The sequence below is a fragment of the Drosophila novamexicana genome, unplaced genomic scaffold, assembly GCF_003285875.2.
Source record: "Drosophila novamexicana strain 15010-1031.04,08,12 unplaced genomic scaffold, DnovRS2.1 tig00000689-arrow-pilon, whole genome shotgun sequence".
Taxonomy (NCBI): domain Eukaryota; kingdom Metazoa; phylum Arthropoda; class Insecta; order Diptera; family Drosophilidae; genus Drosophila; species Drosophila novamexicana.
This window is the reverse complement of record NW_020824818.1, coordinates 658,365-728,626: the sequence shown is the minus strand read 5'-3', so window position 1 is coordinate 728,626 and position 70,262 is coordinate 658,365. Positions and strand designations below refer to the sequence as shown.

At 41.2% G+C, this 70,262-nt stretch overlaps 4 protein-coding genes and 1 pseudogene across 6 annotated transcripts; 2 read left to right on the top strand and 3 right to left on the bottom strand.

Moving 5' to 3' along the window:
• Window positions 1-14,872: 14,872 nt before the first annotated feature.
• On the bottom strand, window positions 14,873-17,426 carry LOC115763231. Its single transcript, XM_030705706.1, has 2 exons — window positions 16,429-17,426; window positions 14,873-15,433 (listed from the first exon to the last, which is right to left on the bottom strand). The coding sequence occupies exon 1, from the start codon at window positions 17,355-17,357 to the stop codon at window positions 16,485-16,487; it is 873 nt and encodes a 290-aa protein (XP_030561566.1). The 5' UTR covers window positions 17,358-17,426; the 3' UTR covers window positions 14,873-15,433; window positions 16,429-16,484.
• Window positions 17,427-18,325: 899 nt separating this feature from the next.
• LOC115763139 lies at window positions 18,326-19,824 on the top strand. 2 transcript variants are annotated; one of them, XM_030705588.1, is made up of 3 exons: window positions 18,326-18,665; window positions 18,736-18,843; window positions 18,913-19,824. In XM_030705588.1, the coding sequence occupies exons 1-3, from the start codon at window positions 18,434-18,436 to the stop codon at window positions 18,972-18,974; spliced, it is 402 nt and encodes a 133-aa protein (XP_030561448.1). In that variant the 5' UTR covers window positions 18,326-18,433; the 3' UTR covers window positions 18,975-19,824. The 2 variants fall into 2 exon arrangements, with proteins under 2 accessions (XP_030561448.1, XP_030561447.1); XM_030705587.1 differs by having other exon boundaries at window positions 18,326-18,643; window positions 18,699-18,843; window positions 18,913-19,819.
• Window positions 19,825-25,062: 5,238 nt separating this feature from the next.
• LOC115763233 lies at window positions 25,063-26,914 on the top strand. Its single transcript, XM_030705709.1, has 2 exons — window positions 25,063-26,531; window positions 26,618-26,914. The coding sequence occupies exons 1-2, from the start codon at window positions 25,132-25,134 to the stop codon at window positions 26,625-26,627; spliced, it is 1,410 nt and encodes a 469-aa protein (XP_030561569.1). The 5' UTR covers window positions 25,063-25,131; the 3' UTR covers window positions 26,628-26,914.
• A 1,065-nt stretch (window positions 26,915-27,979) lies between these two features.
• Window positions 27,980-29,593, bottom strand: LOC115763083 (annotated as a pseudogene).
• Window positions 29,594-53,152: 23,559 nt separating this feature from the next.
• LOC115763141 lies at window positions 53,153-55,437 on the bottom strand. 2 transcript variants are annotated; one of them, XM_030705590.1, is made up of 3 exons: window positions 55,350-55,437; window positions 53,676-54,149; window positions 53,153-53,606 (listed from the first exon to the last, which is right to left on the bottom strand). In XM_030705590.1, the coding sequence occupies exons 2-3, from the start codon at window positions 54,128-54,130 to the stop codon at window positions 53,318-53,320; spliced, it is 744 nt and encodes a 247-aa protein (XP_030561450.1). In that variant the 5' UTR covers window positions 54,131-54,149; window positions 55,350-55,437; the 3' UTR covers window positions 53,153-53,317. The 2 variants fall into 2 exon arrangements, with proteins under 2 accessions (XP_030561450.1, XP_030561449.1); XM_030705589.1 differs by lacking the exon at window positions 55,350-55,437 and adding an exon at window positions 55,077-55,185.
• Between the last annotated feature and the right edge of the window lie 14,825 nt (window positions 55,438-70,262).

Genomic DNA, 70,262 nt, shown 5'->3' with positions numbered 1-70,262 from the left:
AATCAATAAGCCGCTCTTTACTGCATCCACGGCCACATGGCCAGCAGTACACATACATACATACATATGTATATGTATGTACATATAAGAATGGGTGTCTGTCACAAATTTTCCCCTGCAAATTATTTAATTAACATGGGCGAAGAAACCTGCAACATTCGAGCCAAGACGGTGAACAGGGCGCCGTACGCTTGAGGCTTCAAGGACACCTTTAATTAAAGTTGTGCTATTTTGTCGCTTAAGAACAAATCACCCAAGATTGCAGCTTCTAATTATATCGATATACTCATTTACATTATATCGGCTTCAGTCTATCGACTATCGGCTTTGGTATATTTTCTTAACAGCTTGGCATTCCTTCTCATAGCCTTCTGCTCGAATGTTGTTGTTGTTTTACAGTATCCCAATAAGCTCGGCATTGCTCGCGTTCTTTTGCACACAGTTTACAGTTGCTTTAATCAGCTGATCGTTCTCCGCGTGCTTATAAGAGTTATAAGAATCGTAATTTGTGAAAAGTGTAATAAAACGGGCCCGGGTCGCAAATAAATGAAAAGAAATTAGTGCATAATTAATTGGTGTATACGTATATCGTGTGTGCGTTTGATCTTTTCTAATAATCGATTGAATAAAGAACGCGACATACTCATCTTCTAATTGGATATTAAATGTATAATAATCTGTGCTCTAGTGAAAATCGCGTAAACCTACGAAACGTATAAATTTACATGCGCCCCCTCATTAACAAACTGAAAAGATTATATTGGGTCTGTGCAATGTTCGCCTTGCCGTTTATCCGTACGTCCATCTGTACTCAATTTATTTGAGATAAGGTAAGTCGCAAATAAACTAAATTAAACTTTGACTAAGTTAAAGAATGCAAATAGCAAGGAAATGGGCTTAAGTTCGTGAAGTAAAGTTATATAAATATAATTATAATGAATTGAACTACATCGTTGCAATTTATAAGAAATGGGACGATCAATCTCTGAATCGAACCTCGAGGCATTGGCCACCGAAAATGTGGTTTTTAATATGCATGCTAGCTCTTGAGAAGGTGTTTGACATATTGCCCATCCGATTCGGCTCGGTCTTAGCTTATCAGATTCATATATTCGTTGTTTATCAGCTTTTGCTTTCTATGCCATATAACCATGTGCCCAGTTCCTGATGCTGCCGCAGCCAATGCAGAGCCGGCGCCTGTGAGCAAACAACAATCAATAAGCCGCACTTTTGTGCAGCCACGCCTACTTGGCAAGCAGCGCACATATGTGCATATATGAATGTGTGTCTGCCACAAATTTGCCCCTGCCAATAATTCAATTAACATGGGCGAAGAAACCTGCAACACCCGAGCCAAGACAGTGAACAGGGCGCCGTAGGCTGGCGGCTGCCACAGCTGCCACTGGGCCAACAAATATCAACAACACATTTATTTCACAATTGGCGCACATTAATCAATGGCAATTGCCAGCGAGAGGAGCACGATCAGAGCGTGCACCGGACAGAGAGTGCCACAACAAGTACCTAAGCAGCAGCTAACTACCGCAGGAGCTGGCAGGAGCTGGCAGATCCAACTGGCGAGTGGAGCCGCAATTAAAAGCAGATTAATATGCCGCCCAGTGGCACAAGAGTCGGTGCCGATGGTGGCCCAATCGGTTTTGGCTTGGCGCAGCTCAGGTGCAGACAACGCCTTCCCAATTGCTGGCGGTTGTCATCCTCTCGCCTAGCTCGGATTACGACTGCGTCCGTCTGTCGATTGTGGCCCACTTTAATTGCACTTTTCATACTTGTTAATTTTTCAATTTTCCTTGGCCACCGACTGCGACGGCAACGGCAACGACGACGGCAATGGCAACGGTGACCAGTTGCCAAATGTCGAACATGGAACGTGGAACATTCGTGGACCACACACATAGATACAGATACAGATACAGGTGGACATGCGAGGGGCTGGCTGCCAGGCTGACCCAACTGGAGTGCACACACAGCGGGCGCAGCTGTCGACTGTGGGGGCGCCTCGTCCATTGCATTTGGGCCAAATTAATTGCCAGCGATTAAATTTCAAATTTTCCATGCCAAGTCCATATACCAACTATCCAAACATCCAGAGCCATTCGCTTCCGTGCTGCGGGTTTTGCGTGCAGCAACTGCAACAGTTTCTCCTGCTGCCTGCCACACGCCCCTGGCACGCCCCCGCAACCACCTGTCCCCCACCAGGGATCCGTTTGCCCAGCTCATAAAGTGAAAATCATTAGTTTTCATTTGTGGCGTTTAGGGCGTGTGCCGCCCGCTGCACTGCTGGCCACAAAATTGTCGTGCAACTGTTTTGCATTGCAAATCCGAATGCAACTCCAAGTGCAATTTTCACTTGCGTCGCCGCGTCAACTTTTTTTTTTGCTTCTTGCAGTTGCATGTCAGCCATAGACACATGTGTGTGTCTGTGTGTGTGTTCTCCCGTGGCGATCGATGTGGACATACCCTCTTAATATAGAAAGCTGTCAATGGTTTATATAGCTCGGGAACTTCGGATAGAAATAGAGTATATGAATATCACATGTGTATATCAAGTATGTATACTCAAGAAAGGCGGCTGCAGAATTTTTAGATTATATAATGTTAACACAAGTGCATATTATTTAAAGGAGAAAGACTCTTAAATTCCGCATGCAAATAAAGCGTATACTTGGGTAATGCAGACGGAGACAGCAGAAGTATAAAGCTTAGATCCTACAAAATATATGATATATATATGTCATATTCCTTACAGGGTGCCTCTCAGTCAGTCACACTCAATACTAGTGCTGTGATTTCATCGTAATTAAAAGCATTTGCTGCTGCCCTTTGACGGCTTTAAGGTATGGCAAATAAACTCAAAATATATATGAAAGTTACCCAGGTGGGCAGAATTTATTTTATATGCTTTTGCCGCAGAGTTTAAAGCTTTCGACATGCATCATGATTTAACAAGAAGTTTAAAAGAGTGCTTCTCGAAGTTTTCATAAAACTTAAACATATTTTATTTAGACAGCCTAAAATGATATATATGTATATTTGATTTATAAGATGTGATATGATATATATCCATTTAAAATCGATTAACAGTAAATGATATTAATTCAAATATATCGATTAAAATCCGATTATTATCGATCTATGAAAAACATATGCGTGCCAAAGTGCAATGCTTTGTTGAAACCTTGATTCATATGTTAGGCTACCTTTTTCTTTTAAACTGAAACCCTAAACAAGTTTTTTGGGCGAACTTGAGGAACCTTTGGAAAAACTATTCGTTTGGCCATCAGCTAACCCACAGCTCAAAGTGAAGTTCAAGTAGCAGAGTTCAAGTCATAACTCCTCGTTTTGGCCTCATCATCATCATTATTACCATCAAGCAGAGAGGAACATTCATAAGCAACAGAGTCAGAAAGCGTTGCACTAAATCAAGCCCACATGGTATGGAGAGCCGGCCAGCATCAGTTTGGACAGCTTCCACACAGTAGCCCACAGCGCATAGGAGCACACCGGGGCACACACTCGCGCACACACACACACACTCACACAGGCACAGTAGCCGCCAAGTTCGAAGAGTCGCTGAGTCAACGTCAGCAGCGGCATCAACAGCATCATCATTAAAGCCTGGCCAAGATAAACACACGGTGCCCAGGCGCAGCCCGAACATGTGTTGCCTGTCGAAGCCCAACGAAGCGGGGCCAAAACTTGGAGACCCACAGGTTCCTTCCTATTTCACTACCCTACAGTTAAGAAGCAACAGGGTATATATAATGTGAAAGTCACGCATCTGTGCGTGGTTGCGATTCAACAAGGGCATTATCTCATTTCTTGAGTAGAAAAATGTTACAAACTTAACTTCCTAAAGTCCTAGTTTTTCATAGCTGACAAGTTTGTTTTACTTTCTTACTTACGAACTTATTTTATCATTTGTCGCAGGTTCGGTTCATGGTTCGAGCCAGTTCCCTACCTTGAGGTCAAGCCAAAGGTTATCGGTTGATATGACTATACTTATTTAGTTTATAAATTAGTAATCAACTAAATAGGTAAAGTCTTAAAGACTTATTGAGCGCAGAAATTATTTTTAAAGCCTTTCATATATGTACTTTTTTCTGATTTAATACTTTGCGTGTTGAAATTTGGGATTTATTCATATTTTAAAAAGCTAAAACCATCGTAAGGGCAATTTTAAAAACTTTAATATGTAATAACTAAATTTTTTTTTGAAAATATGATTCAGTTCGTTTTAGATATGATTGTTTTTTATGCAACTTAACAGGCTTAAAGTGCAGTTCATGTTTAGTAATATATCGAAACAGGTTCCGTTCAGCTTTGGACTTGCAGCTCTTCTATTATAGGGTATCTGCTAGCTAACTACTCTTCACCTAGTTATTTTTCCTAATTTTTTTGTTGTAGTTTTGTGTCTGTTATTTCTTAGCAAAACCTGGCGCAGGCGCACATAAATTTTAAATATCGCAACTTGGTCAAGGAAGATGCGCGCCTAGGAACAATGGCTTCGCTACTAAACCATATTTGGCAATGCCTGAGAGGGGAGTGGGGGGGCAGCTAGGGGGTCTACTGTGCCTGAAAAGAACAGAGCTGGCCAGTTAAATGCAGTTTTTACTCTTTTTTATTGACCTGTGCCTGAGCAAGCGGACATCTCGAAAGAGGGCCGCCTCATTAGAGCCAAGGCAAAGCTGCTGGTGCATCGGTGCGTATGAGTAATGCCCACCAATTGTGTGTGCGTGTGTGTGTGTCCCTGTGTGTGGCTATGTGTGCGTGCTCGATTTACACGGCTGAAAGGATTAATTCGTTACCAATTTGTTATAATATGCAGTCATAGCTATAAATCTATTAATTAAGCTGACGGTTGTTGTTCCTCTTGTTGTTGCTCCTCTTGTTGTTGTTTTTGTTGTTGCTGTTGTGTTTGTGTGTGTGTTGTGCTGTGCGCTTGGGGATTTTGCAGTTGAAAAATTACAACGCTTTTTAACAAATTCGCTGCGCTTACTTTGAGCAGCTGCGCAGCTGTGTGAGTGTGTGTGTGTGTGCGTGTGTAAGGGTGTGTGTTGCTGGTGTGTAAATTTGTTGAAATTTAAGACAGTGGGTGGTCTGAAAGTGGAAATGAGCAACTGGCAGCGGCAAAACCATTTTATGAATCAACTTTAACTTTTGATACCCCGTAAAGTACACTTAAGGAGAGGAGGTTACGCGACGTCTTATTCTTGCTGAAAAACTAAAACTCAGCATGAGCACATCCCGCAATTTAAAGATTTGTTACTAAAGATATATAAAATAGCAATTCAATTTGTTTTTATTTGTTTCAATGTTATAGCCAAAATATAAAATAGGGTTTTACCCCGCTTTGCTCTGATAATCTTTTCTTCAAATGTTAGTTAATTTTCTGCTCATGAGACATTTAATATTAAATGCTTGGGAAATCAAATTGAATCCTAAACTTACCTTACAAATCATTGACCAAGGATGAGCCTACTTTTGCAATAGCTGGCCCCGACTTACTATTAAAAATAGGGCATTGCTTAGTCGATCTGCTTTGTAATATGATCTTGCTCATAATAAACCAATTGCGGACCATAATATTAACAACAACTGTGAACTACTGTGCAACGTGGTGTGTATAAATTTGCCAAATTAAAAAGCGACAGCGGCCAAGGAGTCGGCAGCCATGGACAGCGGGACGGCTGAGCGGGACGCTTGAGCCACCCACCGGACGCAAGAGCAACAGGGGGAGCGTGATACACTGTCTATAAATAAAGCCAGTGCCAGAGTAAATCAAAACAACAAACACGAAAGGCGAACATGTGGCGCTGTTGGATTGGAACTGGAACTGGAGCTGGAGCTGGGCGATTGGCAAGTTGGCAGCTTGGCAGCTTGGCGCTAGCCAGGATCAAGTGGAAGCCGACTCTGGGTGTGGTCGCCTGGGCGGTCGAGTATGTGATATGGCGTCAATGTTTTGATCTCTGGCTCTGGCTCTGGATCTAGCTCTGACTCTGGCTCTGGGCATGCGCATGGATTTGGATTTGTCATCTCCCAAGCGTCGATGACATAAATATTTTTACGCATTTTTCAGTTGACTAAATCGGGAATCGGGCAGGCCAGCAGCAACTGCTGCAGCAACTGCAGCAGCGACTGTTGCCTGCCCCAAGACAATACGCTCGTAATGTGCTATGTCCAAGGCTTTGATCTGAGCGCCGCTTGTCAACATCTTATTCCGGTCCTGACATGATTGATTTTTCATGTTGTCCACAACAGCTTCATTGTTGAAATTTGTTATAGCTTTTGAGTTTTGATGTTGCTGCTCAGGACTTTCTAAATATATTTCACTTCAAGCTTAAACTTAATCATATATTTTTTAGTCTGCTACGAACTTGGCTATAATTTAACCATTTTTATACACTGCACCCATTGAAAATGGATAAGCCCTTAATGCTTTTACTTCTTATTTATCAGTAGTCGAATCGAGTTGGAGTTGATTATAATCCTTGAGGAGGTTATTATAATACTGTCCGACCTATATATAAAATAATCTTGACAATAGTGATTTAGTGATATCCAGAGGACAGACATGTCCTTCTTGTTGATTCTCTGCGAGTTTTAGGGCTATTCTCAGTTTTAAGGCTAGTCCATCTTGCTGCTGCGGGCAGCTAGTCGAGATTGGAAGAGCTGTTTATAGCTGAACCGATAAAGCTTAAACTACAATTTAAAATTGTTCTAATAATATTTATCATTATTTATTTATAAAACTGCGTTTCAACCATTTTCCACCTTTGCAAATGTTATTTTTCAAGACTTATTTATTTATTTAAATTCGAAAAGAAATAACTACTAGGAACACAATCGACTTTGTACTCAATTATCAGGGAATGAAAAAGCGGGGCGGTTATTCTTACAGAACCATAATTATAAGCTATATAATTTTTTCATATATAACAAATGAATGAGGCCTATAAATGGTATTCAATGAAATAGTTAGCGAACCGTAGCTCGCTGTCAGCATCTTCCTCTCACGCCTGATGTCAAAATTGAACAATGTTTGTGCAACAGCCAACAACAATAATAACAACAACAACAACAACAGAGGCAACAACAATAGCACCAGCAAATACTTTTAGCGGTAAAAGTGTCTTAAAATGTGGTTAAGTAATTGAAATTTATTGTGGCAAGATGTTTGTGGCCCGAATGAAAATGTTGAGCAAATGATTTTGCTTGATGTTGCCTGGCAAAGATCAGAGAGAATGTTGCCGCTGTTAGAGCGCGTTGCATGTGCTGTTTGGGCCTCTGGCCACGAATGGATTATGTTAGTGGAGCAATCAATCGGCTATATAAGGCAGGCTGAACTGAAGAAAACACTTAGCGTGCCAGACAATTTCATTTGGCTTTATACATGACCAAAATCAGCCCGGTGAGAAGTTTTGCCCCCATCCTGGGAAACAATTTAACTGTTAAGAGCAGAGAAGGCCTCCACATCTGAAAGGTGTTGATATGGAGGCGTCTGCTCTGCTGCTCTGGGAAAAACTTATTGATATGGGGGCTACCTTAGCCTTGGCAAAGGCGACACAAACTGCGCTTTTGCGCTTTACGATTTGCGCCCAATTTTGGTAGCCTGATTTGTCACGATGTTTTTATTTTTTCCTGTGTTTAGTTTTATTTTCTTTTCCTGTTTGTTTGTTTCTTTGCTGTGCAGTTGGACTTTATTTTTTTTGCGCCTGCCGCTCTGCAAAACTGGGAAGACAAACAAATTGGTCTGTAGTTGAAAATTGACAAGAATTTCGTGACTTTGTCACCTTCTTTTTTGCTTTTGCTGTTGCAGTTGCCACAGCCGCAGCCAAAGCCAAAGAGACTCTTGCAACGCCCTCGAAGGCAACGTCGCGCTGCTTTCCTTCCATTTGGGCCCAACGCTCGTTAAGTGGCAGCCAGCGCGTGCGCATTGAAGTCGCTGCAGTGACTCCGATTTCAGCTCCTTGCCCAGCTCCTCAGGGCTCCCAACTCCAAATCTCGACTGCCGATTGGCGTTGCCGCAGCTATCCCCGTACCCCCAGTTCCCACCTCTCCCCAAAATCACTTCATCATCGGGCGGCCTTTTGGTGCATTCTAAAGTCAAAGCAGCGACTGCAAGCTGCAACTCTTGTCAGATTTATTTGTTGCTGTTCCTTTTAGCCAGGTTGTACAGTTGCACAATGCCCTAAAAAGTGGGCCTAACAATTGTGTGACAAAGCTTGACATAGTAAGCAACTACATGCCAATGTATACTTAATTCCAATCTGAAAATATTAAATGTTAAAATTATTAAAAGATTTATTTATTTGCAAATTCTTAATTGAAACGAGCTTAAGACAAATTTCTTGTATGCAAAATCTCGAAACTCGGGTCAGACTTAACCAAGTTGTAGGTTTGAATATGTTAGGAAAACTTGGTGTGTAATATGCCTATTATTTTTAGTTTAAATTGATTAAATACAAACTTAAACTCACAAATAAAATAAAGAGTTAAAGTAGAGGAAGAGCATTTGCCTATCCACATGCCGAAGCCTTTCTCGGCGATTCATTTATTTCATTTGTTTGTTGACTTTTTTTGTGCGCTGTACCTGTAACCTTTTGCACTTGGTACCCTTTTCTTATTTTAGTTTTATTTTTTTCAATTTAATGATTTTTTTTGGTGGCCTGACAGTTACAAGGAGCTGCAACATGGACACAGCACAGGACGGCGACAATTTCCAAACTTCAAACTGTGAACAGTAATTTTTTCCTTTTTCGTTCCGTGTTTCGATCTTTGGGGGGGAACATCAGGTGGGAACGCCCGTAAGTTATATTTGGAATACGGTCGAGAGCTATGTTTGTCTCGTTTCCATTCAATTGTTATGGCTTATGGGCAGACAGTCTGATAACTTGGTCAATGCGCGCAAATTGACCAAATTGAGATTGAGACTGGCACCGCGACCGAGAACTGGGCCCACAGGCAAAGTTCGTGTCGAGCCGTTGCAGTGACACCATCAACAATAACAACAATAATATTGTTTTCTATTTGTGGGTCAGCAGACCAAACAGAACAAAGCAGCAGCTACACTGCTGACCGCCCACACACACCCCACCCGCCCGGCATGCTTTCCTCCTTTCTCGCATTATGAGTTGACATTAGAGAACATGGCCACGGCACAAGTTGTACATCGGCAATGCCATCGCCCTAGACTGACCTCATTGTGCCTCGTTCTTGCTGTTGTTGCTGTTGTTGGTATTGCTCCTCTTTGGTTTTGGCCAATTTGCTGCAATTGCATTTTCAAGTGTGCCACTTTGGCAAGTTCGTTTGGGGGCGACCAGAGGCAACAGCAACTGTTTTCACAATCCACAAATAACCCAAGCCCAAGTCAATATTTGTGCAAAATGCGCGACGAAATGAGGTCATGTGATGCAATCTGTGAACTTGCAACTTGGCCAACAGTTGCCACTGACGACGACTTATGAGTGTGCGAATGCAATTTGTGCCTTGTTCGGAGCTCCAAAATGGGTTACACATTCAATTGATATGCAGAACAACGATTGCAGACACAACTGAAAGGTCAGGAAATTACTAAAGTGCTCTTTGCTACACATATCTATATGTATATATTGGCGACAAATTGTGTAGGTGTCTTAAGATTTTACGAGAGCTGCTTTAATTTCATATGTTTTAACTGAAAGACTTAAATATGTGAATACAAACTCCAAGCCATAAGAGACTACAGTTCATATAAAAGCCAAACAAAATAGAAGTTTTTGATTTTTAATACACTTCCTTATTGATATTTCAATTAAGATGAATATTTATTGTTCCTACTGCAATTTTTATCAACATTTCGATTTATGTGGAATTACGAGAGATTTTAGATCTGTCTGATTTATGATTTCTCAATTCTCTGAAAGATCTTGGTTATAAGTTTGAAACCGATAATATACAATATTTCAGTTATATTTTTATAAGATAAGAATTATTATAGCAAAAACTATAGTGTCTAACATACTCTCTCCCAAAAATTGAAAACTATTAAACTTTTTCAAAAATAAGCACGAAAAGAGCTTCCAAAATCCTACGTAGCTTAATAAAAGATCTTAAAGCTGATTTTAGTGTGGTATGGAATGTTTAAGATTGTAAATGCTGTTTGTATTAGTTATCTTAATTGAACCTTTCTTTGCTGTTGTACAATCTTATTATCGGAGCTTAGTTATCGAATTTTGAAGCAAAAATGCTTGCCAACTTTCCACTCATTATGAATGCCATTGGCTTTGACAGTTTTTGGCAGCGATGTCAACCAGGTTCATCGGTGCATCTCAATGGCAGCCGAATGGCCAAAGCACTTTCCATCTAATCACAATAATGGCAGGCAGGAGAGCAGGCAGTTAGGCAGTCAGGCAGGCGAAATCAAAATCTAAAATCCAAAGCTTGTATGAGACCTGCCTTATATGATATCAATAAGGTATTAAGCTGCCAGCGTGGAGAGCCCATTACCAGATAGACCATGGGGCGATGCGGGTGAGGTGCAGCTGAAGTTGGAGCTGAGTTGAAAGCTGAAGCTGCGGCGATGCCAGCTACATATGTCAACACCATGAACTTGAAACCTGGTCGCAAGTTGGCTAAAAGCATTTTGTATTCTAATTAGATTGTCAACGGCACGACAACAACCTCATTTTGCTCCAAAATGCCTGAGCACACACAGAGATTTGCATTAGCGCCAACCATGAAGCGACTTGGCCCGGCTCCTGCGCCGACTGCGGCGACTGTGGCTCTGGCTCCACTCGACTTGGTTTGGCAGACAAAAATCTGCATAAACTTTGCAGTTGCTACTTTTGTTGCTGTTGGGGGCAGGTTTGAAGTTCATTAACATGCACAGGTTAATTACCGTTGTTGTTGCTGTTGTTGTTGTTGTTGCAGCAGCACTGCTGCAGCAAGGAAATGAGCCATTAGAAAAAAGAGGCTCAGAGCGCCGCGGTAGCCAAAGCGACGATAAAATGGCTAAAAGCACACATAAAAAAAACATACACAAAGACACATGTAAAGTGTCCGTCTGTCTAAGTCTGTGTGTGTGTGTGTGTGCGAGTGGGGGGGACTGTGACAAATGCCCATGCAGTTGAACGTGGTTTTTTGTTTGCCTGCTACATGCAAAATGTTGCACTGATAAGCGAGCAACGGTGGCAAAGCCAATGCCACTGAAGTCATCCCGTTTACCGCAGCGGTAAATGAGCTGGCAACAGGCAGGGAGACACCAAGTGGCACGATCATTAAAACAAAAGCGGCGACAATAGCCACAGCCGCAGCCACAACAAGCCGTCGCTGGAGCCATCACTGACAAGCCATGACCAAAGAGCCCAGTTCCAAGAGCAGCTAACCAGCCAACCAGCCAGCCAGCTAACCAGCCAAGTCGCCTCCACCTAGCTGCCTCCTGGTGTTGGATTGCCTTAAACGATCCGCGTGAATAACTAATTTCAATGGAAGCTGCTTGCTGCCTGCACACGCGCGACTCTTAACATTTATCACCCACCATCGGCCATTGCCAGGAGCCAACAAGCTGGCTCCAGGCTCCATAGGAGGTGGCTGCCCCGTTAAAAAAACAGTCACAGAGACAATGCAACAGTTTTTATGCTCCATGAGACGGCAAAACAACAGCAACAGCACAAACAAAAAATTGTTACTAAGACTAAAAAGGAGTGCGTAGGACAGCCAACGCATGGGCATTGGGTCTAATGAGCAGCAGACAAGCAGCAAAAAAAAAAAACATTTTCCAAGCTGCAAAGTTTCTGAAAGGCACAAAAAGATTATGAAGAAACTGAAGAATTGCAAGTGAATTTCAGAAGACAAAAGGGTTTCTTCCGGCAAATAAACATCGAGATATATGTAAAAAGAACAGCCTTGAAAGCGATATTAAATAGAAATAGACATCGTAGCTGCATTTCAAAGCTTAAAGCTGCCATTACATCGGAAATAAAAGTGCTTTTTCTAGAAAATATTCATCAAAACCTATGCAAACATAAGTTCATTGAGCCTTAAGTTATATTTATTACATACATCTGATATACAAATCTTATCTTTATTATATACGATAGGTCTATATAATTCTAGGTAATAAGGCGGCAAGAGCTTAACTCTGTGTTAAAAGATTTAAAGTTTGAGGATTTTTAAAATGTGTTATGGGCAAAAAACAAATGTCAATGCCTCGGTTCACGAATGGTTTGGTTTGTGAATCTTGAGCCAAAGTTTTGCTTTAAGCCTTCATTTTTCATATATTTTCTAAAAATTAATTAAAATATTTTATAAGCTGTGTGCTAAAATTGACCTCTATCCAAAACAGCCATTTATTAAATATCGTTAGATAAATGCAATGGTCTGTAGTTTTTAACCTAAATGTTTTATTCGAAGGCTGCAACTGTTGCACTTTTCACTTGTGGAAACAAGCATTGAAGATTTGATGCATATCAAATAAAATATATAATATAACATAACATTTTGAAATATCAACCTTATTATCATTGAGTTGCAGTCAACATTCTTAACCGCTCCACACGGTTTTAATGATCGTCAAGACGACGTCACGTAGCAGCCCTTTAAGCATATCGTGTAAAGTAAACTTGTTATAAGACTCAACTCTGAACTTATTGCATCGTTCGGTTTGTCTGTGCCCACTCAGCTCTTGTACCAGGAACTCACAGCACGTGCAGCGGCGAGGGAGACAGGCACACACACATCAAGCTAATTAAGCATACTTCAATAAAAAAAAAAGTAAAAAAAAAATAAATAGAAAACAACCCACAAAAGCATCATAGAAAACGTGGGCCAAACAGCACACATGGAGCTGAAGCTAAAGCTGGAGTTGGGGCTGGAGCTGGAGCTGGAGCACCCACAGAGCGTGGCACGCGATAATCAATCAAAAGCCATTAAAGCCAAACGATTTTCAAAACTGAATTTTCAAAACAAAGCTGGGCACAAAGACAATGAATCAAAGTAGAAAGCATTTCATCAGAAGTACGCAGCCACATGGCCCAAAGGAGTGGCAAAAATCATCTACGCACACAGCATCGCATCGGCTGCTGTCAAGACAAGTTAAAGATCAAAATCGAGAAATTAACAGAGTAAGAAAAATAAAAATAAAAAATAAACAAGATCAATAGAGCACGAGCTTGACTGGTTAGGCAGACAGTTGCAATTGCTGATGATTGACGGAATTAGAATAATTGTATGGAAATCGTGCGGGTACACCGAAAAATTATGCTAACATTTATTATTAAATGGCCCAGTTAAGAGAAGGCTATTGGGCCTTCAAGTGAAAAGTGAAGGCGTTCCACAACTCCAGAAGAATGTCGCAAGAGTCTACAGACTCTAAAGTCTTTCGTCTGTGGCCTCGGAAGTCTGCCAATGTCGCTCAGACTTTGGCAAATGCAAATTTTTACTTTTTTTTCTCTTTATTTAAACTGCATTTTGGTGCAACTTTCTAAATGAAATTCCAATCGCATGCCGTCTCGCTTACACAGCTAGCATGCCATCTCGCTTGCTGCATGTGTGCGCAAAATTAAAGAAATAATTTCAAGCGAAAATATACAAATTGATTGTCACCTGGCAGGCGAGCGAGTTAAACCTTTGTAGAGCGCTTGGACTAAATCAAAGCACCTTTCTCCATTTATCGGCCAGACACTTAGCCATGGCTAATACATATAAATTTTAGCATAGTGCTCCGGTATACACACGTGTCAACGACTTCCAGCCAACTGGCGTTGAGTGTGGGGTGGAGTGGGATTGACGCAGAGCACGGAGGGAGGGAGGGGGGGGGGGGGGGGGTTGCGCCGTTGGGCTCAATTAGAGACGCGTCCGCCAAATTGCTCAGCACCTTTTTTATTGTCGCCAGTTGGCAACGCCGGCAGCGGCGGCGTCTCTCGAGGATATACATTTTGTGGCATTTTGTCGCGACGCCTTCAATGTCTCAAGTTTCCAGCTGCCCCTGCCCGCCTGTTCCCCCCATTCGCCCATGCCACTGCTCTCCCCTCGCCAATCAGTCACTCAATTGTGATCGTCCGCGTAATTGTCTTTGACAAGCTACGCAGCTTGCAATTCGCCATTGCAACTTCAACTTCAACTTCGACTGCAACTGCAACTTCTTGTTGGCATTTTGTTTGACTTGGATTAAGTTTAAGTGCATGGCTTAAGATTCCCAGCATTGTTGGCTAAACGTTGGTTCGATCGTTGCGATCATCTGTATTCCCCCCCGCTCCCGCAACGCAGTTAACCTTGCATAATCGTGTTAACCAGTTCCAACTATGGAACAGCCGGTGGCACCAAACGTGGCCTTTGGTCTGCTCAAATAAGGCCAAACATAACTATAATCATATCACAAGTATAAATTTCATAAATTGTTAAGGTCTCCTTCATTTAGATACCTTTGCAATATAATAATATATTAACGTTAGTTTAGGAACCTTATCTCAATAAAACAACTATTAATTTAGATATTGCAAAAATATAAATGTAGCCAGTCAGAAGAGAATTGTGATGCCTTGAGGTCGACTCAGCTTGTCATCATTATCAAAAATATGTGTGTTTTATGGGATCACAGATAATTTTTTCCGTTTGATATATACTTTATATTCACGGATCCATCTCTGCAAATAATATTGTCAATGCAATGATCTTTTCCATATTTCAATTTACAATAGTTCCAAATATTCCAAATTCAATAACAAATAAATAATTATGAATGCAATGTCTTTCAAATATCAACTGTATGATATATATGACCAAGGTATAACTGAATTTATTTAAATTTATTTATTTATTTATTAATGGTCGATAAAACCCAAATGTGTGTGTAAATTTTTTTATTAGCTCAAATATTATGTCTTACAGGCGATTTATTTAAATTTATCGTACCCTTAGGTGGGAGCAACAAAAGGTTTAGTTAGGCTCAGGCCGGCTGGGTTCCATGACAACTTTTACCCATTTGACAACCATTTTCACTGGCATTGCATGTCGATCACGGAGACACTTGCGAGGTGGACAAACGCCGACGTTGGCCATTCCTTGGATTATTCCACACATACAATCGCCCGCCCTAGCTGGCCACCACATCCAGCACAGCCTAACTGGTATTTGCCAATTTGAGCATGCAAAAATGATTTTATTGTTGTCAGAAAGTCGATGCTGGCACTGGGAAAACTCCTCGTCCGCAGTCAGTACGTCATGTCCATGTCCAAAAGGTGGCCTCTGGCGATCTCTTGTGCAGCATTCGGCCAAATATTAGCACACAATTCGATTTTGCATGCCATGTCAGGTAGTAAATTTTTACGAGTGCAAGTGGCGAGTTTTTCTTCATGACTCTCCATTTGGACCCGGGCCAGCATCTCCTGGGTTTTATCTGGCCATGACCATAGCCAGCTGCGCTTTTCGCTTTCACCTGTTGGACGCAGTTATGTAAAATCTACTGTCAAATTAATGGTGATTTATATGTGGGCCATAATGTGCGCTTTATACCTATATATATGGTCAAATTTTGTTGCGGCCTCAAGGAGTTTGAGTTTCTTATCTAATGTATGGAAACACCATAGTACAAAGACGTTTATTGACTTAGTCTGGTTCCCAATTTAGGTAGTGGACAGAAATGTCTGAAGGCGTTGGTCTTAAGTAGTGGGAGGTGTCTCGAGTTTAGGATCTTAAAACCAACGGTAAGTCAATATAAATTGCCTGCCGAAATACTCCAGACCGAAAGTGACTCTTGCTCTCAAAATACAATTATAGGATAGGGCATCGTATATAAGCTTTAAGTTTTGAGCAAGTTGGGATCTTAACATAAATTTGGGATGCAATTTCTCAAAGTACCTTTAATATTTCAACAGCACCGTATGCTAATACTTTCCGAGAAAATATTCAGTTTCTTGAACTAGCTATGTTTGAGTTCTAAAACCTATTTCAGCACCTGCTGAGACTAGAATAGAGGCATAATAAACATAGTTCAAAGAGGATGAATAAACCATCATAAGACTGACTTAGTCCAATTCTTATCAACACACGGTGAAGAACAGAAGATAAAATGCTATTCCTAGATACGCAACCCGGTTTAGTTTTTGCTCGTAACCTTGTTACGGCGATGTGAAGACTTGTCTTTGTAAGCGCTGGGAATTTTCTTAAGAATCGCAGTCTTGATGAAAAATAAACTTTGAAAGCTATAGATCCCACACAAATTGATGTTTTATCGTGGGGAAAATGTAGGCTTGAACACAGCTTTTGTTTTAGGGTAACCTTATTGCGCTTCCCCCTCTCTCTCACTCTCTCTCCCTGATATTCTCAAGGTAAGACTTTCAACTAAAAGCATTTCTCCATACACATAACATGACAGGCAATTTGTTGTTATTATTGTGGTTGTTGTTGTTGTTTACGTTGGTGTGGGCTTACATAGTTTTGAACATGTGTGCATCTAAAATGCCCATTAAAAAGTCACTTCACTTTCACTACCAATACGCATTCCTAGAATTCCGTTTGCAGCGAGGTCTGGCCAAGAGCGAAGCAACCGCCTCACGGTCTCGCCTGAAGTCCTTTGCTTTGGGCGTGTAGTAGGCATTGCAGCTGTTCGTCTTAAAGTTTTGTAGTTTGCATTGATTCAGTAGAAAGGATGTCTCCGACTTGGGTACCACCACCATGTTAATCCAATGCTGATTTATGCGGCAATAATTTTGTTCGCCAAGATCGCTTTGTTTCTCTATATGTTTTGAGGGTTTGGAAATTAAACTGTCAGAGCTTGTACTATATAGGCATCTTCTTGAAGGTTTGATACACAAGAATTCCATGGAGAATGTTTCGGGCTGTTTAGGCTGCGTACAACCGCCAGCCGAGCTGGTCTCGGTGTCCTTGCTGTAATTATGTCGTTCCGCGGACCGAAGCATATCTAAAAGATTTCTCAAGTTCGATGACTCATCTTCTGTGCTGCTACTAAACTGCTGACCCTGCCTGCCGGCATAAAGTAATTCCAAATGATATTTCGGTTCCGACAGCCTCGACGGATTGTGCTTCCTAGCACGCTGATGCTTTAGATGGCTATCTTCCTCCAAACTATCGCTCTCCTCGTTCGGTCTGCGAGTCGTTGAGTTTCTCTCGTATCGCCTAACTGGCCTAGATTGGGAATTATAGGACCGGTTTTGACCTTGAAACTGCGTTGCGTTAGTATGACTTGTGCTCCTTAGGCTGTAGTCCTCAGAGCAAAGCGAATGGCCACCAGGTGGCGTCTGATACTCAAGGCCCTCGTTATCCAACATATCCTGAATCAGCTCTGGTGTCAATGGTATAAGACGTTGATTGAAGTTGCGTAGTTGTTCACTCGGTAGCATAACACTTTAATTTTGATATATATTAAAATTTGGATTTCAATTAATGCCAAAAAGCTAGACAGTTAATCCAGAGCCCTAGTGGATAATTTTTTTTTGTAGACTTAGCAAGTCATGTGACGATATATGCAGAATCATTTATTAGATAGGAATAATATTGGTAAATAAAAAACTCTGCCAGACCGCCTTGCTGAGATAACATTTGCCAATTTTCGACCCAGCACACATTAAGAATGTATAACAAACGGCATAATGAATCTGTGGAGATATAAGCTATAGACTATTTCCGGTTTCTTACGCAATTAATTGAATTTCCTACATTCTATAGTATCTGAAATACTTTCCTGTGATAATCCATAAATATGTTGTCGAGATGTTTTCTATACTTTAACAATATGCAAGATTAATGCCAAATTGATCTAAAGGCAAGCCGTGAACATATGATGAGCTTTGACCGAGTTATGGTGGTGGGAAATTTTGGCCTATAGACATAGGTAGGCAAGATACCTATGGGTACCATTTTGACATGAATTTCGACCGAAAATAATATTGCTAGATTTAGATGCCAAATTGATTTAGAGGACAATCCATGAAGAAAAACCCAAACCTCATGAAAATCGGATGAAATTTGAACGGGTTATGGATGTGGGAAATTTTGACCTATTTCTATATAGAATATTTGAGGGTACCATTTTGACATGAATTTTGACCAAAAATAATGTTGCCAGATTTGGATGCAGAATTGATAAAGAGGCCAAACCATGAACAAAAGGCCAAACCTTTTGAAAATCGGTTGAGTTTTGACCGAGTTATGGGGGTGGGAAATATTGACCTATGTCTATCTAGGACATTTGAGGGTACCATTTGGACATGAATTTTGACCAAGAATAATGTTGCCAGATTTTTGGTATAAGAAACTAATGTACAAACCTTACTATTGTGTTTAATACTTGCAAGAAAAATACATCTTTGTGTTCTTCGCAAATACTTTCAAAATTAGAAATTTACATAGAAATTGGAATAGTTACATCCTCAGCACATATCGTAATACTCAACCTTGGTAGTGTACTTTATCAAGCATGATTGTTTTGAAGACATTTCTGTGTTGCATGTCTCTACGACTCGGGTGCGTCTTACTTGGCTACTTTATCATCCTGCACGGTTTTGCCAATGTGTATTTAGTTGTATTGGAATACGGACAAATATGTCATCGCATGATCATGATATGGATTCTGCATGCGCAGATCAATATTATTGCTGGAATCTTACTATTGACTGTCGCATATAATGTGAGTGCCCTAAAATCTGGAGGTAACACGATATTTCAGCACAGTGTTTCGACAGCCTCAAACACTCAACTATTTACTGCCCGTACAAATAGTTGTGAAGCTCACGAGTTTAATTATCGAATTAATATTCTACCTGCTGATGTCCAGTGCAAGCATTGAAGACGAACTACTGGTCGCATACTCCTTTCTCTCGATTGGCAGTGAGTTGAAGATGCGCGTAATTTAAAATTGAACTAATTAATTAATTAATTAACACATGCGGTTCACAGCTACTATCTATGTTGTGATTGTTGTTTACTCCTTCTATCAGGAGACGGATAATTCATTTTAAGCATTAGGTGTTGAATTAGAGACCAGAGGCTCGGCGGCTGCTGGCTGACTGCTGCTGCTGCTGCTTATCATGGCCAAAAACGGTAGTTGGTACGGTCAACGTCAGCGGACTTAATCACAGCGTGTAGCATTTTGTGCCGTGATTAAACGCAAATTTATTAGACAAATGTTGCGCAATTGGTCGCCAGCATCAGGCTGCAGCGCATAAATCGTGCGGGCCCAATTGTCACCAGGCTCCAATTCAGGCTTTAGACCCAGCCTAGAGCTTCAGCTATATGTGTGTATGTATATGCAGAGGCTTTGGCTTAATTATCGCCGCACCGTTGCGCTACATGCGTGCTAATTGAGTGCGGTGACCAGTGACCAACTGACCAACTGAGCTGCTAAGCTGCTGAGTTGGCGACGCGGACATGGACTTGGACATGAACGTGGACGTGGACGTGGACGTCGACGCCACGTCCTGCTATGATAACAACAACGCGACGACAAACGCACGCTGTGCCAAAATGAAAATTATGTTGCAATCCTCAATGCTCAGCGCTCTCGGTGTTCAGGAGGCCGTTGCCTGGCAACTACTGATCACTGATCAGGGGGGCTTAATTAATTTCGTTGATTAATTGAAAGTGCGCCTTGACTTGATTTTTTCTTTTTTATATATATCTCTTATCTTCTGGTCACTCGGTTCATTCGCTTTGGCAGTGCAAAGTTGAAGGCAAGTATGAAAAATGTGTTTGGGCTGTACTCGTATGTTTCGGTAGTATCTTGAGGGCGTTGCCGTCGTTCCAACCCTTTGGTCCATTACTCTTAACCGATACGATTCGATTATGGCTAAAATTATGACTGACCGCAGGGTAAGGGCCGTAACGGCAACGGCAGCTTCAGTTACAATTACAATTACAATTCGAGTGTATTCAATAAATTCTCTTTTGGCATACGCTTAACATGCGGTTACCTAATTGGTTTTACATACATACAAAGTGGGCTTATAATGATCATGAAAAATATTTACGTTCTTTTATAGCTGCGTTTGTGAAATATGAGATTTTCACTAGAGAAGCATAATCTTTATCTTTCTCTTTTTGCACCCTGTCTGCCTGTTCCTCCGGCCACGTAGCTATATGTCCTTAGGAGTCACTAGATCTTAGATCTATGTTGAACAAAAACTCTTACTCAACTTGGATTAAGTCCCAAAGTATTCTGTGTCTCTGCCCCCTTTGAAAATGAACGAAGTTTGTAAAAATATCAAATACAACTAAATATAGTTTGAAGTGTAATACACTCTTCGATGGGAGCAGATCTTACCTAACCCCTTAACTTTTCCGTATTCATTTGTAACCTATAGCAATACCAACTAGGCGGCATATTATTTACCTGTGCTGCACTCGCATTTGCCAGGGGGCAAGTCTGTGATTAATTAGCTTAAGTTAAAGTTGCAACTCACGCGAGTTTATTTATTTGTTATAGCGGTCTAAGAAATGGCCCATGCTGATTGTTGTTTTGCTTTACGTGACATTTGCAATCAGAGCATAAGCAGGAGCCACGTATTGCCGGCAAGTGAATGGCGTAAGTAGCGACAGGTTGCCCCCAATGACAACGGCAACGCGCAACGGCAACGGCAACTTCAACTTCAACTTCAAACCAATTCCAACAGCATGCAACGTAGGTGGCACTTGGACACATTTTTGAATTGCGCGCCCGTTGGCCAATTGTGAAACTTGGCCAATTGACTAACTGGCCAAGTGTCAAACTTGCCAAATTGAAAACGAAGTTACGATGCGGCTGCCGATTTGTTTATGCACCCTGCACAAGCCTTACTGATTGCATATATATTTATACTCTTGCATTGGGTATACACAATTTATGAAGTCAACAGGCATTTAACGATCCCATTGTATATACTCTCAATAAATTTATTTTGAGTCGATTCGAAACGACGCTTAGGTTTTACAAATATAAAGACTTTTTTATTTTAAATAACGTGACGCAGTTCGTCTATTCAGTTGCTTCTATTTAGGATGATTTTTTGAAATTACACAAAGCAATGTAATACGATATTTTCTAATATGTTTGATTTGATTGTTTGTTTGATTGTAATTCCCAAGATTATAAAAGAGAAAAGATTGGATAAAAGTTAATTGTGATTTCATTTTAAATCATCCGTATGCAAGGGTATTAAGGCTTCGGCGATTCAAAAATATCTCATTTCGCATCGTATTTATTTGTATTATTTGTATATTTTTGTTATTTCTGTATTTTAAATTTAATGAAATATTACGCGCACGTGTCAACAGAGCGATAAAATTTATTTACGCAGCACTGCGGGTCAAGTGAAAGCACATTTTGTTGGCATCTCGGGAATTCAGACGCTGTGCAGACCTTCAAATTGAATTTACGCCAGCTTCAGGAACAGCTTCGGGCTCGGGTCTTGGGCACTGGGTACTGGGCACTGGGTATTGGGGATCAGTGCCAAAAATTGAAATCGAAATCGAAATGTAAACCTGACTGCTATAAAAATGGGCGTAGGGCATCCGCTCTGACACGCGGCCATATTTTAAATGTCAACAGGCGGCGGCAACTAACCGAAGATCTCGAAACCCGGCAGCAGCCACTGGAGCCACAGCAGCCAAGGATGCGGCTCCACACCGTAGTCGCCTTGTCCGTGTGCATCAAAAATTCAATAAAATACCATTAAATTACAAAATGAAGACAATTCATTTTTTTCCCTTCTTTCTTTTTTTTTTTGTATATTTTTTTGTTTTTAGTATGAATCGCTCTGGGGTCTGGGCAGATCTGTTTTTGGGGGATCGGGTTCTCTGTTGGGTTTATTATGCGCTGCATTTTGTATCTTTAAGCAGCAGCATTTAATGTCGCTTTGCAGTTATAAGCAATAAAATATGAAAATCCGCGCTTATAAATGTTGAAAACGACATTTATCGTAATATTTTATGAAATCAGTGAATATTCGGTGAATGGTTACAGCAACAACAGCAGCAACGACAACGCACGACAATGCAACATTGTTGTCCAAGTACCCCAAGAGTTGACTTGCAATTGCATTTACCTTATGAGTTGGTTTTCTTAGGCATTTGATTGATGATTAAAGTTGGTAATTCATCTGTAATGATGGACTAGTTTGTTTCAAACAGCATCAAGTGGGCAAGGTCAATAGCTTTGCTTGGTTTCTACTTGCTTATTTGGAATTTTCAATTCTTTTCAACTGAGGAGAACAAAATGTGGTCAATATCTTAATTTATAAAACTGTTTGTCTGTCTAACAGTCTGACTGATCGCCTTATTGGTGATCAACGCTGGAAATCGGAGTCAAATGATTGGTGCTGTGTAATCTTATGTTTAAATTAGTTTTCAAAATTTATTTGAGACCGGTTTCACACTTCTCGCATAATCCAGCGTTCTAACAAATTATATTATACTCTTGTTACACTCTTCGTCAACTTTATTGAGAATATTTACATTTTACAAGATTATTTAATTATATTTTAGGTAGGACCTTTTGTGTCTTCTTTCGTATATTCATAATAATTTGACACTTCGTCAGGAGTAAGCTCCGCATATACTCTACGAACATTGTAAGACTTTGTAGCTTGGTTCTTCAGCTTAAAGTGGCAAGGCCATCAAAGAAATTAGTCAGAGAGCATAAAAAAACGTGTCCACCGCCCACAACAGCTACAACAGATCTACACCTATTACATATGCATAATTTTGAGTGCTGCGAAAAGTCTCATAAACATATGGCCATTAGGACGCTTCGACTAATGGCCCGGTTAAGCGTTTCAGTACAAGGCAGACATGCCCCACCCCCCGGCAAGGCAGCTTGGTGGCCCAGGCCCACACAATTGCACAAGCTGCTCGTAAAACTGTGCGTCCGACCAACTTCTGCGGATGCAAGTGCTCTCGCTGTTGTTGCTCCTGATGCTGGTCATTAGGCCAGCTCCAGCTCCAACTCGAGCTTCAGCTGCATTGACGACGCACACACAGTTGAGTGATGCGCATTGGGGTCATTTGTGTCGGTGATGGGGCGTCACTTTGGGGCCAGGGCTAATTTCCATAATGTTTGCCTGGCACTGGAATAGTTCATTCACTCTGCAAATATACGAGATATGCACACACGGGTAATTTTGGAGCTGGTAATCTTGGGAGCTTGTGTGAGTACAAAGCAGCTTAAGTGAATGCCGGGTCTTAACACCTACCGACCGAGCAACAGGTAAAGTTGGTGTCCAGGCCCGGCATCTGCGCTTCACTTGTTGGCAATGGCAATTTAATGGCTCAGCAATTGCTGACCCGTCCGCTGTCTACAAAGTGGCCGTTGGCTCTCGTTGCACTTGGACTCTGATATCTGGAACTCGGAAAACATTGCACTGCACTTGGGGGCCAGCTCGGATCGGCGTTGTCGTTGTCTTTCCCAGCGCAACATGAGTATGATTTATAGTAGTTTTTGTGGCCAAGCTCAAGCAGCTTCTGCTCTGCCTGAGCCAAAGTGGTAATTCATAATGTTAGTTAGCTTTGGCTAGGTATGGGCGCGTGTGGTGCTCGTTTTGCTGGAGATATATCGTGTGTCTATACTATATAAGTCGTGCCTTTATAGCAACATGCGATGCGCAAGATTTTAGCTGAAGAACACGACCTTTTCATTTTATCAATCAATTAACAATTTCTTTCACTGTAAATATCAGGTGATATTTTGCTTGTTTTCAACACGGAAAAGGCTATACATTTTTAAACACTATTGCAAACGGCTGAAAAATAACGGTGTATCAAAATTTTCACTATTCTTGAACATTAATGCGATCTTTTAAATCTGTATTAATTAAAAAATATATGTTTTTGACATTTTTTTAATATTTATAGTATTATTATTATTATATTTATTATTATTATTATTATAGTTTCCACATCTATTCCTGGGATTTCAAATCTTTCATTCTGATCTGAATATTTTTTAAAATTTTTTAACTTGTTAGATTCCAAGCTCCCAATAAGAAATACTGGAACTTAAATTCCTTTTTCTCAAATAATAATCCATCTTTGGTTGTCCATCTCCAATGGAAACTTTTGTCTGTCCCTCTTTATGTGTATCATTTTTCATGCCTGCGGCATGGATTTAGCATTATTGTATTTTATATTATTTGTGCTTAATTTACCGAACTGCGTGCACCTGATTTCCTGAATGTTTTGACTTAACAGTGCGAAAGAGATGCAGATATAGGCAGACACAGAGAGGCGAGAGAGAGAGAGGATTTTGGCTAGTCTGTGCTTTGCCGCCGGGCCGCATCTGCATCATCTCCTGCGCTCCTCGTTCTCGCAGACAAGTTCGTTAATTTGACGCTCGCACCTCGTTCGCATAAATTTCCCAAGTGCCCGTTGGGGAGGGGGGCTGGGGTGTGGCAACACTCCAGTACCTCTTCGTCTGTCTGGTTTGGTGGACAGTGGCTGGTGTTGCATGGTGCTTGGGCTATTAGCGCACAATGCCAACGCCTGCGCCGCCCACTCCACAGCCGCGCCACCACTTTGGTCCAGGTTCCAGCCGAGTCTTAGCTTCAGTTTATGGTCATGCGGCGTTCCTTTTGTCAATTTCCAGACATTTGCCTTTAAGTGCAGCCACAAAGCGGCTGGTCTGAGATTTATGTTGTGCTGTTGTCATTTTAAGTTAATGGCCTGTAATTCTCTCTTTCTCTTTCTCTCTCTCCCTTTTCTACCGCAACAGCGTTTTTCATAACTCTTTGCATAACCTGACGATCGTTTCTTTGCGTTGCCAATTGGCGGCAACTGCAGGTGAATTTGCGTTTAGGCAGCTTGCTAAATTTATGATTCGACTTTTAAATTGGTTTATGGCAATTTCCGTAGCACACTCACCCACACACACTCCTACACACACACACGCAAGCACACACGCTCATGCACAACTATAAACGTTATAGATATTCGTTAAATTTGGATTTGATCAAAGCTTTGCAAGTTATCGAGGCTTCTTGACTATCGATCAGAAAAGCCGGCGATTGTCCAGCACTGGGCGCCTAATTTGACATTAACAGCACTGTCAAACATCTGCTCCGGTTGTCAAATATTGAAAAAAATTCCTAAGCTGCTATCAAATCATCTGTTTCTATTTGGATTATTTTCGTTTTTGTTTCGTTCAACAAAATGAAGCGTCACAATGCGAAGGCGATTGCGGCAGCTGTTGCAATTGCCGCGGCCGCTGCAGCATCCGCTGAAGGTAAAAAGAAAACAGAGCAAACCAAGCAAAATCTGAATTCTTCGGCGCTGTATGTGGATGTGGTTAAGAATATGTCCAGGCCAGAGTCCTCGCCACCAGCCACACCGCCGCCGCCAAAGTTTACCATATTGCGCGAGGATTTTCCAGCCTTGCCGGGCACCCACGATGATTTGCGTGGCAGCAATGGAGCCGTGCCGGATGATTGGACAGCCATGATAAGCGACGATGATGATGATGAGGTGCTGCAGCCGCCGACACCAGACAGTGTCAGTGAGCGGGCGATATTCGTGCTGGACTCGGAGCCGGCGCCTGATTTACTTGTGGAGCTGCACAGTAGCGGCAGCAGCAACGGCTGCAAAAATAATTCATATTCCAGCGACCATGAAACGCTTGAAAAAGAGGCTCCAACGGTGGCACTCGTTGCCGCTACCACCGATTTTAATAACAGCCCCACCGAGCTGTTCTCCCCGGACAGCGATGCTTACCAGCAAAATTACTTCGAACGCCGGAGCAGCGGCATCTTTGATAAGCAGTTCCTCACCGCCGGTGTGGGTCAACGCGCGTGGAGCCGACAGACGTCAAACAACGACACGACAGCTCCTAACATTGGCCCGCCACCTGGCTTTGAGCACATCAAATTTTATGGGCGCCTGCGCACCAATCGCATGGGTGTGCCGCTGGGTGGCGTTACCTTTGACATAACGCCGCCGCAGGGCAGCACACGTCGCTGGGATAGACCGGGCAGCAGCATGGAAGGTGCCTACGGCTTGGCCGGACTGGCTAGCAACTTAGAGGCGGCGCAACAGTATCCGCATCTGTTGTCGCAGATCTTTGGCCACGAGGCGGCTGGTCTAAATGTGGATGCGCATTGCTGTGCCTGCGAGGCGAACAAGTTGCACGCCTGCTTTGCCGGGCCGCTGCAGGGCGGACGCTGTGCGCCACATGAGGTTAACTATGATGTGCCGCTGCACTATCGACGCGCTGGCGGGCAGGACTTGCCGCAGCCCAAGATAGATCAGATGGAGGTGGAGCTGTTGTTCTTCTTTTTCTATACATATCCGGGCGATATGATGCAAATGCTGGCGGCTGCGGAACTGGCGGAACGCGGCTGGCGCTTCCACATTTATGAGCGTCTCTGGATCCGGCGTCAGGCGGACAATCCACACTATGTTATATGCGGCTACCAGGAATCCGGCGAATACAATTATTTTAACATGGTGCACTGGAAGATACTAGCGCGTCACTTTGATTTGATGCCCGAGCAACTGGAGCGCACCATCACAAAGGCCGAGCTGCGCGAGCAATATGGCTATCACCCACAGATGAGGTGAGGAGTCATCGCAATCCTCGACAGTCATCCATCACTAATCCACTCGTCTTGTTTCCCCTATTCCCTATTCTCCCCCATGTCAGCTTCTTCTAAGACGGGCTTTGTCTTGGCGCGGAGATTCATTCATTCTAGTCGGGTCCAATTGTTAAACAAGTTATCTAATCTATAGGACTTTACACCATGATACAATATATGTATTTTCACACATGCACATGCAGACATAACGGTGTTTGAATGGAAAATTCAGTTTTCCCCAAGTTCCAGCATAACTCAAAACAACTGAAAGCGTGCGATTATGAGAATGTAAAAGCTTTTAATAGAATTTTAATCTAGTTACTTTAAATTTATAAAATAAATTATGCCCCAGTCGATAGTGCTCGACGAGCTGCCTTCCTATTTTCACTATAAAAAAACATTTGTATAAAATATCTTAAATAGCTTCTACATTTTAAATCGAATTTCCTTCGAATTTACAGAGTGAATTCACATGATTAAATATATAGGTATTTTTGCTGATAACTGAAGTAACATTTTTTTTTTTCAATTTTGGGAAACGGTAAACGTTTTTTGAATTTATTTATTATAATTATTAAATATTTAATTTTAATAGGCCTTTTTATACTCTTGTAGAGAGTTTTACAATTGCCATGAAATGTGTTTCGCATAGAAAGAGACTTCTCCAACTCCAAAAAGTATATATATTCTGGATCAGTGTCAACAGCCAAGTTGATAACGCCATGGCCGTCTGCCAATCTGTCTGTTTCTATGCGAACTAACCTCTCAGTTTTAAGGCTATCGACTTGAATCTTAGGTTCGTCCGCAGGCGTCGGAACCGACCAGATTAGACCACTATAGATACAAACTTTTCTCGTTTTTGAGGCAAACACCGAGGAACTTGTATTTCTGTTGCAGGGAGTATATATGCAGAATAAGAAATAATCGTCCAAAAATTAAGTTCTTTTATAACATTTTTGCTTTAAGTTCTTTTATAATTTGTTTGCCTTGTCTTGACCAAATTTGGCATTTAAGAGCTTTGCTCTACTCTTTACTTTTGAGCAAAATCGTATAAATCGGTCGAAAAGACTTTAAATGGGCAACTTTTCTGGCTTTAAAGATATTTTCGTATATGCTTTTGCTGATATTATTAAACGTTTGTATTAAAGGACTTCTAAGCAATGTTCCTATATAGTCTTGTTATATAAAAAATTGTGATTGAAATTTTAGTACAGGGGCTGGAAATATGGCAAGACATGCAACATTGATTTTTCTCGAAATACGAAACGGCATTTTAATTTTAGACGAAAACTTGTTTTTATTTTTAAGAATTGTAATACATTTAATTTTGACAAATGATTTTCAAACAATCTACCAAGATGGAAAAGTTCTGATTTACATCAAAATATAATATATTTAAAATAAATTTCATATTTATTTTTATAATATTTTTTTCATGTCAATTTTGGGTTTCCAATTGTTTATAATTTTGTCAGCTATGAAGTCGAAGCGTTCCTATTAGAAGGCAATAGCTGTATTTACGATAATTTATTTATTAATTGTTTTCTTTGGAAGCCACGTAGAAAGTTTAATTAAAAAAAGTGTTTCTCCATACATGAAATGATTTTAATTACGATGAGAATGCATCAAAATAATATCGTAATTGTTGATGGGAATGTTTTCATTGTTCAGGCAGAACTGAACGTATATAGTGACAGTTATGATGATAGCTAGAATTTGTGTTTATCAATTGCTTGGCTTTGTGTGTACTCAGTGAACACGGCTCGAGATTTAGCCATCCATCTTGGGTGGAGTGAACCAACCATTCTTTTCATGAATCTGCACCATCGACTTGAAGCTTTGCTGGGCACGTGCCAGACTGTAGTGGGCCTGTGTGAGTTTCTTGGTAGCTCCGAATTGTATGCGCGCCTTGCCTTTGACTAGCGTAGCGGCTATTTGCATTATCAGCGCCTCGACAGTGTAGGCGGAGCTCCAGCCCTGAGGGGTTAACAGCTCCATGCAAATGGCGCCACCGATGAGCACATAGCCACCAGAGATGATAGGATGTACGACACGGACAAATGGCGGTTCGAATGGATATGTTTCCCTAAAGAGGGCGCTGAACTGAATACCGCCTGCGCCCTCCTTCTCTTTTAGCTGCAATAGATCACCGTGAAGTGGACTATCCGGATCCACAGAGTTGAGGCTAATGTTCCACTCGTAAATGGAGTCGTTGACCAGCTCAATAGAGTATGTTTTCTGTTTGAATGCATCTGATCGATAAATATCGCGCAGCTCCTTCATCAGGCGATCGGTGGCCTGCACGGAACTGCCAACGCAACCTTTCAAATGTTGCTGTCTTTGACTTTGTCGCAGTCTTTTAAGAGTCGCTAATTGTTCCTGGTCCATGACATCATTTGCGTTAGCTATTTGAAAGTTTTCCATTGCCAAGGGTAAATTTTCATCACACTCGTTACCCGCCTCGTTCTCACAGAAGAAGGTATCATATTCCCTTATTTCATTCCCATCGGAATCGGAGCCGTTATCCTCTTGACAGACGGGCAGCTCCTGCGCTACCAATGGTATGGTCAAATTATCAATATCACTAGGTGGCGCAATGTTATGAAAACGGCACAGCTCGCGAAGCAGCAGCTCAACCTGAACGATTACGTGGTTGTCCTGTCCATTAGTGTTGCTCAGGATTTGCAGGGCTTGCACTATGCTCGGCTCGTCTTTCTCGGCGAACCAAACTGGCGGCGTCGATGGATACGTCTCCGTGATGTTCGCATGGATATCATAGTGCTTGCCATTCTTGTCAATGAATCTGCACAAAAGCTCGTCCAGATTGGCGTTGACTATCTGAAACTGCAAGTGATTCCTCGGGAATAGTTTCTCCAAAGTTTTGATTTCAAGCTTCAGTGTTTGGAGGCACGCCATGTCCATTGTCAGCTGTCGCATCTAAGGCCTTTTTTCTGGATAACAGCAACAGTCTCTTTTATATATTTTATTTTCTTATTTTACTGCTAATGCAATGTGTGTGCAATATGTGTGTGCTTGAATTAAAATTATGAAACTATCGGTAATGTGGGATTTTTATATTTAAGTGTTGGATAACTGACTAAGTCGATATTCTGTTGGGTTATCGATTATGAAGCATAATCGTTTTTATTGGGCGACATATTTTAAATTTTATTTACAAATTTATAACTTTTTCTTTTAACTATTAACTATTAGAGTAGAGCTTTTAAATGTTTTGTTTCTTGTTTTTAATTGCTATATAAATTTCACGAGTATTATTTACTCTTTTTGTCTGACCTTATATACATTTTGATGGCGCCATTTTTCTTGTCCTATTCATAGTAGCCCATCCAAACACCTCCATTACTACAGCCCACTGTTCTTTTGTCTTTGCACCATTGCATCTGTAGAATGTATATAAGGATTTGTAATGCCAGCCAGTGGCCACACCTTGCAGCTAAGCATATCCAACGGCCAAATCCACATTCCATGCGCTCCTCTGGCAACTGCTCGAAATGCCAACACAGACACTGTGGCCAAGCCTCGAAGCCCAGTAAAAAGCGGCTCATTAGCAATATGGAGCAGTTGGCGGCAGTTGGCGGCACCGCTGACCAAACGAGTGAGCGACCACCACACGATCTGTTGGCCAAGTGTCGCTTTGCTCGCTAATTGCCACGTAAATTTGCAACCATTTTTGGCAGCTCATTAAATTTATTATTAAAACAAAACGCTGGCCGTAGTTAATTGCCATCAAATTGACATGCGAGACGACAGCACCCGCCATAGAGTTGGGCCTGAGTCGGGGTCGGAGTCGGAGCCGAAGCCGGGCCTGGCCAGGCACAGGCTCATGCGTATTAATTGCCATGGAGACTTCATAATTTCATGTGGAAAAATGTGAACGTTAGGCGTGCACACAACAACAACAATAACAACAGCAACAACATCAAATCCAAGCTGTAATTTAAGCACAAGACTTTAAGCTGAAAAGTGTATGGGTCTGCGAGCTGGAGGCTCTGTCCAGTTGTTGGTTTATTTATGGCACAGCAAAGTTTGATTGAAATGTGTTGTCTGTGAAATTGACAACTGGGTGAGATTTGTACGGCTGTTGCACGGCTGGGGTGGCGGTGCGGGGGGTTCCAATTAAGCATGAATCATGCCTCAAGCCACATGCTCCCAAGAGTTGCGCAATTTAACAGAGCGCTCTGATTAATAAGCCGCCCGCACATGGACATAACCTCAACCAGGCATTAACCCCTCAACATAACCTCAACCCAGACGCATGCGCGCCGACAATTACCGTTACCATGCCCCCAGTCTCTGCACAGTTCTTGTAGTTATTATTGTTGCTGTTGTTGTTGTTGTTGTTGTCAACACGCTCGTAACTTGCAATCAACTTAAGATGACAGTGAAAATGAAGCATTGACGCCTCGCACGTACCACGGAGGATACGGATACAAGTTGCAAGTTGCAGTTGCAGTTGCAGTTGCACATACACCGCACACCTAGCATAAAGGCCAGTGGGAAGCCATGCCGAACGGCTGGCTGGCTGGCAATCTCACCTGGAAAAGGTGTTGGGCAATCAGGTTTTCTGCTTTCGGTGCGAGTGGGTACCAAATTAGACACATTTTATTATTAAAATCCACTTGTGTTGAAATAAAACACGACTTTCTGTGTCGCATATAATGAAAATATATGGCAAGTTAATACCTGAATTTATTTATCACCCATGCGCAGGCCAGGCCATGTCGCACCACGCCAAATCGCCAGTCAGCCAGGCAGACAGCCAGCCATCCAGTCAGCCAGATCAGGCAACAAGTTTCATTGGGATTGGTGGGACTGCAGCTGAAAGGCGCCAAAGGGCATTGCTTAGTATGTAAATAATTAGATATGGACATGGGTTGCATTGCTTTATGCATCAATGCGTTTGGGGTGTTAGAACAGTGTTGAGTAAGTGCCCAAAAAATTGTTTGCAGCTCCTTTAGAGAAGGAAAAACTAAAATTCAAAAGTCTTTATAATACTCAATATTGTTTTATATGACTTTACAAATTGGTTTCGGGAAATCTGGGAAGCAATGACTTTTTTCAGCCGGTTTGAATTAGCTGTGGAATTCTAGTTCCAAGCTCCGAACCTTGCGATGAGGCATGTGTTTAAGCCATGAAGCACCCAAAAAGTATCCTGGATTAGCAGACCTGCTGCAAATTAGTACATTAGATTTTGGATTAATCGTTTCACTTGTGAAACTTAGCTCCATATACAATGGGCTGGCGTAATTTGAGTTGGCAACAGAGCTAAATGCTGTGTGCTACAAATGGGAATCTTAAGCGCATTTTTCGAGATCAACGAACGTTGACATCAAGGATTTTGTCATAGCACGATCACTGATCGCTTTCATTCAAGTCTCGTCTACGCTCTTTGCATATCAATTCCTCGGCTCCATATGATGCTAATTGGCAGCTTCTTCCTTTTTGCCCAAGCAGCCAAAAATTTGTAATGTTAATTGCTCTCTGGCGAACTCAGTGATCTCTAAAAGCGATTTGCATGCAAAAGATCGTGTCAGGTATATTTCGATTTCGACTGGCTATTTCTTTGCTTATTTGAGTGATATCGTTTACTCTTTTTTTCGGCGGCATCTCTCAGCGAGTTCGTTGTCTCATTCATTGGCGTCGTCTGGGTGTCTGGCATGGCGACTGCGACTGCGACGTCGACAGCACGGCAGAGCTGCGTTATGCCATAGCTGATAGTCGGCAGAGGCAGAGATCATCGAGAGAGTTCAAAGACACAACGGTACATTCAACCTGGGCAAACGACAAGGCCACATTGACCACGATACGGTCCACACACACACACAACACACACAGAACACACACCCACGTGGGGCAAGTCAATGGCCTGGCCGCTGGACGAGGGTTGATTGAACCTGGTGGCTAAAGCAGAAGCTCAGGCTTAAGCTGTGATGCTGTGACTTTGCCTGGGGCTGGGGCTGGGGCTGCCTGCCCCAACAAACGGCAAATTGCAGCCGAACCAAACTGAATCGAACAGTATTCGAACTATGAGCGCGATTTGCAATTCAGCAGTAGAACAATGGGATCTGCCGCTGGATCAGCCGCTGGTCACAGCATCCGCATCGGTAACTCGTCTTCCCGTAACAATTTCCTTACTTATGCAGAATGTTTAACGGTGGTTCCATCGCCCCCTGAAGCATCGCCACAACAACCACAACAATCACAATCCCAACCATTGGCCACTGAACCGTCAAAGCAAAGCAAAGCAAAGCAAATCGAGCAACAAAATGTAGGTGGTATGCATTTTAAAGCAGTGAAAGTGCAAGAACCAAACATATATGCCCCGTTCATTGTGCCCGTTCGGCCAACAGATACGCTTTTATAATTGCAAAACTTCAATGCAGTATTTTTCTTTTTATACACTGCATAAAGTACTTATACTTCTACTACATACATACATATATATATATACATACATACAATCTGCGTGTGACTTACCTAAGCAATTTCAAATACGCGCCAAATTTGTCAAAGAAAAATTTGAATTGAATTTCTCATGGCAGCGGCATGCACCCATCTAACCCCACAAAATACAACCCAACCCAGCCCAAGCCAACCCAACCACCACCTCGCTGCAGATTATGTAAGTTGCATTAGCATAAATGTGATTGATCCCGCAGTTTGTGTATTATTTGATTTTTATTGATTTACGAATGAAATGCAAAAAAATGCAGTTGCATTTGCAGTTGGAATTGCTGCTGCTGCTGTTATGAGTGTTTCTGCACCGAATTGGCTAAGCCCCAGTGGCTTATTGGCTACCCTACAATGGCTTTTAAAGCGCATTAATACGCTCATGCACACACACACACACACACAAACAGTTGGAAGCCAGGCTTAAGTCTTGAGTTTGACTTTGTCAGAGAAATGCAGCAGAAAATTTCATTTGGCATCTGCAACTCTCATTGCAGCAATGACCTGCTTGGTCCATAACTCTTCTGTGTATGACTGTGTTATCCATCGTTTGGGGCATTTGCATGGCATGCACATATTTAATAGGCTTTTTGAATATAACAAATATACAAATATGCAATTGGACAGAGCCAAAAACACAGGTGAAATTTGCATGATTATGACAAAAGTTGCGTCTATTTTCTGCATTTGCCTCCCGAGAGTTCAAAGCTCTTTAACGGAAATACGAGCGAGTACATTGATTTGCTTCCTAGATGGACAGCCTTTAATGTTTCCATTCAAATTGCATATGATAATAAGTACTATGTAGATTATGCAGAGTTTTGTTTTGATTTCAGTTCAGTTTGTATAATATGGCACGTGGCATGATAGCATAGCACAGTTTTAGGCGCTTTATTTTAATGTACTTATATTTAGAATGCAGTTTTTCTAATTACCATAGTCACCATACTCCTCAATGCACTAATAATCGAGGCATTATAACGAAGTAACTGTATTATGTTTCAGCTAGATAGCCTTTAACTTACACAGCATTGACAGCATTTGAAATGTAAAATGTGTAAGAGCTTCCTGGTTTCCAGCTCCTTTACAAGCATTCTAACTTCCTTTTACACATACATGCACAAACACACGGAGACCATAGGCTGGCGCCGCTTCTCCCTTTTCCTTATTATCTGATCCCTATAAGTCCAAATGCCAAAAGCCCAAGACTTTACCTCCAAATACTTTACTCAATTTTGGGGAAAACGTGGGGAGGTATTCAAAAAGTTCAATATACTAGATATGTGTCTGCATCCTAGAGTCTGTAGCATAGAGTCTATATAAGTTCTGAAATATGGTTCAAAAATAACAGGTCGATATCGATTTTATAAAAAAATATCGATGATAAAGATCATCTAGCCTGTATGGTCACGACATCATCGGACGGACTAAATTCGGATATGGCTAAACCGACTTACATTGAGAACTGGCTAGTTCCCGATCTAGCTTCCGAATCTAATCTGTAGCCGATCACACTTAATTGAATGGTGCAAGGTAGATTTTGTAGCCCTTAGCTCATATTAATTCTGCACTGAATTCTGAGTACATGTCATATGCGCCCCTTGTTGTTGGTTTCATTATTAGCTCAAGTCAATTATGTTAAGCATATAATTTAATTTATTATATATATATATATATCTTTAAGCACACACCACTCTTCAGTCTAAAAGTCAATTAAAGCACACGCGCCGCCGGCTGACACCTCAGCAGGAAATATAATTGCCGCAGCCCAAGCGCCAGTGCAGCACGCATTGTTCTCTCTCTCTCTTTTTGTTTGTTGCTTTCTTTCTCCCTCTCTCTTTCCTTCTCTCTTTATTCTGCGCTGCCTCTCTCTTACGATCTCGCTCTCGCTCTACTGCCTGCTTTGGCATTCTGCATTCGTGCGCACTGCTCATTGATCGAAATTGAATTGGACATAAATAAAACAAGATCAATCAATTGATTTATTTTGACATGTTGCAACAGCGCTCGCTCCAGCTACAGCTCCAGCTCCAACTGCAACTCCAGCTACAGCTCCAGCTCCAGCCTCGACTTGGACAGCTTTGCCTGCTGCGCCTGCGCCTGTGCCTGTGCTTGCTCTGGCGTCTTTGCAATTCCTGTCACCGTTGCCTGGCGCTTTGAGGCCGGTTTGGGCTCCTGACTCTCGGCGGCGCAGTGGGTCTCATTTGCTTTGTCGCTGGGGAGTTTTGCTTTTCATTCGTTTCTGCCTTTTTATACTCTTGCAAATTGGTATTATAATTTTGTCATGAAGCATGTAACAATCAAAAGAAGACACCTGCGACACTATGAAGGTTATGTATTCCCAAAGATTATCAGAAATCGAGTTGATATAGCTATATCTATCTGTCTATCTATTGGCTTCTATGCAAACTATTTGGGGCTTTCGTCATTAAACTTTGCTTAGGTTCGACTTTCTACAACGGACCGGATCGAGCCATTATAAGAATAATATAGTAAAGCTACTCTAGGAATGATCTGACCAAAATAAGTTTGTATATCAAGATAACTTGATTAAGCTCGGCATTCATTATGACTATGCTCCTTATATATATATGCCATATCTTATCAACATCAGATTAATATACCATGTTAAGAGAATCTATCGGAAAACGAGTTTTTGCATGAAAACATATTTTGACTTTCAATATGCTGTCATCATTTTCCTCACATAACTCCAAGCTCGTAAGCATTAATTCTACAAGGGAATTTAATCTTCGGCGTGACGAGGCTGGCCGTTTTTTCTCGTTGTCAATTGCATTTGCAACTTGTGTCTATTGTTGCAAGTTCGCGACAGAACTGACCGCTAAACTCAGTTTGTATCCGCGCTGGTGGGCCGGTTGCCGGCTTTAATAGCTTGTTCTGCTGCAGCTTTTTTGCTTCTGCGGCTAATTTGTCGCCGCACTTAGCGGGATTTCTCGTTAATTAATTTGTTTATTAAAAGTGATTACAGGAAAATCAAGGTTAATGATATACTCAGTTATTTTCATTTAAATCACTTGAACAAGTAAGAACTTTAAAGTTGCGTGTGCTTGGCTACAAAATACCCTGTAAACCTAAGTTAATATAACATTTCGGCACAATACTTTGAGTTCTTCGAATCATGAATTAACCTTTGAAATTGGAAAAATGCATTTCTAAAGGTGGAGCCTTACGCTTTGGTATTCACACATGTGTTCCCCAAAACTTTAATAGCGATTGGATTGCGTAATATAAACGACGTTCTTGTGTCTAGGTGTTTATTTGTTTGTTTATGATTGAAGCCCTCCCGCCTAGAGCTCTCTTCCAAGTTGTTCTTATATAAATCTAAAAAACATATATTGCTTGAGGAATCAAAAACAATTTAAACAAGTAAATACTGTATTATTCGCAATATCTTATTATCTGTAGCTAAAGGTTATATATTTTCGATAACTTGTATTATGAATTAAGCATGAGCTTGTTTCTCTTGGAGTATCGACTGATTAGCCGATAAAAATGGGACGATAACGAACTTAATTGCCTTGCATGTTTTGTGACACCCGCCCACACACCCACACACAGACCAGCCTCCAATTGGAAATAGTTTCTCTAATTTCCAATTCAAAGCCCACCTATGCATGGATGAAAGTGCGCCCATACGCAGGCTGAGAGAGAGAGAGAGAGAGAGAGAGAGGAAGACCCAAGTGCAACTCCTGAGATTAATTGTTTGCTTTCATTGGCAACTGTTACCCATTTTCCCAATTTCCTCAGCCAGCGTCACGTGTCACAATTAAAGTGTGGCACCGGAGAGTGGAAATGTGGAAATGTGAAAATGAAGGGCTGCCTGGCAATCCTGGCATGACAGCGTTTTATTTTTAAACTTCCGTTGAAGATACTCTGAGATCGCTGAGAACGGCATGGAGAAAGTGCATCGCATGGCAAAAGAAAAACAATATATGTATATGGCATATATACGTAGATGATAAATTAACTTAGAAAAGTCACGAGTGTCAGGGCGTGAGTGTAATAGCATGAAGTGTACACAAATGTCTAAGCATATAGAGTGGGTTCCATTGCAATAGACATACATACATATACGATACTTAGGCGTGAGTGTGTGTGTGTGTGTGTGTGTGTGTGTGTGTGGGGGCCTTGATTAATGCACTTGCAAGCCATCTGAGCTGCATGGCACGCCTTTTCAAGCCCACAGCCTGCCTCTAATAAAGTAATTTACTTTACTAAATAGTTGCCGGCAGCGTTTCACCTATGTATTTTGGCCAGGCTTTAACAAGATGTTGGTAACATGTTCTCCCCCCCCGACTGCCACCTAATATACCCCTCCTTTAGCTCTGTCCGTTACGAAATTAGCATTTTAATTGAAATGTCACGCCGCTTGCCAAGTGCCAAATGCGTTTTGGGCTCAGCTTTGCTTTTGCGGCTTTGCCAGGCACGACACGCACTTTTTCATACATTTTTCTGGGTTCCCTCAATTTGTTATTCGGCCTGTCCGCATTGATGTTTTCATTTGAACGCGACTGATGAATGGCATTTCAGCAAATTTGCCAGAGAGAAAAAAAGACACCATTCCAAAGTCTTCTAACTGCAACCAATGCTCATGCTTCAGCTTCAATTTAATGCATTTGCTTGGGTTGTCTCTACCTAGTTTCGGGGGAATGGATCGGAGCTTGATAAATGCCTGGCAGCAGAGACGCCAGCTAAAGTGCCAAATGTGAGTCAAGTTGAGTAAATTGCTTGTATTCATTAGTGCACTCAATCGCGTAGTCCATTAATCAACATATTCAATAAAAGTGTGTTTAGCAGGTTTACGTTTTAAAAACAAATTTCAAAACATTAAAGCAGTAGTTGTTTATAGTTTATGTCGAACTATACGAACTCTAGATGGAGGGGACTGCTCATAAGTGTGCGACGAGGAAATTCTTAAGCGTTTTTCGGCTTATTAGACGTTAACCTTTGTACCCTTTCGCTTGGATAACTTAGGTTTTGAGCTTAAATTGCTAGCTAAAATATTAACGAGAAATAAAGGATATTTCGGCACATCGAAAAAATACGTATGATAGTATTGATTAAAAATCAGTGACAACACAAAAACTATATTAATTATTATTTGAACTACAATTCATTTTCAATTTTCTTGTTATGTCAATTATTAATGATTTTGCTTTGCTTGCTGCTAAATTTGAACCGACTGTCCGCTTGTAAGTCCGACGCTAAGACACCTGCCACAGACTCATGACGGCACGTTTGTAAATCACAATCATTAAACTGTGATGTTATTCATTCAAACTTACACCACTTCTCCCACTTGCGGGTCGAAGTATCTTTACGTAAATTTACAATATGTTGAAAATAAATTGATATTTTCCCCGCTCTGGAGAGAGGTAAATGCACACAAGCACAAGAAGATATCTAAGCCTTAGAGAGCATTGAGAATGGCGTATAAAGCCAACTAGATCTGAGAGCAGCTGCACCAGCAGGAACGCCAGTCCAATTAGAAACATGCATAGTGTGGACACAAACCTCCCACGCTGATTAGCATTTTCCCAGCCCATTGTAAAACAAATACCAATTGATTGGGTTTTTCATAAATAATAATGAATATCACCAATTCAATTGGGAAAAACAAGAAAGTGACTCTGACAGTTGTACGGCAATTGGCTGGCTTCATTATCGCGCTGTCGGCGAAAGGTGACAGTCCTGAGAAATACAATTTTCCTGTTTTTCTGCCCCTGTCTACGCTCTCCTGTAACATCAGCTCTAATCACTTTGCAGTGAGCATTTCCACACACACAAATGTTTCCACTTATGAGCTGCACTTTCCCCCAAAAACTGCGCCATTTGGTAGCCCATAATTATTATTTATAAATATAATACAATGCTCACGTGTTGCGGCTAAATCTTTGTGCCCCATGCCAAATGGATTTGTGTCCCCCTTTCCTGTCCGTCATCGCTGTGAGTTATGGTCTATGACTACCTCAACCTCAGTCCCTGTGCTCATCTCTTACCACAGGCAGTTTCCATTTCGTTTGGGCTGTGTTTTAGTCTCAAGCTATCTGGTGTTAATAAATTTTAACGTTTTATGCATAAATTAATTCGATTGCATATTAATTATAAGGGGGTTTTGTTAAGTCGAGCAGGCATTATGTGCGGTAGCAGCATAGGGTTTTATAATGTCATTATTTATAGAGCTACACGTGTTATGATCGCACCCCAGGGGCCAAAACTATTGATGTAAGGATTACGCGAGGTGAGCTACATTTCAAATTTATGGGGGCGAAAGAGTTGGGAATGTCAAATGTGAATGTGTTTGCAATGGGCTATACATTTTTTTTGTTATATTCAATATTTTTACTTTCTAATTGGGAAACAAACTCTGTTCGATTAAGGAAATTCAAATTAAAATTGGTTGCATAGAAAAGGAGAGGAAATGTGGACAAACTGACATAATTGGAACCTGTACGCTCATGATTAAATTATTACCCTAAATATCTATATATAATAATACAATAACTTTGTTTTTCGCATTTGTGCTCGATTTCATGAGAAAAAGATATTCCAACTCGAGCTCAGCTGATGTTCTTCTCATTTCTAGTAAATCGAGAGTTTTCTTGTTTCAGGACTAAGTTTTGTATTATTATTTGTGTTTGCTTAAAGAATTTGTATGCTCATTTTCAGCATTTCGCATTTATATCAAGTTTGGGTTTCAAGAATCGCATATATTAATTCCGGAACTTAATTTTTCTTTCCGTGTACGTTTATACTGAGTTACAACTAGATATATCTTGGGGTCCCAATTGATGTCACATGATCTATGCAGCATCTTTCGCCTCATTGATTCAAATCGTATTCGTTTCGCGTCTATTGATTAACGCATTGCAGGTTGCCCATAAATCTTGCCTAACTGCCAGCCACTAGTTATTTATATGTAAGTGTGTATATATAAATAGGTATATTGTGTGAATTTTAATGCCTGAATTTCTTGTGCATTAGTTACACAATCGATTAGCTGCGCTAAATGTTCAATAAAAATGACTTATAACTAGGTTTATTCCATTCTTTTAATTGGACGTGTGGGTTCCACATGCTGCAGCTTGTGGCTTATTCGAAAGCCGACACTCAGAATCCACTTCTTATATCAACATTTTCCTTAAATAAAGTTTTCACTGCTTATTACATCAAAGATCGTTGCAGGTGAGCCTGTCTCTTGTGTTTATGTGTCTATTGTTCCCCATATCAAATGACCCAACTTTTATTTTCAAAAACTTTATGCCATTGTCTTCTCATTGTGGGTGAAAGTACTGCCAGAAACCGACTCGCATGAGTACGGTACGAACCTAGTATTACCTATGTCATTAATAACCCATTGAAAATTGTGTTAATTGTTTGGTCGGCCAGCAAAACAATCGCCAAATTACACCATCAATATCAACGAGAGTCTATATGCAAATATAAATGCCAAAAAAAGTGCTCTACTCGGAAGTGTTTGGATATGGCATACCCTGTATCTCTCTTATAGGGATAGTATGTAAAATTACTGACAAACCATTCCCAAAAAATAAGCCTTTATTGTTTATCTCAGGCTTGCTAAATATTTAATGTATATATACACACACTTAATTTGCTGTTTCTGGTTTCTGGTGTCGGACACGTCTACCATTACCTGTTTCATTAATACAGGGTATAGCAAAACAAACTAAAAATAGCTTAAAAATTAGCTTAAAGCGCAACATCCGCAAAACGACGAAATAGTAAACAAGAAATACAAAAGCTAAGGCGAAATGTAAATTTAAATGTAAAATGTAAATGCAATTGGCAATTGCAGGCGCTCCAAGTGCGTTTAGTGCAACTTTATTTCGATTGCGAAATTCATACAATTGGCAACAACAACAATTACAACAACAACAGCAGCAGTAACAGTTAGTTCAACAGCAACAAAAACAAATGTCCATATTTGCATTATGTGTAGCGGCCAAAAACAACGCATTTTGGCCAATTGCAATTGCAATACCAATTCGGTATTTATTGCCTGACATTTGCGCCAACGTGGGCCAAACAAACAAATGGAGGCGACCTGTCCCCATCCTGTCCTGTTCTGCGTGCCGCCCGAACAGTCCTCGCCTCCTCAGTCTATCCAGTTCCCGATCCGGCTAGTTAACATGTGTTTTTCTATGCCTTCTGCACCTGCGCACCGTCCAAATTTACAATTGCTGCCATTTTTGGATGCGCCAAAGATGAAGATGTCGACAGCATTGTTGTTATTGTTGCTGTTGTTATTTTTGTTGCTGTTGTGGCTGAAAGTGAAACGTGTAGCTTGTGGGGCCCGTCAATTGGCCAAGCAGTCAGCCAACAAACTGCCTCCATATACGTAGCATGTGTGTATATGTATAAAGAGAGCGAAACGATCTATGGAGGTCAGCGCTCATCGTGCGATTCTTGGAAGCCAGCGACATTACAAGCTGACAAACTGTTGGCCATAAAGCACCAACGAACAGTTCAACCGCAAAATCAAAAAAACAACAACAAAGAATCAAACAATTGAATGAGCTGAAATACAGATACTTTAAATACCCTCTAAATGGGACTTTTAGTACTATTTTGGAATTGGTGTCGTTTGAATTTGTCGGATAGATCAAAATTTGTAGATTTCCTATATCTTTTCATACCTTAACGAATGTGTTATTCTGTCACACAGGCGACCTTTCACACTCTACCGCCCTAACATTCTCTTACGTTTTTGATTTGTTTTCTTAAGCGATTTTCGGACTACAAAGTACTTTGTAAGGCTTTGGTAGATCCTTACAAGCTTCTCAATAATAGCGGAGCTAACAACGGTTCTTATAGAACAGGAACTTTTCTTACCAACTATTTACAAGTTTCTAGTTCAAGTTGAGAGTACTCTCTGTAGAGTATGGAAAGCAACACGCAACATTACAAAGTTCAAAAGGAAACAAGCTGCACGAACTCAAAGTCAGCGCTGGAGACGAATTCAGAAAGAAGAAAAGAAAAAATGTTTCATTTAATTTTACAAGCGTACAAATTAAAAATGCCCAAGTCTGCGCTTTAATTAGTCAAACTCGCGCCAAAGCCCCAGAAGAGCCAAACAGGCGGCGGCGACGCACGAACCAAAAATCCAAAAAAAAAAAAAAAAAACTAAAATGCGGCAAAAACATCAAGTCGGAATCGGAGTTGGAGTTGGAGTTAAAGTTAAAGGCGGAGACCTGGCGACAACTTTGTCTGATTGCTGTGGCAACTTCTTGGTATTCCAGTAGGGGGAGAGCTGGTGCCTCTGGCGTGCTGCTGCCGGCATTGACTTCCGCTGCAGTTCAAATCCAAGCCCAAGTACAAGTCCGAAAACTTGGCCACTGGCCAGACGACACTTGTCAACGTTGTTAGTCTAATTTCATTCAGCGGCGGCGGCGGCGTGCCGTGACTTTGGAAATGAAAATGTTGTCCGAGATTTATGCGTCAAGTTTTCTTCAACGTCTGCCTGCCACTTGCCCCGTGTGACACAAGGCAGACGGGAGGTTTCGTTATTTTGGGGCTACATTTTACAACTATATTTCCAAATAAACTTGGTTGTTTGGCTTTTTATGATAGGCCCGCGATCTCAATCATAATTCTGTGGAACTTGTAAATGGAGTAACAAGTGAATATCGCCAGCCTCAGCCATGCACTCGACCTGAAGCTACTGAGGCAGCTCGCGTTTGTTCTGATTTCAATGGTTTATGGCCAATGGCTTCTATGAATTTCGCTGGCTCTCTTAGGCCGAAGAATGAGATATTACAGCGTGCGTTTAAATTAATTGCCCAAGATGCGAGCTCAGATACATGAAACGTGACTCAAAACGGGGAGCCACAACCTGACGAGGAGCCACAATGCCGACTACAAGTGATAACTTTTCAGCGATGCTGTTGCCTAACCGTTGATAGATGGCGCCACATAAAAAATTTAGCACACGAGCGATTGGCAAATATCGTTGCTTTTTATAACTCTTGCATTTTAAATAGGCTTTAAGTGCCAACTATGCCAGGTTTATGAACGCAGCCACTTGATTAATAGCTAATTCAGCGATTTTTATATGCTTTTAGCGCGCTTGCCAACAGATGGCGCCACATGCCAAATGTGGGAGCTAAACACTGAACAACAACCTGTCGCTGTTCGCCAAAGCATATCGTTTTTCACTCGGTAATAGGCATACGTTTTCTTCCCATGAAAAAATTCTATTATCCTCTCTAGTTTGAACAATTTTCATGCTAAAAACCCAAACAAACGCCCGTATAGCACTTGTTGTGTGGGCGTTTGCACAAATTTTCTGAATGCATTTTTTCCTACCGTTTTCGCTACCGTTGAAATTCACACGCATAGCGACAAATCAAAATTACGATTCTGAAGAAACAAATTCCACGAGCTGCTTTTGTTTGCAATAGAAATAATTGTTACGGCTTCATCCAGAGAGCCATAGAGCCAGCCAGTTCCATTGTCCGGAACACCCAAACAGGTAGTGAGTGAAAACTCAGCCTCTTATCGCTACTTTCAGTTTTGTGGGCTTTGTTTGGGCTCGTTTTTGTATTTTTGTTATTTTCATATCTTTCTGCGCCCCATTGATTTGCCATTTGAGAAGAAAGACAGCGCCGATTATAACCATATCCGTGGCAATCATTTGGTTTGTGTAAATTGTTTTTTGTATACGTGTATCTCGCTCCGTGTGTGGCAGAGTGCAAATTGAAATTTCGGCTTAAAATCTGCGGCGGGAAAGCGGCTAAAATTTTCGAACGCATTGTGCGCGCAGTGCGTTGGGGTCAAGTGGCGAGCGCGCAAGTTTGTTGCTTAAGTCTTTCGTTTTTTTTCTTATTTAATTTTGTTTCTTTTTTTGAGCGCTGTCAGCGCGCTTGTCAGCAAATTTGTTAAACAAACTGAAATAAAATAAAATGAAATGCAATTTTTGTACGTTTTTTTTTCGGCCGTTTAATTAGTGGAGCAAGCATTTCGTTCTGCACAATTAAGGCGATGGTTTGCATTCAGCGAACAAAAAAATAATAACATAAAACAAGAATGAAAAAATTTAATAGCCAATCGAAGCTTGAATACCCTTACCAGATGTACCTACAAAATTAATTTATTGACAATTTGATTGCCTATCGATCTCGTATAGATATACTATTATAAATGTATTAAAAGTTTTAGACAACTATTCGCAATCTTTTCTTAATCCGTCGTTCCAAGCTAGTTCAGCATATAAGATCTGTAAGCCGTCCTGAAATGAGTTGCTCATTTTAAGATACCCTTGGCAAGGGCATAAAAAAGAAACCGAAAACAGCGTTTAAAGGCGGCGTCCGCTGTGATTAAATCAAAATGCGTGGACAGGGACAGGCAAACCAAATCTCTTGTAAGTCATAAACTGCAAACTCATATGGAACAGGAGCAGGCGCTGGAGTGGGAGGATGTGGCGGCGGCAGCGGCGGCGGCACAGGCTCTGCTCATGTCATTTAGCGCTTATTGTGTCTGCACGTCTGCTCGAGCTATGGCAGAGACTTGAGGCTCGTTTAACCCCTGAGTGGGCAGACGCGCCTGTCAACTTTGTGCCGTAAATTAAACCATAAAAACAACAACAGGGCAACAGCAGCGGCCAGTTTCCAAAAAAAGAATATGCCTACATGTACAATATGCTTATATTCGAAATTTAAGTAAATACCGCAACGCACGCTACGTGAAAAATCAAAATATTTTCTGGCACGTCATGCTGCGGATGCGTTACGCTCCAATGTTCCAATGCTCCAACGAGTCGTCACTTGCTGACTGACCAAAAACTCATTTCATTTCAGTTCAGTTCAGTTCAGTTCATTTCATTTCATTTATTTTTTATGCCTTCCATTCGAGTGTCGTGCGACAAGTGCCGCAATTGAGTTGCCTGTAATTGTCAACCGGCATTTGTATTGCCCTCCCCCTCCCCGTCTCCATTGACCCCTTTAAGAGACGGCGGGGAGGTGCCGCTGACTGGCCTGTCACCAAGCAAACCACAGCCATTGTCTCAACGAACAGGTGAAGTTGTTATTTTTTTCTCGGTTTCGAGCAGTGAAATCGAGCGCAAAATGTTGGTTTTGTTTTGATACCCTCGTCTGCCGTTGATTTATGGCCAACAATTTGAGCAATTTCATTTTATGTATTAGTGTTTTTTATTTATTTTTTTGTTAAATTTAATGACAACTGCTTTGCATGTCATTTCTGGCAAGTTGTTGGCTGTCACATGGCCCCTGATAGCAGATAATTTGACTGTGCTTCAAGTGTTTGTCAGCTAAATGTAGATTTATAGGCATAACTATCGAAAAAATGAAAGTATTTGGCTAATACTATTGTCGAGCTTATCTTAACTAGTTACTTAGCCGTAAATACAGCTGGAGATCAGGCAGTTCTACTATTCAGCAAGATTCAATCAAAGTCTCCTCGTTCACAGAGTTAGGAGAAGTTGACACAAAAGAAAAACTTATACATCTCATAATTGTCAGTGAGCTTAAAAGTTACTCATATAGCATCAATAAAAGTTTAGTTTCTTTCACAACCTATCAAATCAACGATTTTTGTGTTGATATATTTCTCCTAAATATTAATTAGATAATCATCACATAATCAAAACATACCAAACATTTACTCTGATGATAATGAGGAGAGCAACTCCTCGCTTGTTTTCATTGCTTGTAATTTTAAACAATTGAAAACTTCAAAAATAGGTCAAGACGTGTGTAATTCAAGAACTAGTGGCAAAATCTGCAGACCTGATCATTTATATTATATTTACATAAGATATAACCAGCATTTACCACGAACCGGGGCTAGTACAATAAGAATATAATTATTAAAGTACTGCATTCATCATCCATTACTATATTCTTATTATTTTATGTTATAGCTTTTTATTCCTTAACATAATTATAATATCATTCCAAACATTCCACACATTCTATAGTACAATTAAGTACGATACACAGATCAATTAGTAACTCATACCAAACTGGACTTTTAAATATAATGTTTATTGGTTGCAAAAGAAAGTCTTGTCTGACGCATAAAATGACAATAATTGGGACAGAAAAGGTTAATTATGCTTAAATTAAAATAAATTTGATAACTTGTTTCGATTTGCCAATAAGAATTGCAAATAATTTGCGTAAGATGCGTAACTTTTGAAAAGTCGTATATATTCGTTCGTTTCTTCACATTCGAATAAAAAGTAAAGATTGATAAATAGAATTTTCATAAGATAAACCTTAGCTGATTCGCTTTCTCTTTCTAAATTTACCCTACCTATATTCTGTATTCCTTTCATTCGTGCGCTTTTGCAGAAATCGAAGCTATTTTAGCCCACTTTTAAGACACTTTAGCTTGGTTTCTCTGCCAATTTGTATGCCCTTTAAATAACTGACAACAAGAACAATAAAATTCGTTTTGATTTTACAAGTATTTCACTTTGATCTGCATTTTAAAAAATCACGAATTGAAAATGCGTGGGAACTCAATTTTTTTTTGCGTGCGAAGAGCAAAGTCTTATAACAAGAAACACAAAAAAGAAACGAATGTAAATTGCAGGTAAGAAAAGCTGAAAAACTAATCGCACAAATATAAAAGTGAGTATGACAATAAAAAAGTTTTATTATTATTTCTGTTTTTTTTTTATATACCCTGAACTCATTCAAAATGGTTAGAAAGGGTAGAATAGTTTTTTCCAAATGTTTGTGAAAGCCAGATGGAAGCATCTTCGATGCCAAAATAATATATATTATTGATCAGTATGAACTGTTCGTATGCCTGAAACAATAAAAACTAAGGTTGAATTCGACCTTTTGTCTTACTTTTTACCATAGCTCGGAGCTAGACCCCCAAAATTTGGTATATAGAGTCTCGCATTCACAGATCAAGAATATTTATTTATTTGAATACCTCTTTACATTCTCCATAGTCATTGGGCTTGAATTCCAAGTTTATATATATTAATATATAAATACCCAATCTGTGCGAAGCATAGTGTGGAGCTAAGTAAAGAAGAGGCATAGATTTTTGTGTGTGTACAGAAGGAATTGAGAATATTTGTAACAGCAGCTCGACGATGAGCTTAGGGTATCTTCTAGTAGAGCATTTCCGACTAGAGTACTAATACTTGTGTTTTGGCGGCGACCCACAAAATTCAAAAGTAAGCTAAAAACCAAAGCGTCGTTTATTGGGCAACTGTAATAAATTATCGAGAAACACGAAATGCGCACTAAAATATGGCCTGGAACAGTAACAACAATAACAACAGCAACCAAAATCCAGTTGTTGTCTATTAAAAAAAGGGGCGATTTGTGCCAAAAATTCAAAGCTTAAGATTAGCATCGGACCGAAAATGAAATCATGCAAAAAAAATTTCCTAAAAAAAAAACAAGCGGCAGCAGCATCGATGAGCTGAGCTAAGGTGCGGGCCGGGAGCTGAAACTAGCGTGGATTCGAAACAGGTTCACACGCTACCAAGAATCCCAATGAGATCCCGAAACACACACACGCACACACAGTACAGTACGTTGATGAGCGCGCAGGGGGGCCGCAGGAAGTGTAACTGAATCAGCCCTTTTACGGGTTAAGGCACTGAAACTTTGAATCTACCTGTGCGTGTGTATCTGTGAGATACATTTCGTTTAATTCTCTCTTCTTTTTTTTTTTTTTGCTGTTTTCTGTGTGTGTGCAGCAGCAACAAGTGAATGACAGGATAATCGTCCTGTGTACCTGTTTGCCTGCTGCCTGCGGTCTTTTGATATATATTTTTTGCTGTTTTCTGTTTTGTTTTTGGCATGTGAACAACTCGCATAAAATCTCTTAATGTTTGCATTCTTATGCCGCTGTCGTCTCGTTTGATGCGTGATCTTGTTGATTATGCTGATGGCTGTGATCTGTCTCAGAGTTCCCAGTTTCTCATGCCTCCAGCAGGTTCCATTCACCGACTCAGTTCAGTGGCATTTTCGACAGTACAAATTTCTCGTTTACCATTTTTGTATACCCTCTATACAAATGGGTAAAATGGGTCTGATTATTTTGTGCGAAAATATGTATGCTGGCAAAAGGATCTCAAAAATGATACATATTTTTCATCAAAAAGACAAACTAAGTCTAGGAACCTGCAATTTGAAATACATATTTCCCTATACCATTGATATCGTTTAATATCTATGACATGATTTCCATGATTCGAAAGCAAATCACAAAGATATATATGGTATGTAGACAATCGAATACTATATAGAAGTTAATAACAGCTAACTCTTTGGATGCGTCCTCCCATCTCCTACAAACTTGTCACGAAGCCGGGCGCTGAGTACAGGGTATTTTTTAGTCGGGCACTTCCAACGCGTCATTTTTCAGATTTTATTTTTCATTTTTTGGTTTTTCTGCTTTTTGGCTCATTGCTTTTGTATGCAAGAGTGTGAAATTTTTGCTTGTTGTTTGCTTCATGGAAATTGCCAATGCCTTGGAATTTGTGGGAACAAGTGCAGAGCACGGCACACACACATTCGAGCATGTTACGTGCCCTTTCTGTACGATTGCCAAGAGAACACCCGCAGGCGAGAGCGTGTGAATTTCGCACTGTATGATTTTATTTTTCCATTATATTGTTTTTTTTTACATTTTCGCATTTCTGAGTATGGTTAGTGATTGAAAACTGCATTTATATAAATGGACCTTTGGGTAGAAGCTCGAAAGGCCACTTTCATAGGAATGAGGATAGTGAAGTTAGTGAAAATTTCCAAATTAATATATCTTTTATGTATTTTAAAAGAGCATGGCATAGCCCACATTTGGATCATTCCAAATAATGGACATTCAACTTAAGATGCTCAGAACGTCCACATTAAATATATGTGCAGTAACCCTACATTAATACAAATTAAAAACATATTTACAATTTTCCGACGAAGTATTTCAGACATTCATTATTATGATCTTTGGCCTGGCAATATCATGATATTCGTCTGTCCCTCCGTCTGTATGTATGAGCACGTATTCCCATATCTCGAGCAGTTTCAGGTTGTTTTAAATAATCGATAACTTTCCCGCTTGCAAATTATAAATATCGATATCGAAACCATGTTTATGAAGCATGTTACAGAACTTATAAGAGCTAGAGACATCATTTATAATATACATATAAATTTATTATTTGCTTTAAATAGAAATATCCAATGTTAGAGCATCATTTAAAACTGAAAACATGCAATATTTGATTAAATATCTTTCTGTTTGTTTCGCTAGCTTTAAGCTTATATTTAAGTATATTTAATACGAAAATGTCATATTTTTTTAACACATTCATGTATCTGCTGGGAATAACCAAGTCCCTGAGTGGTCATCCCTATTGATTATGAACCAGTTATATATGTAGTCCGACTTATCTTTCTGCCTGACAGTTTTGGCCATATGGCCAAGGTAAATCTCCTTGCACACTTCGTGCTCCATTTAATTAAAATTCCAGCAACCTGCTCAGGTTTATGTGTGTTTATGTGCCCTAAAGTGCTGTCACCTTAACTCGCACGCATCATGATTTATAATCCTGCAGCAAACAAAATTAAATAATAAAACCGAAAGAAAAAAAAAAATACACACAATCTGTAACAAAATGCGCCACGTACAGACGCTTCTTATATTGGAGGAACATCGGGCTGCGCATGCGCAATAAATTCGGTTTTTATGACACCTGACAAAATACGCAGCAGCCGATGCTGAAGTTGCCGCTGGAGTTGCTGGAGTTGAAGTTGCGGCCGCTTCAGTGGAAAATTGTTTAATGACTAATGGCAGTCGCCAGTGGTTGGGCTGGGGTTGACGTTGGGGTTGGGGTATATATGCACACACATGTATGCATGTGTATGGGACGCCTTCTGCCGTTCGTTTATTGCCCTGTGTCTATTGAAGATTAATTTCATTTACACAACTTCATCGCCTTGGCCGGGCTTAACACTTTGTTGCCGCTGATGCCGGCAGTTGCTGCTGCTGTTGCGTTTTGAAGTTAATAAAGCCATAAATATTGTCTTTGGGGGCTGTGCACGGATTTTGGTTTCGCTGTAAGACGCCGTAATACGCAACAGTCGGAGCAACAGCAGCTACACCGACAGCAGCGTGTCTGGAGCGGCACAAATCGTTACGTGTCGATAGTTTTTTATGACTCCTTTGTGAGTGCCTAGTGGTGGCCAGCGACCAGTCGCGACTAGGCGGAGCATATGCCGTAGATTAGAAACGGAGCTGATATTTTATGAGGAAGCAAATTGCATCAGCAAGTGAAACTTAGCATGTCCATGGGAGGAGCTTAATTTTATTAACTAACGAAAACGAACTTTTCAAAGCACTGAAAAATCAATTTAAACGCGTAAGAGAAAAATATCCCATTAAACGCTACGACTAATCATACTATCATTTTATAGAACCTAATCGAACTTTACATTTTTATTGGTCTAGTGTATATGTCACTAAAATCATTTTGCTGTCAGAATATTTTAAATAAAATTATATAGCTTGTTTCTAAGCTTGTATAGCCTTAAAATATGTTTAAAACGGATTTCTTAATTTTGGCATCAACATGCACAAGAAATCGTCCTAAACCTTTCTGACGGCAAGATTCTGTATGAATGCCATCGAATGAAAATGGTGTTATATGTCACAATTGAGATTTAAAATCGAAAAAGTATTAAAATATTACCAGATGTACAATATAAACAGATTTAAATTGATAGACACACTTAATCGCATACAATTAAATATATGCTCTGAATCACCAGGCTTATTCTAACGAATATTTATTTTCGACTCATTACAAGTTGTTGGAAAAATTCCCCCGTTATTCACGTTGCACGAAATGTAGCACAATGTGTGGCAAGTTTGTGCTGTAAATAGCTTTCGACAAATTGAAACGCCTTCAGATAGTTCAGTCAATGCCTGTGTAAGCAGAAATATATGTAAATAGACGACAGGAAAGATGTTTTCATACGCTTAATGGGCACCTTATCGGGCCACAAGTGTGTAAATATGAGCAACAGATAAAATGGGAGACGAGCAGCAATCAATACACACAATTCCCGTAAGGTTTATCCGGGCCAAGGCAAACAAATGAACACACGAGCATATGAAAAGGTGCTTCACAGTTTTATAGCCAAGCGATCGGAGTATTGGCACAGCTGCTACTCTATAAAGACTTCGGCGATCGGGACAGAGCACAGACCAGGCCAGACCAGGGCAGAACAGGCGACGACCTTATGCAAAAAAGGTGCAACATTTTCCAAATACAAAAGCAACTCTTTGTTGTTGCTCTTATACAAATACTCAGATATCATAATACACACACACATATATTGCGAACGAGGTGCGCCCTAACGGAACGTTGTCGAGTGCTTGGGTTTGGGGTGTATCAATGATTGTCTGTGTGTGTGTGTGTTGGCATTCGGCTTCCTGCCCAACGTGGAGTTGTGCTATGCAAATACACCTTGCATACTAGCGAGTCGCCTCCTTCCGGCCGGAAAAGTGATCTATACTCAAGTGGCGATGGTTCAGTTGGGGGTGGTTTCAACACAAGGGGGCATGTTGTGTGTGGTTCGAACTTTTCCTGTCTACCTGTCAAGTTAACGCCTGACGGCACAAGCGCCCGATAAGTGGGCAAGCGAGCGTCGAGCAGCTGGGAGAGGGTCCTTAAAAAGGGATACGATGTATGCATATGCAGGAGCTAAGCCTGCAACAGGGCTAGGGGTCTGGCATAGGGGTGGGTAGCTTTGCCGACAGGTGTGTCAAAAAAAAAATAATAAAAATAAACGCACTCGAAATTTGTTTAGACATCAACTGAATGATTATCTAAAAACAGAACTATTTAGAGTGCCTCAAAAGTACAGTTTTCATAAGACTATGCAGGCCTGCATTGTAATATTGTATAGAAAAAAATTGTAATAAGTATGCTACATATTAAGATTGAGACTTTGCAACAATCCAAATGCAGTCATGAGAAATCCCCGATGCATAATAGATCTAACTAAGAGGAACTAGTCATCATACAAAAAAAGACACTTGAAGTAGAAAAATGTTGACATCCTTAAATCACATAGGAAGTTCAAGGATTTCGTAATAAAATTCAAATTTCGTACTGAAATTGTGGCACTCTGTTCTTTTAAAAATAACTCATTTAAACAAAATCTATAAAATACATTATTTTATTACTTACAGAGTTAAATTGTCTCAGATTTGTTTTTGACGAAGCTTAGCTTTTACTTCAGCGTAGTAAGAATCAATTTCTAAAGAGGATAAATATATTATCATTTTAAGTATAGGACTTAGTTACAACTACCAGTCTAACTTTTAGTAGAGCTAAGACAACCATAGAGCTATAAATCTAAAATCTGGGCTAATACAATTTTCGAGTATTTGATCATTTTTATACCAAGCTTCTTATTTTTATAGACTATAATTTCTGATATGCCAATTGTGTTCAGGCCCAGCTCTATTTTTTAACTCCATAGAGAATTGCGTAAAGCATTTCCAATTAGATATGTGGAATGGTCACTCGTAACCCAATCCAAAATGCCATCAATTACACGAAAATTAATACTACTACAATTGGTGGCCACAGCACGAACTGCACGCATGCCCGTCCATGCCCCGTCCAAGGGCTACGTGAGCGCCCAATTTCGAAGTGAGACTTGGCGCACGGCTTCAATTGAAGTTCAATTGGAGACGCATAGATGATTGTGTCGCCCTAAGCCGCGCTTTGATTTTATTGCCAGCACTTAACATAATGAGCGGCACGATAAGATCACGTTTCCTCCTCCAAAGCGACGACGCCGACAGTTGGCGACTAGCGCATGCGCATATGCTTCCTGTCTGGGTTAGCGTTGCCGGCCGGATATTCCTTTAAGTACTCCTCCGCATTGTCGGCGTCGTCGTTGTCGTTGTAGTCGTCCCCGTCGTCTGCGTCTGCAATCAGTGCACAAAAGTTCAAAGTGCATGGGTAGAATAAATGAATTTTCATGGAGCTCCATTGAAATGCCAAGTGCAACAGCAATAGCAGCAGTAGCAGCAACAGCAGCAACCTCAGCAGCAGCTGATTGAACAACGGACACACCACCTGTTTCCTTGGGCTTTTGTTCTGATTTATTTGAAAGGAAGTTCATTGAACTGACTGAATATGGCTGTAATTGGAATCGTAACGCGCGTGTGTGCCAACCAACCCAAAGACTCGTCTAATCCCCTCTCTATCTCTCATTCTTACTGCGTCTGCCCGTCCCCCCGCTCTACCACTTGTACGTCAAATAGGCATCATAGAGCAGCTTGGACTTGTTGTAGCGCTTCTCCTCCTCCATGAACTGTATTATATCCTTCACGTTCATGTGCTTGATGCGTATGATAAACGAACGCTGTGGTGGCTGAGCGGCTCCAGATGTTAGCTGACCTCCAGCAACACCAGGACCGATTGGTTTCCGTGCACCCAACGCCAAGAGGGCCGTACTATTGGTCGACTCCAGACGCATTTCGTTTTCACCCGAGTTGTTGGTGCGATTGCGCTGCAGCTTCATCCAGCGCCTGTAATTGGAATAGATATTACCATATAAAAACGGAATAAATATGAAACTCCATCTATATCTAGACTACCTGCGGTGCCCGTAGGCGGAATCGTCATCCGAACAGCCATAGTCAGCCACCTCGCGATCGTTGAGAAACATCATTGTGGTGCGCATATTATGCTGCACCACGCAACGTGGATCGTTATAGAGATTGTTGCCAGAGCGATGTTCGCATAGCTCGATGACGGTTCGCACCAGGTACTTCATGTACGTCTCCACGGCTGACAGTAGCGCATCCACGAGCTCGTCCTTGAAATCTTTAGAAATGCCTTCTAGAATGCAATACTTGAGCAGCGTCTTTTCAATAACTTTTGGCTCAAAGAACGATGGACGTGGCATGTCCGAAAATTTGGGGCCCACAATAGCCTTCTTGCCCGAGCCTTGCCTTTGGTCATCGCTGACGTCGGGCACAATGAGATGCTCAATGATGAGCAGCCTGCCAGCGTAGGGCTGCATGGGCACTTCAATGGGATAGCTGGACATGTTCCGCCCCAACAAATATCTGGCAAAAAGAAACACAACTTGTAAGTTCCACACAGCAGCTGCCCAGAGCAAAGCTATGCCCATGGCCCCTTGGCCATGGCACGCGTCTGCACCTTTACTATGTTCAAGTGCATAATAGAAGGTAACATATGCCAGCATGATCCTTACCGGTCGAGTGCACGATCAGTGACCGCAACACTGCCCACTCGCGCAACAGCACTTGTTCCTCTCCAGTGCACTGTGCACTCAACCTGCCCACACATCTGCAACAGGAGCGAGGACATGTTATGCAAAGTGCACAGGAATGCGACAAGAAGGTGGTTGGTGCTGGTGGTTGGTGCTGGTGCTAGTGACTGGAGTTTCTGGCGTGCTGCCGGCACGAGCGACTAATTATTCAAATTGTGAGCATGATGGAATGCTAGAACTAGGACAAACGACCCACCGATCGACCGACCGGTCGGGGTAAGCGGATATTAAACAACGGCGCGCGACACTCGTCTGTCGCACGTCGTACGACGCAAGTCTCAGGTCTCGCCTGTCCCGCACATTTCCGCGCACCACTGACTTTCGGTGCCCAAAAGGACGGTCCAGTCCAGTCGAGTCGTAGCCGAATCTATGAGGGTGCTTGGGCGCATATTAAGCCAGACATTATCTGTGCTCGCCTGTGTTTTGACATGTTGTTACCCCTAGCTAGAAATTTATTAGAAATTCTGGTCAAGGTGCGACCGGAGCCGACGGCTCATGTGTTTCGCCTTTGTCGCTAATGTCGCCGCCGTCTGTCGCCCGGGCGAGTCGCTCTGCTCCCGAACAGGTTCATTACGCGTGCCGTCGCAGTGCCAGCTACGAGGCGTTGACCTAATTATGCATTTTTTTTTTAATTACTATTATTTTATAAGTTTTCTGTGCGTTGGGCCGACTTACATGAGGGTAGCTGCGGGTTACTTACCCAAGTTCTTCGTCTATGCAAGGTGCGCCGTCTTATTCTTATTTTATGTTTGTTGTGCATAAATTGAAAATAGCAAGTTTGAAAAATATCACCTCTTTGTTTCTAATCCCTAAAAAACTGTATTGCAAAGCAATTTTGCTCTGACTCTAGCTTATGGCATCTTTCAACACTACTTTGTATACCCTTGTAATAGTTTTTCTAACTTTTTCATGAAAAATGTGTTTGGGCGGGAAATATTGATAATTGTGATCAGTTAACTCAACCGTCTCTTACCTTCAGCTGCCGTCACGATATTTTGAATGGGTCCTTTTTCAGATCGGAAAACTTCATATACCTAGCTGCCACAGTTTGGTATAAACTGATGGTCTTGTATACTAAACTTGATACTATGGTAACAATCAGTTGGCCATTTGTTTATGAGAGTATCTTCTTTCTCTTGTTTTAATAATAATTTCAATGATTAATTATAAAAGAAGGCCGGTGTTTGTTAACTTTAGCAATAAGCTTTTCTTATTAATTTTAAATGAGTTTTATCAGTCAGTTTTATCACTCATCGATTATCGCTACTCTAACGTACGGGCCCGGCATTTTGCAACACTGCCTTAAGCAACACACAACACTAAAATTTGAATAACGATAATTCAGTAAATAGTCACTGCATCAATCGTAACGCTAACGGTCCATATTCAAGCCAGCGTTTAGAAATGCAGATTGGCAATTCGAATTGCAATGCTGCAGCTTGCATAATCCAGCGGAAGGCAGCGGGGGGTACTGGGAGGAGACGACGACGACTCGGGCAAAGGAGCAGTAGCGGCTGGGGCTGCAGTTGGATCAGCACATAAACTAAGCTAACAATTCAACTAAAATGCCAACTAGATAATAAAAAATAAAATCGAAGAAGAAGCAGCAGCTCAGGGAGCAGCAGCAGCAGCAGCAGGAATAGAGTCTAGCTGATCGACAAACATTGCAGATGGCAAATGGAAATAAAAATGCGAACACACGAATGCCGGAGTCACTTGAAGGCACCCAAGACTGACTGCCAGACAGCCTGACATGGCTGGAGTCATAGTCAGTTGGCGACCACCCACACGCTGTTTGCAGTGCATCCTCGCCGCCTGCGCAGTGTCAAATAGACAACAACAATAACAACAGGCAGAGTGTTGCGTGGAGCGCGGGCGTAGCTGGACAGACATACAGACAGTTAGACCGACGGTTAGCCCGGCGAGTTGTTGTGGGCATATTCCAGCGAATAAATATTATCATATGGAAATTTCTTTTAGAGCAATTACGAATACTGCCAAAGCCCATGTCCCCATGGCAAGGTGACCCAGCAAACGTCAAACTTTTCTGCGCACAGGAAATCGAAATCGCAACAAGTTGACGTTGCCCCCAAACGTTGGCCACACGTTGACGATGATGTAGCACCACCGTCGACGGCGGCTTGAGAATGGGACGCTGCGGCCCATTCATAGATACCCAGCATGTGGCAGTTGTAGAAAGTTGAAGGCAACATGGAGTGCAACGACAGCCGGGCACAGGTCGTACACACACACACAGACACACACAACAATTGGCATCGCCTCCATTGGCAATCGTTGCGCTTTGCGTACCTGTCGCTTGTTGGCCTAGGCTCCGATTCGCGGGGCTGCGAGGCCTGCGTTTTGGGCGCAGCAAACGAAATTGCCAATTGTTGCACGTTTAGTGGCGGTGGCAGCTACTGTTTTATTTTTTTTTTCTGCTGCCACACACCTTGCAGCAGTTGGAACGGAAGCAACAAGCCAAAAGCCACTGTTTGCTATACATACAAACCCACAACATATATTATACCCTTTATACCCTACAATGTAGAGTTGGGCATGATAACAGGCTGATTTCATAATTGGAGTTAATAGATGGAGGTATCTACATAAAGGTTAAAAAGTCTAGGGTTTGCACCGAACTGGCTTAAACCTAGAGTTCCACCTTTTTATTAACAATGAAGCGAATCTTACTCCGAATTAGTGGGATAATCAAGAATTTAATTTGACCTAACCCTAACTTATTTTATTTTTAAAATATGCTTCAAATAATTTTATATATATATATATATATATTTTCGCATGATTTTTGAGCATTTGTCAAAGTGCTTCCGATAGTTTCAGTATTTTGAATATGGAAAATTGCAGAATTTAAATAAATAATTAAAAATTATTCAAAAAAGCCAATGTCGGATTTCAAGCATGCTTTCGTGAGTTTAAAAGGCCAGGTTCACAAACCCATGATAATCATGACCATGATATAAACTCTCTATATATAAATCTCAGTGTACTGGTTAATATTTGGGCCTAACTAATTTAGATCTAGCAATTTATAATTTATATTTATTGTTAATTTGACCAGCCACAGCTTAGTCTGTGAAAGACAGAGTATTTTGTATTCGAGCAGTCACAGCAGACGCCCTCCTACTTGTTGTTGTTATTGTTGTTGCCACCTCAGCAAGAGTTTTAAGAAATTTTAATATGGGGGCCTTTAACTGCACTGTTGCATCTTGTGGGTGTGGCTGATTGGGCGAAATGGATGAGTCTGAGCCTGGGCTGGCCGCAATGATCAATCTTTGACGTGAAACGTTTATTGCGGATTCAGGCTGACGTTGTTAGCTTAAATGTTGATTATTATTATGATGATGATGATGATGATGATGATGATGTGGATGTGGATGGGGATGTGGTTGTGGACGTTGAGGACGTGTGAACGCCGCTGCTGTCTTGCTGAAGATTTTGATTGCAGCCAACGGTCGGTTGCCCTCGGTGCCAGTTGCATTGGCTACTGGTTTTCAGCTGCCACTTAAGTGGGCGTGGCAGCATTTGAAAATGTTAGCTTGATATGCTGCCTGCTGGCCCCAAATCGCCTGCTCCGATTTAAATATGAAAGGAAACGATTCATTTTGCCCATGGAAATGGCTGACAGGCCTCGGTAATGTTTCAATTTCAGCCAGCCTCGGTTAGTTATTAAATTCAATGTGAAGGCTGACAGAAAGGAATACGAAATTCACCTGAAGAGCACCTGCAAAACACACAACTTGACGTGTGTCTCGATCTTCAAATGCACACAAATCCTTGGCACGACAGCGGAAGTGAAAATGAGACGCCTTGCAAAAGGAGACAAATGACAAAACACCTACCATTTTATTGTTTTTGCCACTTCTAATTTATTTTTACAGCATCGCATTTCCGTTTGCTTCTCGGAAGACAATTCGGCATTGTTCCAACACAATTGGTAACAGGAACTATTTTGTTTCCATATTCTAACAATTAGGCATTATAATTTTGTTACAAAGTGTGTAACTCAGTGCAGAAGGCAGTGGATTGTTCAGGGCGACGAGCCAGACAGGATATGCTCTCATTCTTTAGATGAACTAGTCAGATACAAGTATTCTTTTAAATGGACATAAAAAGGGTACAGTGTTTCTTTGTGCAAATCTGTCGGTCTAGCGTAGATCTCTAAGGCTATGGGCGCCAGAAGCTCAAAATATGGAACTGATCCCCTTCGATATATTGTCCACATAACACGATATCGATAAGAATCGATATCTGATACTGATAGAGAAACCAATTTTAGTATATAAACTCTGGCGCTTTCTACTTTTCTTTTTACTATATTTTTATTGAATTTTTAATATAATTTTTTGATTTGCTGACATTTCAATGTAGGATACATTATCCAATTATACTACGAAATATACACTGAATTTAATACATATATGCTCGGGCACTTCCGACTATATTTACCAGATTTACTTATTTAAATTTTATTTGTTAACATTATCAAACATTCAAATGGCTCCAAAATGTTCATTATTATTCTTTATATATACAATTATCTATCTATAATTTCGTATAATATTAATATAATTATTATATTCTTTCATTGCAGCAAAACTGAAAAGCTTCGCAACTCAACAAGTAGCAACACATTATAAATACATAAAAAACAACGAACCACAGCAGTTAGGTGCTCGGTCAAAGCAGCTCCCAGTCGAAGTTGCCATCGGCAACGATGGATGCACATTGACGACACGTTGCCAAGAAAATTACTCGTATTAAATGAAGCAGCAGAGAATTTCTTTATAAACATGACGCGCGTCGCTCGATGGCACCATAAACCGGACGATAACCCGCGTGTGCCTGCGCCCCACGCTGACCCCCAGGGCCCCGGAGGCCTGGAGCCCCCAAAAAAATATCATATGCAAAATGGGCAAAGCGGACAAACTTAATAGCTGTTAGGCTGCAGTCGGGCACTGGGCCCCCAGCCGGAGACAAGCAGACCACAGAAGAAAAAACAAAAAAAAAAAAAAAACAAAAAGTGCAACACGCCGCCGGCGGCGTGCATGGCCTGTGGTTGCACGGATGTGTTGGATGCACGCCCCCCACATGCACAAGGGGGCGCATACCTCGTCTCCGTCAGAGAGTCGAAGCTGCAATCTTCTTCTTCAGAGCGCTCGCTCGTGTGTCGTCAACCTGTAAAATGTATAACGACAACATTAAGCTCGTGCCACCAGCTGAAGTTTAATGGTTGGGGCACTTACCGCTGTGGCGACTTGTCGACTGTGCCAATGTTGCAACATCATCTACACAACGGTACACAACTCCGCAGCGCGGCAGGTTCATGCCAGTTCAGGCACGCCGGCAACGGTTGATCTGATTCAAAAAGGGAGGCACAACACATGTGTGTGTGTTGCTTTTCATACCCTTTTGGAGAGTATTACAACATTGACACGAAATGTGTAACGCCAAGCAGGTGAGGTATTTAATCCCATATAACATTTATACATTATATATTAAGCCATTATATATTATATATGAGCTCTCATATGATCATTCGAAAATTCTTATATACAACTTTTTTTTTGTCTTTAAACATCCTTACAAATCTTCACATTTACAAATTCCACATGATTCCGCACTTATGAACCGAACCCTATCACTATCTGACTTACTATATCAAATAGGTATATAGAGGAATTTATTGAAAATTAATTTTATGTAATGAAATCTTGATCAATTTAGATTACTATATTATATGGCCTATATAGAAACAATCGGTTGGAAGGTAAGTTTTTGGCATTAAAACCCTTCCAAGTCACGTTGATATTTACAAGGGTATTTTATATTCGACGTAGCCGATCATAGCAGTTCTTTCTTGTTATTCTTTTTTGTGAAATGTAATAAAATTTTAATATTATAATTTTTGATGTTAGTTTTTTGACCGCTATGAAGCTGGTTTCGTGGTTGTAGGTCGCCTCGTGCGTTGCCAACCTGTTCCCAAGCTGTCGTCGGTCGCTCCTAAGTAGCTCTGCTATGTTCAGCTTTGTTTCCAAATCACGGCCAGGTGCGGCGCACGCAGCCGCCTGGCTCGTCTCCAAAAAAGGATCTCCATTTCTCGCATTGCATTCAAGCGAAAATGCGGCAGGCAGACAGCCACTCAATGGGCTCAATGGAGGCTGCCGCATTGTTATTGCTGCTCCTGCCGCTGCGCTGGGGCAGATGCGGCAACGAGGCAAAATTAGTGCTCAACACTCATGGATGCATTATCCTGGAACGTTGATTTATAGACGCGCCGGCGCAAGCGCGCGCGTTCTTTCTTTTCAATTATTTTGAGCTACCGATGCGTTGCCCCGTCATGTTTTGTTTGGTGTGTGCACACACACACACATTTTACTTTATTTATTCAAATGCGCCTGAAATGCATGCAACGAGTGCGGACACTAATGAAAATCCTGGTTCCCGAATGGCTTCAGCCTGTGAAAACATCTGCGCGTGCGCCTAAAGTGCAGCGAGTTGTCAGTGTCTGGATTTATGAGTGGTGTCTGGATATGGCAATGCGTTGGTCCTCTTGTTGAGAGATTGCTTTGAAAATTATACGAAATTGAAGGGAAATCAATTTCAATTTCTGTAGTTGAAAACAAATTGTCGAGATACTTACGGAATTAGATTCGCATACCTTAAACTGGGTAAATTTAAATTTTATAGCTAAGATAATGCAGACAATACGAAGGGAATTGTTAATTGTAAAATTAATACCATTGTAATGTCTACATCATAATCTACCGCTGAACCTCGACTCTTTTTAACCGGGAGCATCTGTTATCTGAAACGTAATGTGTGGATTCATGTATTGAGATGTTACCTGAAAACGAAGAGTAGGAGACTATTATCTAGGCAAGATATGACAGGCACTATTCAACAAAATACTCTAAGTCATTGGTAATACCCATGGCCAGTGGTTAGCCTCAAATTCGTAGACATATGCGGGCTAGACAGCCCTCAGCAATCCCAGTTGGCAGTAGTTACTCCTGCCGCAAATCTATCAGCACACTTCTACAGAAGCTGTTGCATTGAAGAGGAGACACTGGCAATGTCACATTTTAGCTGAATATGTCTAGCTCTATGCAAAAGTACATTTCAATATCTTTGAACCTATCTTTACTCGTATTTGTTCGATTATTCGAAGCGAGGACTTGAATTCTTTTCTGATATTATAGAGTTCAAGGCAATAGTCGAGGTGGTGTTGGTCCAGTTCAGGGAACATCACAATGCCCCAATTACAATCCAAGTCCAATCGAGGTTCGCAGCGTTGAATCCGTGACAGTCAGTATCGTAGAGAATTTCCAAATAACTGTAATTAAAATAAAAAGAAATGTGGTTCTTAAGATTAGAATTAAGTAAACCATAAAGCAGCCACGCAGAGACCGCCCACATAGCAAATAAACAGTGTTAGCTCGCCCGGCGAGGTTTCATTCAACATGGGCTGACTCTATAGACGCTTCACCTACAGACATATATACACCCATATATGTACAATCATCAAACTGATGGACATGATTAGAGGCTTAACATCAAAATGAAAAGAGAAAAGCGCGACCTTTGGCGCCTCGCAGCGGTGCAACAAGCCCCTAAAAAGACAGATGCATGAGGTATAATTGATGAGCTTTTAGCATTTAACCAAAAAAGAAAGAAAAATGAAAATGAACAGCAAGCCAAATACCCTTGAATACAATTTCCATAAAAATGCTTTTCAATGTGGTCTTTGCCGTAATTGTTTATGTTTTCTAAGTAGAAATTTTATTTGAGAAGAATAGTTAAGCCTGTAATTGACGAATTTGGTCAATATATCTGGAAAATCTAAAAAGTTTTCCCCTCCGAGGGAAGAATATAAATATTTGACGATATCGGAGACTTCTCTTGCTCGGTGTCACATATTTCATGGCGGAATTATAATACCCTCTGAGAGGGTATAATAACTCGTGAAAGACGACGGATTGACGGGTGCAACTAACGCACTTCATAAAGCACAGCCAGGCACAGGGAAAGAAGAGGGAGAAAGCGAGGGTAAAGGTGTTAAAGGCAGCCGAGTTCGGGGCCACAAAATGATTAATCATTTGGCAGGTGCGCTTAGCCCAAAGAGTTGCAGCACACACAACAAACAACAAACGACAAGAGCCGAGAAGAAAGAAACGGTACTCGAGAAGGGTTTTCTTTAACGAGAAACTATTTAACTTAATTTCAACGGTTTGCATTTTGGGTTAAATTGTCAAGTGGACGCTGCGGCCGCTGCGGCTGTGGCGGCAGCACAAAGGCTCAGAGCTGGCCAAAAAGGATTGCCTTTATTTGGACTGCCTGTGTGCCACACCCACACACAAAAGGTGTGTGCGGCGTGTGTGAGGCGTGGCCAGGACTCAAGCCCGTGTCTGTGCCTGTCTCTGGCCTGTCTCTGCGCTCAATCGAGTAGGCTGGCCATCATTATGTAATTTGACGAAAAGTAAACGAGAAACAGTTAACGTTTTACGTAGAAAATCAAAGCGTTGCCTAATGAAGGGTTAAGCATGGCTCGGGTTTGCAGCTTGAGCTCATTTCGAAATCGTTTTTAATGGGCCTCTTACGATCTTTTTATGCTTTATTTTCATCAAGATTTATGACAATTAATAATAGGTATATACCATTATGATGCGATGCTCAGCCACTTCCGCTCCCAATCAATTAAAAATTTCCATCTCCCTCGCTGCCTCTCCATTGAGTTATGACAAAATATATATATACTTATATATATGTATAAGCAAGATTTATGTTGACAGTTCGCTCTAACAGACCACGGCATAACAGACCACCTTGCCGGGGCACACTGTACATGACGCAATCAAGGCAAGCACCTTGCCAAAAATGAAAAACGACGGTGCGAGTCCTAAGCCCGAGCCCAAGCCAGGCAGCTGGCTGGCATATCTCTGCCTGCCCCTAGATTTCTAATAGCATCTTCATCTCTTTAGATTTGTCAGCTGCCTCGCTGCCCGCTTTTGTGCGCACTTCTTTTTGTCTTTTTTGCGAATAATAGCGTTAGGCATCGGTATCCTAGGCACAGGTTCCACTCCTGACTTCAGAGTCCTGTGTGGCATTCGACGTGCACAAAAAAATTGTGGAAAGACGTTCATCACCTGTCCTTGTGCCAAAGGCAAAAATCTGCTTCCATTTTCCTTTAATACTCTTTTTTTTTTGCCATGTTGTCCTTTGTTTGAGGATTTAGTGTTTGATCCAGTAGGTAAGTCGACCTGCAGCCAAAAATGTTTTCAGTTATTGTATTGGCATGTGCCTTACGATATGAGGGTAGTCTACAAATTAGATGCCGCAGCGAACGATCCGAAGAGCGGGCATCACGGCCTGTAGAAAGAGAATCACAGTTTAAAATTGCGCAGTGAACTGCTCTTATCTCAAGTACCTCTTGTAAATACCCACTACAAGGCACTCCAGAGTTTCCATTAAGATTTACTGCATAAAACTATTTGTCCTGATTGACTGATTGATGATCAACGCACAGTCCAAGCCGTAAGAGCTAGAAATTAGATTTCTTACAGTAAGATAAGATTTTGGGAAAATTCCATCCGCACCTGTGAAAAATTTGTGAAAATCAGCTGAATTTTGTAGTAAACGGGCTCAAACAAATCCTCGATATTTATGAAATTTAAATTGAGTCGTGTTGAAACTCGATTTACCTTTTCGAAACCTCACCCACCTGGCAGGAAAATGGGAGTTGTGTAGACGATTTACCGATTGTCCAAGATCCACTTCTCTGCGTGTAAATGGGAGTTCAGGACAGTACGAAAAAGTTTACCATCAGCATGAAATAGGTGGAAAAGCCAAGTCTACATTTAAAGAAAAAGTCGCCGTCCAAAGCTGGTAACATTTCGTTTTTGTTTTTTAAGCATTTTTATATGAGGGTAGCACTTTTACTTATCAGTACATAAATGCTTTTGGCACCCAATCAAATCGCTTAAACAAAAAAAGGATAACCCGTGGGATAAACAGTCAAAGTATCAAACAAAATATTGTATATATTTTATTATCTTGTTATCAACCTCTCCTAAATGCAAATACAAACAAAAAGCGTAGACACTTGTTGAGCGTTTGCCAAGTTGTTGGTAAATACATGAACTATGAACAAATATTGGCTCGGCCCGTGTGTCGAGGTTTTCGAAAAACCACATACAGATAAATGAAATGTCATTTGTACACGCACATCACGTTTAGCACCTGAATTTATTTGTGTTTGCCAGCGGCTGCTGCCGTCCAGGCTGGAATTCACATACGAAAACGTTGTGATCGTGATTTTAGATGACATGAGCATATTTACCACAAAATGGGTTTATTTGTATGGTTAATTGTTGGCCAAGATGCGGGGCAGGTGCCAAGTGGACAGCTGATAAGCTGTGCTAGATAAGACAGGGCTTGGTTTAAGATTTGGCCCTAGGCCGGACCACACCTGTCGGTCTCTCACGGTGCGTTACTCCTTTGAGTGCTGACTTGTTCCCTCGTCTGCTGCACCGCAGGACCACGTCGTTAGAAAGCCATACAACTCAGTTTAGCATTGTCCTTTGTCTTTGAACAAACGAAACGCTTGGTAGGCGTCTTACCCTCGCGCTGCGTGCTCTATTTCCTTTCCATTTTGCACACTCCCTAATGAAATCGCGCTTTGTTTCCTGGCGGCCTCCTCGTGTTTGTGCCAGTAGCAGTAGGTGGTGCATTAGCGTTGACTGTGCCCGCCTTCTGGCATCAGGTGGTCTGCCCCGAAATGAGACTTCAACTGGCCCAGCCATCTGGTGCTCACAGCTGGCAGCCAGTCCGTCTAGTTGAGTTGAATGTATATGTAGATATATATAGAAAACAAAAATTATGATCTTAATTTGAACAAGCCTTGGCAATTCTATTGATCACACGGCTGTAACTCGTTAAAAGAAATTGTTTAATATTAAAATAGGCTAAGAAAGACCTAGTCTCAAAGCATAAATAACTCGAGTTTAAGAATTGCATTTTTATTAGTCGAACTAATAAACATGGAATCTGGTTCACGAATCTAAAGCATCTCTTACTTCGCCCAGCAGAGATCAGGCAACATCTTCATTAGAGCCCAGCCTAATCGGCACGCACAATTCAATGAGCATCGATCATTATGCGGAAAGTAGGTGTAGCCAGGCATCTTCTCATCCTCGTATATGTACGCCCGCTGCCGTTGAGGCCGTGTCCCATTGTACGCAAATCTGCACCAAATTTATGCAAATTGAAATTCCATAGCAAACACCTGGCCTGGCTTGCCAAACACACACATGAGCACACACACGCACACCCCGACAATACGTGCAACAATTGTTTCAATGGCAGCCAAGAATGATGAATGTGGCAAAGATTCCACTCGCCGTCGCCGGCTGATTACACCAGCTACGGCAGACAACTTGGCGCGCCGCACAAAAGTGTAGCAAATCCTCAAGAGCGCCCGGGCGCACGGAGCAGCCCGGCTGGCAAGGTGTCAATTCTGGGAAATCTGCTCAGCGTGCGCGGGCCAAGCGATGCACAAACAATACACAACACAGCGGGAGGCTCTGGCCAAGCAGAAAAGGCAACAAAATTGTTATGGTGACAATGACAATGCACTGCCCATGGCCAAGGCGCACAATAAGCAGCAGCAGCAGCAACGAGAGTGGTCTAGTCGAATGGGTCCGACTAGGAGATACCCTGTATCTATCGTTTTGAAGCCGGCCCCAAAAATTCAAACAATATTACACATGTATATATACACAGAAAATCGCACTCACCTTTAATTTTTTACCCTTTTGTGTTACGAAAGCACAGAAATTGAGGAACTAGGGTAAAGAGTAAAATATTCTTAATCTGTGTATACATAAGAAAAACTTCGTATTAATACTTATCGATGTTTGGAGGATGGAAGGAGATTTCGAAAATGTGGTAGACATGTTCAGCTCGTTGATGCTTCCGTCCGCTTGCTGTATGTGCTCAAAACTTATATACCCTTTGCATTTTCAATGGGTACAGGGTAAAGCAGGAGCAACACATAACGAAGCGCAGACAACATTATTGTCATCTCTCGACATCAATAGGTGCTAGCATTGGCATTGGAAACTAGTGCAGTGGGCTGTGGGAGAATCTTTGAACGCGCTCCAATTAAAAAAAAAAAAAAAGCTTCAGCTGGATGCTCTTCTTCTATTGCTTTTGCAACCTTCTGTTTGCTGCCCACAGGCAATTTGCATTCGCAGGCGTTTTTTCTTTGTATGCTGCACTGAAAAATCACGTTGTTAGTGCCTGACTGAGCTCTTACAATTCCACGACATTATTTATTTATTTTATTTTTTCGAAAATTTACATACCAAACATATGTAGCTGATTGCGCAAATTCAAGTGCAAAGAAATATTTTAATGGCACGCTTCAGTGTTGTAAAACGCTAGCCCTTTGTTATTGCGTTGATGAATTATCGCAATCAGTCAATAAAATATGGCTATTGGAAGCAGATAAGAATGGCCCATCCCCAATAAGAAAGTTATCGATGTAAAGCTCATTCAAATCTGTTAATCACAGAATAACGAATTGTATATAAATGATTGTATATGAAATGATGCACAACCCGGTGATTTAAAAAATATGAATTACCTAAATGACATTTTTAGTGTTGCAAAACACCATACTTTTGATATCGCATTGCCCACCCCAAAGGGAAAGTTATCGATTAAGTTTTTTCATGACTTTTTCAAATCTCTTTTTAAAAGAAAAGCAATAAAGTGAGCATCCTCTATTTTTTTTTTAAATTTATATAGTAGATTTTAGGGTTTCGTCACATGATGAAGTTAATGGAATTTTTCACTTCATTAGTTGAGAAAAGAACAAATTGTATTTTGATCAAAATTAAAATAATAAATGAAAATCCATCTTAACTGTGGGAACATTGTTGATTTCGTAGAATCGCTTTCATAAGAGGATTTTGTTTAACATCCTAAACAGAAAGCGTGTAAAATTATGATATTTTAGCAATTTTATTTTGTCGAAAGTTTATTTGTTGCAACATGGAGCAACGAGTAACACCCATTATATGACCAGCTCTTAAGGTGCTAATCCTATTTTGAGGCAGTGAAACAAAAATAATAAAACTCTTTTACGACAAGCTTTAAAAGAAGAAAGAAAACGCGGCCAGGGACTTGCCACGTCTGTGTCTGGGCCAGAGCAGCAACAAATTATTAACGACATTTTAAATACAACGCCTTTTGCGACCGCTCGAGCTGAGCTCGAGAGCGAAAGGGGTCAAACACGGGTCTCAGCTCTGGAGTCTGGGAGTCACCAAGGCCCAATCGAGTCTTCCTTGCGGGCGGCGACACGAGAAACGAAGACGACGGCGACAAGCCAAGAGGCGACGCCTTTTAATGAGATTTGTCTGCTCCGAAATACATGAAAAACTCGTGTTTCTTTTGCATTTAAGCGTTTTAAGGACACACAGGCAAAAACGAGAGACCAAAGCCACTTGCTGTTGGCCCTTACGAATGGGACTCAGCAAAACGGCAACGTGTGGCATTAACAAGTGTCTGGCTGGAACTGCAGAGCCCTCTCTACAGAGTTGTGCTTTATATTTTATGCTCAGAGCAGGCAGTAAAAATTGAAAATTACTTTTGTAGCGGATCTTGAGGTTGGGGCCATTACATATCCAGGCCCTACCGCATTTGAAAGCTGAGGCAATAATTGCACAGTGAAAATTACAATCGAGTATTTTTATTGACCCTTCCTTGCGGCTGGGCCCAGATCTGCGTGCCATCCGCGAGCTCGATGAAAGTGCGTGTGGGTTATGGAGATCTTCAACTGGGGTCTGGAGCATGTGCACCCGCGGCGTTTAGTTTCTGTTACTGTAGATGCGAATGAAAGTTTTTAACCGTTCATCTTTTTTAGGATATTATGTTTAAGGAATACCCAAACATGACAGCCAAAATTGTTGCTAATAAATTGCTTAACTTTAAATGCCACCCAAATGGGACACAGTAAATAAATAAATTATGTACAGTGAGCAAAAAAAGTAAGGGTATAGGCTGCTTTTTGTGCTTACAATCAATAGAAATAGAACACGTCGGAAAATAAAACAAATACGAAAGGAACTTCTCGGTACGTCGAAAATGAAATACCCTTATAAAACTTACGGCTGACGGCTTAGCCAATATGTGAGGAGAATTAGAAAGCTCGTAATTGAATTTGATGGAAGATATGGACAAAAAGATCATTTTCTTCTTAACTAGTTATATGGTACTGTAGGCCGATGTTTATCATATATGGCATATATATAAGGAGCTCTGTAAAATTAATAAATGGGGTGCTTGGTCTTTATCTTGAAAAACAAATATTTTTATACGAAAACTTAATTTTCAACCGATTGTTCCTATAGGAGTCATACGATATATTGACCTGGCTTATTAACCGTCATTATTAATTGATTGATCCTCTTTTTGCGCCCAATGCATCAGCCGTAATAGCTTTGTGTTAATTATTTGATTGCTCCTTCTTTTGTATTTGCATTTTTTGACGATTTTTTCACGAGTTTTCGTTCATGATAGGCATTTCTGATCCTTTTGTGCAACAAGTTCCATATGTGGGCTCTTGGCTTAAGGTCTAAAGATTTTGGAAATTTATGTGCAATATTATTAGCTAATAGAGCTATTCAACTCATTCATTCGCTTGTCCATTTTTTATGTAAATTAATTTAGTTTAACGTATATTTTAAACGAAAATTTTGTTTAAAAGTGTGAAGTGCAAATAAACTTTGTTCGATGGCTGCAAGCAGTTCGACGCGGTCCTTAAATATGCCTAATTGAGGATCAGGACTTGTCGCCTGGCAGAAGGAGAGAGACACCAATAAGCTTGTTCCTTCATGATTTAGAGCGGCAGCAAACGCAAGCTAATTAACTTGCACAGCGGTTAGGCACTCCACACCTGTGGGTGGTCCCCGTCGAGAGGCACATACAAGCCACGCGGATCGGGAACGTACAAAAAATTAGTTAACAAGATCATTAAATCTTTGTTAACAGTCTATCGAGCGGCGACGAGACGACAAGGCATTAGACTTGGAGAGCGAGAGATACCCAGGTGCCCCAGGTTGTGAGCCCAGGCCACGACGTGCGATAAGATAAGAGCGCACCCAGAGCAGAGCATACCTGGGCCCAGCATGTAAATCGCATCTCACACAGTACGTGGTCAGTCAGTCGGCCGGCGGACGACGTTGCACATGTTTATCTATTAATTTATGCTGGTGGTTTTGTGGATTTGGGCCGGCGAGATTGCTGCCCTGGACCTGGCTGGACCTGCTAGTGCCTGCTTCCTGGGAATCTTAAATCTGCACAGCACAGTGGGCAACAGGGACAAACATTTGATAAGCCCGCTAATTAAGTTAAATGCGCGCCTGTGTGGGCTGGACAGGATTCCGAGAAGCCGCCGCAATTGGCACAGGTTTAGGTTTTTAGGTTATGTGTTGGCTCATGATTTATGGTCGCGCGGGGCACAACTAGAGCCCATTGCTAGCCAACACCTTTTTATCTGACTAACAACACTGAAAGTGTTTGTTTGTTTGTTTGACAGCTGCCTCCATGGAGGGGTTGCCACTTGAGATTCCAACATGTTTTTTAATTGCGCAACGCGCATGCGTGTGTGGCCAGTGCCAGATTTCTGTGTCTAAATTTAGAATTACGGTTTAACCCCTGTCGGAGTCGATTAACAGGCGACACTTGGTTGGTTGGGCATGCGCCGTTGGGGAAATGCCTTAAGAGCGCGCTAAGAGAGCTTGTTTGTGGCCAAGCCCCACGAGAAACAAACTGGAAACGAAACATACAAAAGCAATACGAAAAG

Bases quoted from the DNA above. Each gene is read 5' to 3' on its own strand.
- LOC115763231 (XM_030705706.1), bottom strand. From the start codon at position 17,357: ATGCTACCGAGTGAACAACTACGCAACTTCAATCAACGTCTTATACCA.
- LOC115763139 (XM_030705587.1), top strand. From the start codon at position 18,434: ATGATTGTTTTGAAGACATTTCTGTGTTGCATGTCTCTACGACTCGGG. The intron at 18,644-18,698 runs GTGAGTGCCCTA...GTGTTTCGACAG, and splicing joins TATTGACTGTCGCATATAAT to CCTCAAACACTCAACTATTT. The intron at 18,844-18,912 runs GTGAGTTGAAGA...TGCGGTTCACAG, and splicing joins CTCCTTTCTCTCGATTGGCA to CTACTATCTATGTTGTGATT.
- LOC115763233 (XM_030705709.1), top strand. From the start codon at position 25,132: ATGAAGCGTCACAATGCGAAGGCGATTGCGGCAGCTGTTGCAATTGCC.
- LOC115763141 (XM_030705590.1), bottom strand. From the start codon at position 54,130: ATGTCCAGCTATCCCATTGAAGTGCCCATGCAGCCCTACGCTGGCAGG. The intron at 53,607-53,675 runs GTAGTCTAGATA...TTCCAATTACAG, and splicing joins TCCGCCTACGGGCACCGCAG to GCGCTGGATGAAGCTGCAGC.